Source organism: Centroberyx gerrardi, chromosome 4 (genome assembly GCF_048128805.1).
Source record: "Centroberyx gerrardi isolate f3 chromosome 4, fCenGer3.hap1.cur.20231027, whole genome shotgun sequence".
Lineage (NCBI taxonomy): Eukaryota > Metazoa > Chordata > Actinopteri > Beryciformes > Berycidae > Centroberyx > Centroberyx gerrardi.
The window spans coordinates 5,308,603-5,380,691 of record NC_136000.1 but is presented as its reverse complement, the minus strand read 5'-3'; the positions used below and the strand labels follow the sequence as shown (position 1 = coordinate 5,380,691).

General features: G+C 41.4%; 1 protein-coding gene across 2 annotated transcripts; it reads right to left on the bottom strand.

The window, feature by feature from the left end:
• Positions 1 to 23,626: 23,626 nt before the first annotated feature.
• Positions 23,627 to 53,611, bottom strand: kitlga (kit ligand a). Of its 2 annotated transcripts, XM_071925530.2 has the most exons (10): positions 53,336 to 53,611; positions 30,259 to 30,369; positions 29,157 to 29,213; positions 28,843 to 28,995; positions 28,446 to 28,626; positions 26,958 to 27,014; positions 26,014 to 26,114; positions 25,654 to 25,763; positions 24,800 to 24,864; positions 23,627 to 24,664 (listed from the first exon to the last, which is right to left on the bottom strand). In XM_071925530.2, the coding sequence occupies exons 1-9, from the start codon at positions 53,348 to 53,350 to the stop codon at positions 24,834 to 24,836; spliced, it is 816 nt and encodes a 271-aa protein (XP_071781631.1). In that variant the 5' UTR covers positions 53,351 to 53,611; the 3' UTR covers positions 23,627 to 24,664; positions 24,800 to 24,833. The 2 variants fall into 2 exon arrangements, with proteins under 2 accessions (XP_071781631.1, XP_078138980.1); XM_078282854.1 differs by lacking the exon at positions 26,958 to 27,014.
• Positions 53,612 to 72,089: the final 18,478 nt, after the last annotated feature.

Below are 72,089 nucleotides of genomic sequence, written 5' to 3'. Positions count from 1 at the left end.
TTGTTAATCTGTTTATGTGTGGCATTTCCTTCACTTTTGAGGACATTTTTTGCCCCGAGCCCCCCCTTAATTTCTGACCCTGGGTGTGTTAGAGATGCATCGACAATCTAGATCAAAGAGTTTTCATTTTGAAGAAGCCAGTACGCCTTTCTGCACTAAACTACGGGCCCTTTGGCTCATTCTACTTATATGCACAGTAGGGAACAGCCAGACCTCAGATAATGGATAGATGGATCTCTTTATAGTAGTCAGCATGGTTTCATAGCTCAGACTATGCGCTGATGACCTGACAGGTTTGTGTGTCTGTCTTGGCCCTTGCTGACATCTATGAATAACACAGCTCAAACATTTCAGCTACAGGATAGTGTGTGGAAACTTAAGCTAATGGAATTGAAGTCAGAATTTGTGTTTGGTTAGGCTTAAATTCTCTTTAAGTAGTGTAAACAGGACACCATTAAAAAGTTCTGACGTTTTTTCTTTCCCTTTGGTTTGGTTTCCTGGTCACTGTCATCTCAGCGTAATGATTTCACACTCTCTGGATCCCTTTTGAAGATGACTGACTTCGTTTTGTTTTTGAACTCAAGTGACTTCTATTTCCCCTATAAAATTAAAATGACTTGATCTACGACCTGACGCTCAATCGGAACCCATGGAAAAGACCATGCAAGATTATAATAAGCAGAGCTGCTTTTAGGCCTTTGAAGAAAACTGGTTGACACTGAATTGAAAATGTTATTTTTCAGTACAAATAACCCAAGTAATCCGAAGCCAAATGATTAAAGCAACAACATTTATCAAGCGCCCTTTAAAGTCGTTACATTATACTGAGATTAATCTCGATTTACCGATTGCTATCTTGGAAATCTCTGCTTGCACTGAAGTCGTATTATCATCTGCACCCAAATCTTTACACTAAACAAAGTTGTTGCCTTGCATATCAACTCGCAACTGATAACGCATACAAAACCAGCTCTAGATCTTAATGAATAGCAAAAAAAAAAAGTGATTATTTTTGTGCAATGACTGTGACGGCTACATATGAACACATCAGAGGATTGTGTATATCTTTGCAGAATCTCTGTACCAAAATAATGCTTTTTTTTATTTCATTGAGAATTGTGGACCAACAGTTCTATCCTATCCAGTGTTTAACAGCTAAAAAACACTGTGGTATTTAGCATGGAAGCTAATAAAAAACTGGACTAATAGTGCATCTTTTGAAGTCAAAGCTAGCTTTAGTTTTTGAGCAATGAGGCATGTAAAGCATTTTGTACCTGAGGGAGAAACAAACCAAGCAAACCCGTTCATAAAAGTTCATGCTCACACGTGTGACAGATTTGTGAACCGGCTCACTGGTGACGGCTGAATATTTGATTCCTACTCACTTCTTCTTTGTTAGAAAATATGAATTCAGTTTTCTATGTAGGTGGTTCAGCCTTAGTTTAATAGCTCGAGGGATAGTTACACCGGTGTATTGGTGCATGCCTACACACTTGTGTTTTGTTAGTGAGCTAAAACATGATGAAATAAAACTCTCAGCAGAGCAGAGTTCATGTGAATTTGTCCTTAATCCCAGATAAAATGGAAAAGATACACAATGGTACTCTTTCAATCTTTCAATTTTTTTGTTTTGTCTCCGAATATTACAACGGGAGTTTCTCAGACCACAACATAAGAACCACTGACTATTTCAAGTTGAAGGGGTGAATAAATCCACACCATTGATACCCATTACTGCCATTCGCACCGGGGCTACAAAATGTGTTTTGCATTTAAAGCAGACATTTGATTTTCATCACGGCTGAAAACTGCAATCCATGACTGACAGACGTCATAATGCAATGACTGATGGGAGGATGTAACGTCTAAATTGGATTAAAAACAGCAGCATTCCTCTGTGATCCATTTCACTGCGTTTCATGTTTTTTTTTTTTTTTATGTTTCTGGGTTTAACTCCTTTAGTTTCGCTTGGCCAGACTTTTCTTCACAGCGCTGTTCCAGCACAGGAGAAAGATCTGGCAGAACCCACTGTCATTGACTGCGTTTACATGGACTTGAGTATCCCGGTTATGATCGGGTTTTTGAAGTATCCCGTTTAGGGTCAGGGTTAGGGTTAGGGTTAGGGTTTATGGTTTAGGGGTTAGGGTTAGGGTTAGGGTTAGTAGTATACAGACTACAGGACACGGTGGAAAATACTAAATATAGCTTATAGCCGCTTATAGCCCGCTATAATCCAAAGTGGTCTCATTTTCAATAGCCACAGTCAAATTAATTTAAGGTTAATAGTTACAGAGGAATATCAGATTAATGATTTCAAAATTGTCGGTTTGTGTTGTAAACGTCACAGGCGCCTGCGCAAATAGCATGCAGTAATCAGTAACCGGGATACTAGTATCTATCATGTATACGGGGATATGAATAACCAGATTTCTCTGTGTTCCATGTAAACGCCATATCCCGAATATGATCAAAACCGGGATAAGCCTCATAACCGGGATACTCAAGTCCATGTAAACGCAGTCATTGTTGGATAAGTGGAAGAAAAAAACACTCTGGATTGTTTGTATCTCTTAAACCAATCACACTAATCAGAGGTGGCGCTTATAAGCCAAGGCGCCGTAATGGTGGCCTTTCAGTTTCCTTTCCTAGTGTCAGTGGGAAACTGTTTTGTTGGAGGAACATCAGATATACCATTGATCCTGTCTCTTAATAGTGCCAACATCAACGATCTTTCTTGTTTTGTCCCTTTTTTTATCCATGTGTACGTGAGAGGCGAGTGTTGTGAAAATGGACGAATCACCACCAAAAAACAGCATGTAAGAAAGTTACAGATGTGTGTTGTCGATGTGACAAGAACGTTAAAGATAAACACAATTTGACTGACTACACTCGGCTCTAACTGGACCTGCTGTAGGAGTGCAGGGAACTTTTCGAAACAACAACAATGGTGGAAAACGGTAAGAAAAGAAAAAACAGCAAAGCCAAGACAAGATCTGTTCAAAAACACGCTGAACATCTTTTTTTGTTTCCTTTTGTTTTCCAGATTGTGCGTGTTTGCCACCTGCTTCTTCAACACCTGTGATGGCTTTACAGACAAAACAGGACGAAAAGGCTGGATGCCACTTTAACGTAGAGAGTGAAACTTTGAATTGCTTCGTGGGCGCAAAACATTAAGACACTTAAAATAGCAAAACAGAACAGCTATTGGCTTTAGCAGTTTTCAGCCTCAGGCTAGATGCAAAGTAGACAGCTCAACAAGATGAGCGGCATCTGTTGGGGCGGGAATTTGATCAACTGATGGGGAGCAGGGCGGGTCTGACAACACACAACCTGCCTCAAGGAGAAAAGTATCCACGGCAACCCTAACCCTAGTGCAGCTTTAATCACAAGAGGTCACCAGGCCAGACTGTGGAGCGTCCATCCATCAATCGACAGGCTTAACAAAGGATCACTTTGGTCAGCTATCAGTAAAAGGTGGAGATCTTTGAGGCTCGTCACTGTTCTCTTTAGAGCAACTCACCCTGCGTCCTTCTCCGCCTCTTCCTGTGGTAGCTGCATGCTGTCCAACAGAAGTCAGCTTTCATGTATTTTCAATAAAATCTAAATCTGTTTCAAATGTATCAGCTGAATTGCGCTGCATTGTTCTGCAGGTGCCTTATATGTGTTGTGAAACCATGCATCAACTAAATCAAATGTTTTTGTTGGTTTTGCCCAGCATTTTCTGATGCTTTCATGATCCAAAGGGTTGAAGTGTGGTTGAAGTATAACTCTGTTGTCGAGAATACGAGAACTTCATTACTCCAATGTCGTTCACATGAAACATATCTATGCAGTTCGGGAAATACGTTTTAATTTTCCAATTTGCATCATCATTTGAATAAAGCTAAAAATAAAGCGTGCAAATCTCTGTTTAAATTAAATGTCAATACTAGTATAGGAATTGTCAAATGCAAATTACATTATTGAATTTGAATTTTGAGCCAAAAACTGCACATACAAGTGATAAATTTAAATTCAAACGTAGGATTACATGGCCATTTTACATATTACATTTACATTTGAATTACGCATGCGATACACTTCCATACCCTCCAGGGTCACTCGTGAAATATCTTATAAATCCTATAAATATCTATCTCCACAATCTCACCTAGGCCAGAGAAAAGGTCTTTTTGCTGCACCAGCCTGCACCAGGGATGAGTATTGCAAACTAATATGTGCTAGAGATATAATGATAAAACTCAACAGGCAATTGCTTGCAAAATGTCCTTGGAGTTGTATCTGTCATTGTTAAAATGAACATACGTACATATACATATACATTTACATATTGCAATGAGCATGAACTCGGAAACACAGCTTACGTGTTTTGGTCACGAATAATGAGAAGATTATGTTCCTCCACTATGAAAGGATCAGTGACAATAACACATTCACATTTTTTCTACCAATGGTGATAATGTTCTTATTGTGATGGTGCACCACTGCTGATTAAATACAGAGGAAATACACACACACACACACACACGCCCTGAGTTGAGTTAGAGTAATGGAGGTGCCATATTAAAAATATATAATTCTTGGAATGTTCTGGAAGAGGTTTCAGTGGACATTTTGTCCCATTAAACCAAATGAGATCATTCGTTTCTCAAGGAGTACACCAAGTAATCAACTGTATCCCAGGATGATGACGGATTTGAAGGGTGTTTGATAACATTTTGTCACGCCACCTGTTAGGCATTTAGCCAGCACTCATACATTAGAAGGAGAATTCCTGGATCGCCACCACTGCAAACAGCTGATAGTGCGGAGAGTAAAGGTTAAAAACACAGCACCTTGACAGTAGATGTACCACATGTTGCTGTGTCCTGTGAAGTTAATGAAAAACACTCCCTGCCTCCCCTGCCTCAACATCTGAGCTAGGTACGCAACAGCTCCAGATGTCTGTGGCTGTACTGGGCAGCTCTCAGGTGTGGATGTGTGTAAGATTATGTTCATCCAATTTGTTTTTCAAATCTGATCTTTAGAGTCACAGTGTAATGAAATATGACTTTCTCACCCTGGCAGCTAATTTTCTATGTCACACCTATTTAACAATATATTTTTTTTTTATATCAAAATCCCATCAAAATCCCATTACCTGGTAAACAGTGTATCTTACATGGTGACCTACCAGTGTAAATAAAACATCCAATCAATAAAACCATCACAGATTTTTGAACAATCCCGCCCCTCCCATCAAATATAACTGCTTTTCTCTCCCTAACTGATATCCCATTTGTTTACACTTTTGAATGATCGCTCCCCAAGTTATGTCCTGGCCTTAAGCCAAACTTTGGTCGAAGATGTTGACTCCACGCTCGCCGCACGTACAAGTCACGTAGCCCTTCACAGTTAAGGTTCCTTGGCAATATACCAAAACCTGGCAACACTAACTGAAGTTCCCGGTAGGTGGGTTTTTATAGCAGCCATTGGGATGCTAGTAATGGCACACTAGCGTCCCTTTGGGGCTAGGTTAGGGTTTAGGGTTAGAGTTGGGAATAGTGCTATTTCAATGTCAGGCTACTGCCTTTTTCCCACGACGCAGCCGAGGGCATCGCAAGGCAAATTCAGGTCAGGCAGTCAGTCAGTCAGTCAGTCAGTCACGCAACGCTTAGTGAGATGATGCGCTTCGTCAGATGGCCTCTAGAGGGCGTTTTTGACTGTGTGATGCAGTGTTTCCCATACAGAGGCACAAAATCAAAAGTTGCTCACTCTATAGAAATGGATCTAAATCGATCGCTAATGCACCTGATGTGTGCACCACCTCATGTCTGTAATTTGGAGATGTAGAGACAGCAGACCAGCAGATTGAACTCAATCCACAGAGTCTCCCGGTGTGAAAACAAAAGTGAAACTTAACATTCCACAGTCAGAAATGGGGATTTGTAGACAGTAACTCGTCTTCGCTGCCATACAGACTTCAACGTTAAGTGACTTTAATGTTACCTTGTGGTATTTAAGTAACGTTAGTGGATCTGTACAGTATCTGTGCTTGATTGTGTCCACGTACATGATCCCTTTTGTGGTGAGGAAACATTTCTTTGTGCATGGAGCATGTTACTTGCATTTTAAGACATCGTGCTCATTTAATGAAATTTCATGAGACCAGGCTGCCTGACTGTATGAAGCATGCCGCTGCTGAAAAATGGTATGCATGCTTAGTCAATATTCCCTGAAGGTTGCAAAAAACAGTCACTGTACATCATTCACTGAGTCAATAAATCAGTCAGGTAATGGAAGGTGTTAGGTTTGCTTCTCAAAGGCATGTTGGCTGGTGCCTCAAAACTGATCCTTGGCAGCGAAACTCAGGTCTCCCTTGACAAGTACAGAGCTGAAATAAGGGGGATCCCCCGTGTGTGTGTCCCTGCAGCAACAGGATGACATGTTTCCTCTGTTGCACAAGGTCTGGACATGAGGCGAGGCATTCCAGCGTCTTCCACAGTTACTTTCAGTTCCTGCAGGGCAGAGCCAGATGTAGAGGAATCCCACTCAACACACACTGGCCACAGCGGAAAATAAATGTTAAAATAAATTGTGAATCTCTCTTTCTTGCTGTCAAAGGTAAGATCAGATCTGTTCAGTGCACTTCATTAGAATTTGGTGTCTTTCTGTATAATCCTGAACCTAAAAATGCTATTTGAGTACATTCTTTTAAAACAGTCATTAGAAGAATGGCTTAACAAAAGTGCATTCTTTGCAAATAAATCAAGGAATAAATATGAATTACTCTGGACTACTGCCAAAATCAAAGTGCTGACAACATGCTGGCGGCATGCCAGCGGGTAGCGAGACCGTTCTCTTACTGAAAGCGCACAAGTTTGTTCCCATCAACAGCCAATGTGACCTGTCCAAGACAATTAACCCCTACCTGCTCAACCAGTGTAAATGTATGAGTGTCAGCTGAATGGCTAAAATATAAATGTTATTTTAGGTTCTTACAATTTTCAACTGTCAAGACCATTATCTATTAGCATTCTTTCTCTTGAGAAACATGGTTGCCATTCCCGTTTAGTGGAGACTAAAAGGGGCCCACAGAGCTTTGATTAAAACTCATGCCCCAGGCTCAGGCATACCGTAACTGTTCCCTCTCAGATCCTAACTCAGCAGAGTGGCATTGTGGGAGTTTGAAAGAGACGCTTCAGTTATCTCCTCCGTCCCTGATGCCTCAGGCAAGTAGTCATTACTGTCAAAGTCAATCTGGTATCAAAAAGATTTGCTCACTTTACAGGGACGTTCTCTGCATTGTCTGCAGCTCCTAGCATGTTAATAATTGTTAATCTTTCATTCATGCAATTTCACTCAACAGTGGATTGCATGAATGCACTCTCGGTAAAGCAGCTGCTTTTCTTTAGAAATTACAGTAACTCTCTCCTTTTGTGAGAATAGATTTGGAAATCTAACCCAACAATATATGCAGCAATTAGTGTGATTCAACTGCTGTAGCTGAGTTGCAAAGGGATCTCTGACCATGTGTTCAGACTGTGAGCAACACGATCGACAAGCCACCGGAAGTCCATTCATTTCCTACAGAGCTGAGCAACCAGGGAAACTCGGCCGATGTGTGGACGCTGAGAAAAGTTGGCCATGGCTAAACTTTTCATGGTCATAGAGCTTGAAACGGACCCAAAAATTCAAGCCTGGATCAGACCTGAGCCTGCTTTGGTCCAGCCCGAGCCCAATGGAGCCCACACATTGGCAGCATTTTGAGAGCCTGAGTCCGACTACAACCCAATTAGTACTGTGCGCGCTGCGACTGTCCCCATCTGAACGCCGACACACACAGAAAGCATAAAGACTTAGCCTATTGGACTGAACTGGACTAAAACTACAAGCATACTAGTCTCTGTTTTGAGAAAATATATTGCTGCATTAAATGTAAGGTACAGATGCACTGGACTTAAATAAGCCCTTAAAGCTCAGCTTGAGCGTGTCTATCAGCAGTCCTAATGCTACAGCCTGACCCGACAAGATGAAAGAGTCAGATCCCGAACCCTCGGGCTTAGGTATAGATTACAAACTCTAGTTTTGAGAACAGTTACATCCATGATTGCTTGATGATTTAATCCATCATCGACAGTAAGCTTGAAAGTTTTTGTTTTGTTTATTTTTGATTAATTGTGCCTGCCAGCTAGCTAAGACATTATGACAGGCAATAGAGCAGCAAAACCTCATGATTTGCCTGTTCAAAACTTTGTAGCTGCACAAGACTACTACATAGATTCAATCGGAGCCTCTCACACTGCCCACAGTCAGTCGACAGAGCGACCTATCAACCAAGTTGCTGGCAGAGTGAACGCCTTGTTGAGCCCACAACAAGATTTAAAGTCCAGATACTGTCCAGTCCCAGGGCGCCTAGCTCGGTGTGCAGCAACTGTTGCTACAGTTGAAGTTACTGCAGTCCTGGAATAATGAAGACAACCCCATCCTTCACCAATGTGTTGTCAAGAAGAAGAGATCCACTCTACTATATTGCTACGCTCTGGTAGGTTAGCTGTCTTTCAGTATCATAACATAGTAGCCTGTTAGCCAAAATGTTTTGTTAACATTGCCCAAACTTAAAGCTGGGGTAGGTAATATTCAATGACATTTTCTTTACACCCCAACAGCTACATGAATGAAATACTCTGAGAAACAATCCAGTCTCTGTGACTGTCCCAGGCCTTGTAATCGGCCACTGCAAAATCTCAGGGCGCCCGGATCTTAACAACCAATCAGGACAGCCCTGCCTCTGCCTGTCAATCACATGTTGACCAGCCTGCAAACTGCAGAGAGAAAACTAATATGTCCAGAGAAGAGATGATGTGAAACAGCCATAATACAAACTGACCACTGGAATATACTTGTTGTGTAAGGAAGCCAGTTATTTTCCGCACTGCACATCAGCAAGGAGCCACATTCTGGTCAGCCAACCGGCGTTAGGTAGCCTACTGTAGCTATGGCTTTGTAACCGCAGTAGATAATCTATGTGTGACAAAAATAAAAATTTTTTTGGTCGGCAAATATTTCAGTAACAACCAGACTGAGCTAGCAGAGCTGTAAGGTTTGGAATTCATCAAGTATGCCCAAAACGCCGCTCTCTCTCCAGTGTCGAGTGAATGTCGCTTGACCAAAGTTTGTATCACAAACTGTGTTTGTAACCGCAATGCTGACAAAAATAATTTTTGCTGATGTTTTAGTAACAACTACATTGAGCTAGCAGAGCTGTGTTTTGCATAAAAGATTTGAATTTATTAAGTTTACCCAGCTCTCATGCACGCACCTGAGCCTTGTTTGGATGGAGGAGTTACGAGAGTGGGGGTGGGGGGGTGGGGGGCTGTAACACTGGGCGAGCAAGCATCACTCAATACAAGGTGAGAGGGCGCTGTTTGGTGTTACCTTGGAACAAACTATGGAGAGACAACTCAACTGTCAGGCACTGACCAGCAGTGACGCACAGGCTGTAACCCATAAACTGCATCATTTAACTTGTTGATTGCACTGGTGATTGGCCAATCCTGGCTGCAATTAGATGATTGTCTTGTTCAATATAAGGCAGGATTGTGCAAGTTTAACAAAAATTCCATAAATTCAAAATTCATTTACGCATAATTCATAACTACGTGAAATGTTCACAATCTTAATAATAATCATGTGACAATAATAACTGAACTGAACTACTCAATAAACTAAAGAAAACTAAAAAATATACAATTATTCTCTTGAGCACAGCGGATGAATTTGATCCACTGATGACTGTCTGACCTGAATTTGGCTCCTGATACCCATATGGTTGCTCAGTTTTGATTGATCTTCAATGGTTGCCCAATAATAATTGTCAGTGAATTGTTTTTTAGCTTTGTGGTTATTGCATTACATGAACTCTCCGTTAACAACATCACAAGCCTTTAAGTAATCGATGCCAATTGTGATTTAAACTCATGCAATCCACTGCCGATTACAATGCCGTCGTCTTCATGATGGATTTAGTGTCAGGATTAATCTGGTTGACCTTCAATTGCCACAGGTGCAGTGTGTGTGTGGGGTGTCATGTTTTTAATCACCAACTCATTCACTGACTCACTCAATGACTCACTCGCTGACTCACACATACACCTGTCTTAAAAAAATGTTTGTAGCTTCAGGTGGTGAAAGTAGATGAGTGAAAGCACTTCCCTCCCTCAGCAGCTGTCACGGAGGTTCCCTTCAACAAACACTCAACCCAGAGCTGCTCAGTGGCCAACGGTAGACTGTGAATGTGTGTAACTGCAAACCTCTTTTGGGTTATAAATAAAATAAAGGTTAATAAAATAAAACGCAAAAATGCAATTAATTCTGGGGCTCAATTCAGTGATAGTCACTACAGAAAGTCTCATTGGTTTGCAAAATTCTTGGCTGATAACAGAAAAACTTAAATAAAACAGAGAAATTGAGGCAAAATTATGGAAAGCAGTTGTTACCTTTGATTGCTATTGATATGGAAATTACTTTAACAGAGCTGAATTTTTTGCCTTAAGCAATCAAGGGCACAAGTTTGGGCAAAGAGTTTGGGCACGCAACAGAAACTGAGTCACTGGAAACCCATTTCAATGCCAAAATGTGTATTGCTTAAACCTTGCTCTCTCTGGATGAGCAACAAAAAACAAATTTCTAATGGATGCTGTTATTATACAAGGTTGGACGTGCATGCCAGTCACCTGCCTCTGAACACGTAATAATCTATTTGTTACTGACTGTTTTTTTAAGGTCTTTTGCATCAACAAATCGCAAGACATTATGAAATTCAGAATGTTATTTAAGTGTCATATGGGCTTAGTGGTGACACTGTTTCAAACGGTCGCACAATCTCAGACAATCTGTAATATGTAAGTAGGAAAAGCTCAGCACATTGAAGTCAAATGATGTCTTGATTTATCCTTGCTAAATCCTGCTCTCCCTGCATGAAAAAAATAAATAAATAGAAAAAGAAACGATTTAGTTGTAAGTGATAGTGTTATTGCTCCAGACTGAACATGCATACTTGGCACTGCCAGCCTCCAGCCTCTAGACATGTAAGAAACAAATCCATCCTGAGAGTCTTGGCTATCGAGTGAAGTGTGAACCAAACACAGATTCCTTTTCAGCAGACCACATGAAATGAAATGAAAAAAATCCAGAACTAATCCTTGAAATCTAGACTCATCCATGTGACCCTATCTTACAAAAAGCACATTAATAGATGAAGTTCTACGAAAATGAGAATGAGAATACTTCTAATTTTTTTCAGTTGGTTTCTAAGCAGTCTAGACCGTCAAAGTGGAAGTCACAGGGTGGAAACAGCTGCAAAAACTGCAAAAAAAAAAAAAAAAGTTTTTACACAATGAAAGTCTGAGGACCGAAATGTTGTAACCTTTAAATAAAAAGATTGCAAGTGAGTTGACAGCATGCGGGACTTTGTGTTCAGTTCCAAAAACATCATCAAAATGCAACAACTGCCAATGCTAATAGCATCTGTAGAATAGAATAGAATAGAATAGAATAGAATGGAATAGAACAGAATATCTTTATTCCCACACATCTAGGGCCAATGGAAACTGCTTTTGGCAGAGCATGATGGAATGAATGGAATAGCTGTGTGTCTCACATGGTCACATAACAATAACACACCAAAAAGCTGCTAAATGAGACTTGCTCATGTGTTTGGGATCATTGTCTCTGCTGCACTTTAGCTTCAGCTCACATGCAGATGGCCTGACACTGATAAAGAGATACAGAGCAGAACTCATGGCTCCTTCAGTAATGGTAAGTTGTTCAGGTTGTGATGCAGCAAAGCGTCTCTCAATTTGACCATTGTAACTGTGACTCTACTGCCACTGTTTGACCTCTAGCATGAGGTTCGTTGAGTTTTCACCGGTCACCATGTTTGAGCATTTCCAGCATTCATATATTTCCTAGGGAGAGCAGTGATTCCTGCCTTGCTACTCTGACATGAATCCCATTTCTCCCTAGTACCTTTCTGACAGAGGGTCACGAACACATGACTGTAGCCGAGGCGAGAGGCCTGCAGATCCCTGGATGTTCTCGGGGTTCGTTTTGAAATGTTTTGCAGGATGGCCACTCATGGGAAGGTTCACTGCTGTCCAAAATGACTTGAGCCCCTTAGAAATGACTTTGGAGTATTTTCCAGGCTGATAGGTGTCAACAACCTTTCATCACTTCTCTTGATTGTTGAATGTTGAATGATGTGCCTTCACAACCTGTGTGCTGACAAAAGCAAAAGTTTGTCAAATTTAGGCAAGTTTATTTATATAGCACATTTCATACACAAAGGCAATTCAAAGTGCTTACACAAGGTATATAAGACATTAGATAAGAAATACAGGATAAGATGAAGAACAAAACAAATACAAAGATAGATAAGTGTATAAGAAGAGAGAATAAATAAAGAATTCAAATGTATAAAAATAGGCTGTGCAGAACAAACACGTTTTCAGTCTAGTATTAAAAGTGGCCAAAGTTGGGGTGCTTCTGAGAAAGTATAAAGGATTTATGTTTTCACATGTGAAGAATGCATGCTTGAATATCTTGCACACCAAAAAAATGAGAGAACTTTGATTTTTTTTTTTTTCTCTGACTCCCTCTATGAACTGCTACAGCTCACAAAAAGATCTGACCAACTCCAGTGTGAACTGTCTGTTTAAATCTCTAAGATAAGATCTAATCAATGAACAATAGCTTCATCGTGTTTAAATGGACTATAGCTGGTGAGTCATGCTTTGCAGAAAGCTAGTCATGCGCCTGCATAGACCCTATAGAGCCTATGCACAGCCTGTGCGCATATGTTGCATTGTGTAAGACGTTAGCATATCTAAGTTATTCTACTAGATGATATGCTTATCTACCGTATTCATTACATATTTATTGTGCCACATCTGAGAAAGAACAGGTGTCTTTCATGTCATAATACTAAAAGAGGGAGATAGCTTTTGTTTGTATTTTTTGTCAGCTGGCTTTCAGTCACAGTATTATCAAGTTTCCCCTTTGAAATGAGTCAAAGGCTAGACTGAATAGGGAAGCGCTGCTTTCTACAAGTCTAGATAATATGGCAACACCCATCCAACTCCTTTTGTTGATGTATTTTTAAATAAAGTGCCTCAAGGGAGACATTTGGTTTTGGCAGAACTATTTAATTACTCTTACAAATTTGGCAAGTGTACAAATTGGCGTTTCTTCATTTGGGGTTATTCAATGTCGATCATTCAAGATTTCACAACTCGATATGTACAGTATAGGCTATCTCGGTCAGCTGACTTACCCAGCTAAAGATGCCTAAGGTAGACTGAATGCTTTTGTGTGAGTGTACTGTATATGCATATGCAATCCCATGTGCAAGGGGCATACACAAGAAAAACAAGCACAAAGCACATCGCTGCTTCTGTGCGCTTCAACTCTGATTAAAATAACCGCTCACCAGACGGTCTGGTCAAACCTACGAAAGGCTTCCTGTGGGGGCGTAGCGCTGACCGATGTTCCCTTCAGAGCGGAAACGCGGCCGCATGGAAACGGGAGCCTCTCCAGAAATAAAAGGCTGAAGATCGGTGATTCATCTTCCAGTAGAGAGTGAACAGGCCCTGAAAGCGGCATTCAGGAGCCACTGAGTCACACAGTGGAGAGGATGACCTTAGATCAGATGACGGGGGCTGGAGTCGTCGCGCACCCTCGCTCCGCATCGAGGTGACACTGAACAAGAGCTCTCAAGGCCCCCTTGTCTGACTGACTATCCCCCCCCCCCCCCCCCCCCCCCCCCCCCCCCCCCCCCCCCCCCCCCCCGCCTGGGTCCCTCCGACGCAGGTGATGCATCTCTTTCTCTGTCATTGTCTGTCTCGCTGACTGTCTCCGTCTCTTTCTTTCATTCTTTCTTTCTCTCGCTCTCTCACTGTCTGACCCTTTCCTTCTCTCCGGCTACGTTTACACGCAAAGATAATTCTGTTCATAACTCTGTTTTGAGACAACGCATGTAATAATCGTCATAACTGGGGTAGAATAACGCAGTTAAACTCGTACTATGATTATGAGAAAAGCGGGTAAGATGCCTGGCTGACTCCCATGGTAAACCGGCTGCTGTGGCATGGAAACATCTCACTCCTTTCACTTTTGGTTTACGCTGCCTGTGCAGACTTGGACAGCGCTATGGGTACATTTTGATGTCAATTCATGTCTTTTTTACTGGTGAACAGGTCTATCTGTGGGAAGGGCATTACAGGCCGACAGGAATATTCTGTTAACTGGTTTATTCATGGCAACAGGGAGACTCAAACAAAGGGTATCGAAGGTTTAAGTAAACAGCTTAACCTGAATAAGACCTCAGTATGGCCAGCAGCCGGGCTACTCTGCGCATGTAGACGCAGCCTCTTTCTTTTTCTGTTTGTCTGTCTCTTCTTCTGGCTCTCACTCTCTCTCCGTCTGTCTCCCTCCCCCCTCTCCCCCCAACCTTCTATCTCTACCTGTCTCTCCCCCCCCCCAACAGCTTCTGAGGGGGGCCTTCTCCATTTCACCCTCCTGCCCAGAAAAATCAATATTGGGAGGCGGCCTGAAAGACCTTTCACAGGAGTATTACAGCACAGCCTGGTGCTCCGATAAGCCTCCTGTTACGTCCTCTCGGGACGGGGCTGGCCAGGCCCGCGCTCCCCACCTGGGGGGGAAGGCATTCTCTGCTGGCCGCAGGGAAGAGCGCCATAAAGGGCAAGACGTGGATCACGAGTCTATTGGTGCGGGCTATTAGTAACCTTAGAGCCCCTGACCTGTGACTAGGGTCCTGTGCTGATTCCCACACACACACTCACGGACCGAGTGGGAGGGGACACACACAAAAAAAGACAGTTTATGACGATAAAGAGCTTTGTCACGCATTCAAGAGAGTGGATAATGCCTTTTTTTTGTTGTTAATGTATGCGCCGTCACTGGAGAGTGGGGAGCGGAGCATTCAGAAGCCTGCTTTCACGACGCCCTTTCACTGTCTTTGCCTGCAATGACTCTGTTGTTGCCCGCCACACACACACACACACACACACACACACACACACACATACACACACACACACCTTAATTCCTACGCAAAATTCACACCCACATACCTTTCGTGTTGTGATTTATGAGGACACGAATGTGTGAGAAAAAAGTGCGTGTGCGCAAACAGAGGTGTCCGTTATGACAGTATGACACATGCTGACACATGTTGCTCTGGTGGCTATGAACAATATTAAAAACATAGTGGACCAATGTGCTTCAGCTCCGGAAACGTGTTAGACAACAGTATTTTAATTCTGATTTTACGATGACGTGGTCAGTTTAAGGGAATGTTCAGGATATTGATCACTAGCCAAATCCACTCTTAAGGCATTCAAAAAGCTTTCACACCAGACCAGACCACACAACACAACCAAACAACTGTTAAATAAGCCTTTATCAGACGTATTAAATCCCACAGCAGAAATCCTATTGAGATGGATTAAGGTGCAAAAAGCTGCCTGTGGATCTCAAAGGTCTGGTGATCGGCTTCAAAATTGAAGCATTAACTATAGGATTTTGTAACCAAATGTTATACAATTTTTCTCCCTTATAGTTTATCTTCCTTAAAGGCCTTTTTTGAAATTTGGCACATTGCTCACCTTACCCAATATGTGACAAGAGGATTGGCACCAAAATCATCTCTGCTGCTCTGTCTGGTGCACATGCTAACGCTTTAGCATACAGTATATTAAGTAATCGTAGGCGTCTAGCATTTAGCAACTAGGAAGTGAGAAAATGAGAACTTATTTAGGGGTTTGGTGAAATAGACAACAGAAGTCAAAGTCAACAAAAAATTACTTTCAGTGGCAGAAGATCTCTCTTCCCGTGTGATTTCGAGCAGAAGTTGTTTTGTTTACAGGTGAGCGAAGTTAGACAGACAGCTAGTTTTAGCGCTGTTGATTCATAATGGACTTCACTAATGATGAAGATTGAGTGGGATTAATGGGGCACTGTGGGATATTTACATAAATAGGATATAGTCCCTGAGGGAAAGTGTCTGGTTGGTAAACCTGTTTCTAAACAGACAAATGTAACATGTAACAGTGAGCATGTCAGGGCAATTAGATAATTTGACTTTAACAGGAGTGTTATCCCTTTCCAAAGTAACCTTCCATTTTGCCATTTGCCAGATAGAGTCCTTTGCTCTTGCTTATTCTTCAGAAATACCCTGTTATCTAAACAATATTTGGGGGAGAAACACTGTGAAGCACATTACTCTTCCGAGAAATAGCACAACTGAAAACAAATTCATGGAAAATAAATAAAAAACAAGTCTCCTTTTTGAACAGAAATCCAAGTCGCAATCACAGATACATGAGGGACTGATTCATCAAGCACACTCGCACATAGAGCCGACACACTGTGGTCGGAGTTCAGCTGGCTTACAGTCACGAAAAACAAGAAAGGTCCGGCTGCCATATGCTCTTCCTTCAACAGTTTGCGCAGCTGGGAGCTGTCTGCGGGAGAGGATGGGAAAGCGGAAGCTCCTGGCTGTGAGGTAGCAACCAGGGAGGTTATGATCGTTGGTGTTGGGAGGCAGTGCTGTAGGCCATGTTTACGAGACCGAGGTACTTCCTTGTCGGGGTGACAGCGGAGGCCTGTATGGGAGTTCCGGTCATTTCCTGCACAGAAGTAACGCCCTCAGTCAACAATGAATTATGCATATACCCTATGTATACTCAATCCTGTGTTTATACTAATTCTGATCCCTGAGGTGCTATCTCCAACACTAGCAGCCCGTAAAGTTTGCCATCACAACCTCAGTGATTTATTTAATAGCCGATATTCTTTATTTATCGAGGGAAGGGTTTCGCTGAGCATGCATGGTCTTTTTCAGCACTGCTTTGCTTCATATTCATACAGTTATACTCACACAACGAGTATAACCTCCACTGTAGCTCCACTGTAACTGGGGGTTGAGTGCTTTGCTTAGCAATATCTCAGCAGGAGTTTTTGAGGGTGTGGAGGTCGCTACTTATTCACTTTTTCAAATATCTTCTCCCAGATGATCTGGGGGTATGAGCCAATGATCTTCAGGTCACAAACCTGCTTCTGCAACCTTAAAGGAACAATCAATAATAACTAGTCCATGCCCGGGGATGCGCGTGCCACAACTACGTGCAGACTTCCGGGGATGTGCGCGCCACAACTCCGCGCAGACTAGCAAAATAGGCGCATAAAGAGCCTAAACTTGGGAAAATGGAAAAATCAGCTCCTTCAGTCCCTCCTTATGCCAATGCTCAATGCCCATGTGCAGTTTGAGATTGATTGGCCAACCCTGTCACAGACAGACAGACGGATGGACAGACGGACGGACGGACGGACGGACAGGGTTTTCCTCATTCTATAGTAGTATGTACTGGTTCATTGCACAACATTACCATAATATATCAGCGGGCGTTCGCAAGTGTTGTTGCTCAATGCCAGTCACTCCACTGTTACCTCAATGGCTGCAGAGATTTCAAGCTAAACAAGCAGTTTGGTCCGTACTCTGTGTTTTGGTTTGAAATGCTCCACACCCCCAGGCATTTCAATATACGCCCAAGCTCCGTCCCCTGAACTACCCCCTTGCGTTCTGAACATCTTTCACTTTAATTTACACAACCATGGAAGAACGTACAGCGACCAAATGATTGGCTTGAACATTGGTGGAGGGAGCTTAGGACTCTGGAAAACTTCCAGACCAGTGTGGAGTTGGCCTTACATTTATTGGACAGGTAAGCAATCTATGATGTAGCTGATGTTAGCTATAGAAGCAAGCTAACGTTTCATGTTGATGCAACATAACATATATAAATATCTGTTAAATATCTTTTAAAACAATATGCTCACAAACAGCCAGTTGCTAGTAAGCAGCTAAAGGGTATTGGTCAAGTTGGTTAGTGCTACAGCTTGAGCTGCTACCGCTGGACCTCTGGATAGCACCACTAGCTGTTGATTCCATCTTTTATTTGACATTTGCTGTATAATAGTTCTGTAATTCTATGGGATGTTCTAAACATTTACAACAGTTTGCAACGGGATATGTTACCTCTTCATTGACATTTCTAAACTGTAATGGTACTTCATACTTACTGTCAACTTCACGCTGGGTTAGAGAAGTTGGGGCAGAGCTTGGGGCTTTGGCTGAGACTTGTGGAGGAGGACCAAGCAGCCAGTCATTGCAGCAGCAGTTCTTCTAATGTCAGCTAGAGGCCAGCTCCAAGAAGAGCCCGGCTCAACTCCACGCAAGTCAATGGGACCACAAGAGGTTATGGCCTCAGTAGCTAATTTCACGTCTTCTAATGTGTGTCCTTATGCTGATTTTCAAAATAATTGTGTAATAAAGTGTAATTAACAGGATATAATGGATAACACAGGGTTGTTTCGGGTTGTGTTGCCTAGTGATTGACAAGTCGCCCATCCAGTGATTGACAGGTTGCCCATGCATCGCCGATTATGGGCCAGTAGTAGGTGGCTCTGCAGACAACCCAAACTCCCCTACCTTCACCTTGGCTCCACCCTTTGCCTCACTTTGGCTCCAAAAATTGACAACATGGCGGTGACCTCCAGGCTTCAAAAGGCCCCTCAGAAGCCAATGGAGGACATCACACTCAATACGTCTATGTTTTTTTACAGTCTATGAGGAGGACACACATTTGCCGATGTTGTAGTAGTTCCTATGGCTGCCGTTAGATGTTACTATACTAATTATTCCTTTAAGGTTACCGCTGGCCTTGTTCTGCTGAATTGTATGATGACCGTAACTGCTCAGGGATGAAGTTGTCCCTCAGTGTTTTCTGAGGACATGCTTCCTCACTCCCTTTCCTCGCCCAAAATTGTAAACCTGACCCAAAATCATCATCTGTAGCCAGCTTTATCCTACAGCTCTTGTATACAGTGGCCAGTCTAAGGGAAAGGTGCTATAGTGAACAACTTGTAGATAGAGGTGCTCAGCCCCTCTTTCTGAGGCTCTCTATTTACAGAGAGCAACAGAGCTGTGATCACTGACAGGACTGATTTATTTAAAAGGCAATTGAATCACTCACAGTCATGGGAGCTCCCTTCACACAAACTGCTTTGTTTGATGAGGTTTCATAAACTGGCATGGCATGATGGAAGAGCAGTGTGTGTTCTTGGGAAAGAGATGAACTCAGATACGGGGTGGAAATGGCTGTTCTGGATAAGGCTCAACCATGGCTCAACCAGACAAGTTGTTTATGTCACTTCTGGCACAGCACTCAATGTCATGCTATACAGTATGTCTATTGATAGTGGCACAATTGCACATTCATTGTAACATGTCTATGAACAATAGACTTTCAGTAGTCTTCCTGTTTTTTCTTGATAGCAAAGACAATATTGCAAGATATGTCAGTATAAGCTCATGTTGTTGGCCTCCACAAAACAGACAAACAACAAACTGTTGTCTTTTGAATATTCACAGTTTGAGGGCTTGTGTGATACAAATATCTATGAATTTTCTTAAGAATTGTAAATGTAGCAAAGCAATATGGTCATATTAAGTTTCCATTGAAGCTTAATTAAACCTTGACTGACACATTCTCATTCTTTGCTCTCCCAATTACTTAAATCAACTGAAACTCTTGCTCCCCTAGCCTACTCAATCTAGTACTTAGCTCCACTGTCATTATTATGGGTATTGTAGTAGGTGTCATGTAAATGTATGTGTTTGATGATTAAGAAGCAGATTTTTCAACACAGTGGTTGAGCCTTGCTTCACCCTGTAGATAATAAATCTATTTGATACACATCGGATGTAATCGACATACTGTGACTAGCCAGCTCCATAGCGGTCTGTCACATAATGTTCGCGGTAACAAGTGGTTACGAGGGATTCACCACCACCATGTTAGAAGAATGACAACAAAAGGATTATCATCTCTTCTTCCATGATCTTTTCCCCCTCTTTTATAGTAAAATTAAACACCCTTCCACCCCACAGAAAAAAAGGCATTTTCTTTGTTTTGTCTGGAAGGAAGAGGTGATAACAATTGCGATTACACTCTCTACTTGTGCGGTCACTCCTTATGGAATTTCCCTTATAAACACCAGTAATCATTTACAAACATTCTGTGTCAGTACGATATTTCTACCTTTTTTGAGCCTCAAGAAGATATAAAATATGATTAAGAAGAAGCTAGAAAAGCTAGGATTTTTATGGTTATCATAATTTACTCTTCTGGGACCTTGCAGCACTGAAAACTTCAAGGCAAGAGATGTAATTTAACAGTTTTTAAAGACGACATTTTTCATTATTCACCTACAAAACCTTACATACAACACATTTTTCTGAGCAGCCTTTTCCCAAGGTATCTTGGAGGACATTGTGATTTAGGGTCTGAATTTTGACAGGTTAAGAACATTCTTGTGTGCCTAAAAAAGCAGTCAGTTTCTGTGAAGATCAGTCTGTTTCTTGGCAAAGCAACTTGAAAAACATAGTTGAGCAAGCACAAGCTTTTCTTGGACGCCACTTCAATGTAATCACAACTGCAGAATCTTCACACTCAATATTAGATTTTTGAACAGCTGATATTTTAAGCTTGTTCAAAGGCTCTAAATCGCCTAATTTGGAATGGCCCAGAAACAGATTTTTCTAATATGTTATTACATGAATAACAAACTATGCAGACATTCCAAAAAAGGTGTACGTTTACGTTTTAAAGATGTAGAACATTGGTTTGCCTGTCAAAATCTCGTCATCTCTGGTTGTCTCAAGCTGGTTTCTGGGTTGAAGGGCATAAAAATGCAGTTTGAAACTTGTAGATCTTTTTCCCGGAGGCTTGTAGGTAATCGCAGTCACCTAACTTGTCTGCAACTAAGCTTACTTAGCCAGAAGCAAATTTACAAAATGCTAGTGTGAGCGTGCCCCGGGTGTGATTCCCAGGCCCCTTGGGATTCCTCTTCATGTGGCGTTCCCACTGTTTAAATAGTCAAAAACATACATGGATCCCTGATGTAAAGTAGCTTAATGAAACAAACATCAATAAACAGCAGTTGTATACGTGTACTTTATTCATATCTCATATATGTTTGTTTACATTTATACAAAAATACAGAATACAGTAGTTTCACCCAGAATATCAACCGGGCGATAATTACATTTTCTTTTTGGCACCCAGACTTGTTTCCTGCCGAGAGCCATTTGATTCTCCCATTGAAGTGGGATGGATTAGATCGCTCGAGCCCGAAAGCACTGCTCTGGATGCAATTCACCTCACTCTCAGACCACACAACGACCCATATGGGAACAGTACTTCAGGGCGGTTGTTTTTCTTACTAATGCATGAAGTGCGTGGTTGCTGGCTTCCATGCATCAATATAGACTGTGTTCGTGGCTCTCAGATAGACAGGAAAATGGGAGACCATGTTTTCGTTCACAGCTTAGACCTGTTGCAGCTCATGATATTCATAGACTATGTATAAAAAAAAACTAAAACTTTTGACATTTACCTTGTTTGTTTGTTTGTGGCTAGACTAGCCTGTTTCTTTCTGTCAGAATACTGGGCACTGCATATAATAGTCTTCATGTAGAGAAGCAAAACCTATAGTTGATTGAAGAGAAAGTCTCAGGTCTAAACTGCCATAGATAGTATGTTCCAATGTTGTTCAAAAATGCATTTTTGAATGAATAAAATTCTCTTGCAGTTTTAACACAACAAACAATACTTTACCACACCAAGAATTTCAGCTATTCACGCTGAAAATTACTGTTGCTCTGAACTATATGAACACCAATGTGGTATACTTTTTTTTCAAACACAGACTCAATTTTGCACAATAAATATACTCTCGCCTCCTAACAGAAAATTCCCAACAGCATAGTCCCACATACAACAAGCAGGTTTACCAGTTGAACTGTTTCCTAAAAGTTACAAAGGCTATAACGTAACATGCAGACAGAAATGTCACAGTCACTGCAATTTATTCTGCCGCAAGTCTTTTGAGATACTGTAGCACTGCCGTTCCAGAATATTCTCTGGGCACAGGGTCGACAGCTATGATGAGGGATGGGGGGTGGACAGGTCAAGCCAACTAAGTTGTCACGGTTTTGAGTTGATTTTCACAGCAAAAAGAAAAAAACATCGCTTGACAAGAGGAATCGTGTTGGGTTATTGTGGTGAGACTGTTCTAATCTGCCCTGTAATGATCTCCACTTTATTCTACCACAAGAAACATTGACAGGCTTTGACAGTTACACATGAAGTCAATCACACCATTCAAACAAGGCACAAAACCAAGAATGGACATGGTACAATGTAAGACCACAAACATGATAGAAATACTTGAACTAGATACAGGAGTAGATGTTTGTGTCCTCCCACGTCCCCCTTATTTTCCCGACGATGATTAATAAAGTATTATCGGCAGGGCGGCCGAGCGGGGAGAGAGAGAGACCGTCCCGCGATGGAAAGGTCACAGCCGAAGCGTCCTGTCCAAATGTGCTCGAGCAAGACACAAAAGTCCTACCTGCTCACTGATTGTACCGGCTCTGTGGGAGTAAGATGTATTTAAAACTGTAAAACCTTCACAGATGGCAGGATAAGATCTGTTATCGCTGTGACAGGGAGCACAAACTGTCAGCTCTCCAAACTCGTCAGATCTGATGTTGCATATCTGAATGGGCCTGAGAACTTCTGCCATTGCTGCATACCATGGCAAGATTCATGCTGACTTTAGCGGTGTGAGCAGCCTACCTCATTGTCAGCTATTTGGATTTGCCTGCAGGTAAATGATTCCTTGCCACAACTCTTTGAGAATCACTCTACAACTCACCGAACTTGATGAAAAACACATATCACTTTTTGGAAAGTTACACCATTGTGCTACGGTTAAATGCGTGAAGAGGGGTGACGGTGTACTTCCTTAGACGGTGTACTATGGCGCGATGGAGCAACTTTAAGGCAAAACTGACATTTAGGTTTGCATGGCATTTCCGTGCGGCGAGCTTTGTGGATTGTGGAGATATCCAAGGTGCATCGTCTGGAACGTAAATGCCAAAAAACGGTGGTATTGTCCTATAACATTTGGATATTGTAACACAGTATACTAAACTCTATCTGGAGCGTTGTCTTGATAAGCAGACTAACTAGCTTCGTCAGATTGCCTATACACGTTTTACTGTGTGGGATTTTATTGTGCAAGCACAACATTGATACCAGACAAGGCCAAGCCAGGAAAGGAACGATTTCATCTAATAACGTACAGAATAAACTAAGCTGATTTGCCATCGTGTCTGGTCTTCTTTGAATAAACACATAGTGGAGCACTGGAGAATCGATAGTTTGGCGCAGGATTCCCATAGCATTTGTAGATTCATTCTTCATTGTTGTTTCAACTCTTCCTTCCAAAACCTTTCATGGCTCTCCCAGAACTACGCTACACATTTTTTTTTTTCTTTTTACAAATTTAGTTTCTCTTCCTTATATAGAGGAATGGCCATCAAGAATCTCTTCTGTAACAGTTTCTAACTTGCAATTGTAAAAATATTGTGAGTGAAAAAAGGCTTTCTCTTTAGCTAACAAATGTTATGGGAGACCCATCATGTCTTACATTTTTTTTTTTTTTTTCAAAAAAATCCTGGATACATAGAATCCATCCCTGATATTCATTAGTAGAATGTTGTTGCAGTTTTTAATGGTCTAAATGTAAGTTAGTCAAAGCAGCATATTTTGTATATGTGTGTCTCCATGTAATCCATTCACACAACAACATTACCCAAGTCATACACCAATAATTACACCATCATACAAGGAAATGTCACAAACAGGAATGTGGTTTTTGGGCTTTAAGATATCCCAGGTGTTTACATGTGTTGTTATACTGAAGGTGAAACAACTAATAGATGTATACATTGTCCTGTAAATGTGCCGCTGTGGACACATTCCTGCTTAGCGAAGACACTCTTAAATGATCACTTGAAACGCTGTCAGTTGTATCAACAGCAGCAGCTCAGTGCTGCCACCAATAAATAAATACATCATACACCCCCACGGGTACATGGCTAAACCAGACAATGTGAGTACATCTTGGAACTACAATGTTCTACAATGTTTTAACATTATGTTCTTTGGGAAACCCAGAATAAGAGGAAATTGCAGAGCTGTTGAGAGTATGGTTAACATGAGGGTCACCAGAGGTAGTAATTCATGCCTCAGTTCATACAAGAGATAACCAATGTCACAGTCTATCTGCTTTGCTGTTGAAGATGAACTGGTGGGCCCGAAGTACAGGCAGACTGTAGCAAAGTGCTGATGGGACGTTCTCCGGAAGCAAAGTTTTCCCAAAGAGTTCGTTATACAGCAGGTTCTGATGGATGGTTTTGCGAAAGCCAGAGAATCCAGGAGGCGGGGCAAAGGGTTTACACGTCACAATCCTTTCTGATAAATTTCATGGTCTTTTCGAGAGCATGGGGTTAATGTAGTCTTACAAGAAAGGCAAGCTTATCCATATGGTAGCAGGCGTGATTTAACCGGAAAATCTCGGTAATGGCGAAGCCATTGTCAATCTGGAGAGCACTCTGAGATCTCACTATGGAAGTCAGCTTCATGTTTGTTTGGATCACCTTTGGACACCAACAGGAGGAAAGAGTGGAGGCCTAGGAGAGAAAGTATGGGGAAAGGTTTTAGACTGAAGTGTCAAGTTAGGATTAAGCAAGAGTAGTTTTCTTAAACATTTGTGCAACTGATTTTCTGTTTGTCCCTCTCATTTAATACGATATGAAAAATCTCACCAGTGATGCTGAAGAACATTGAAGGGTGGAAGGATTACACTATCTCAATGACGTTCAACTTGTTTCTGTAATTGGATAAAAAGACAGAAAAAAATAACACACTGGCCTAAATCCATGCGCTTGTCTATAAACTGCAGTTTAAGCGAGGCTGACACTGCAAGCAACATGATCAACAAGTCAGAATTCCTTTCATTTCTCACAGAGCTGAGCGAACAGGGAGACTTGGCCAATGTGGACGCTCAACAAGCTTGGCAGCCAAGAAAGTTGGCCATGGCTGAGCCTTTTTGCAGTCATCAGCTGTCAACAGCCAATCATATTGCTTGGCTTCCTTACCCTTTCCCTACTGATGTGATTTTGTTTCATGGTTCAGTTTCAGTAGTTCTGCCTGGCAAGTGCAAAATGGAAGAGAAGTTGATCACAGCCATTCGAAGCTTCCGAGTTCTCTACATATTTTATTTGAAAGACTACAGGAATAAATCTCAAAAATGGTTGCACCATCACCGATGTCGATGGTAAGCTTCTTTGTTTTAATTAATGCTACCTAATTAGCGTTTGCTAGCTATGTTAACTCATCAAAACGATGCTATGTTAACACATCAATAACACAAAATCACTGTGCCAATATATTAAAATGTTTAAATACATTGCTTATTTTTCTTGGTCAAAAACTGCATGAGACCACTGCATAGATGCAAATGGAGCCTTTTGCAGCGGCCACAATCTGTCAGAATAGAGCGACCTATCAACCCAAGTTGCTTGCAGTGTGTCCAGGCAACGAGTTTCCGGGAGGGGAAAAGTTTCCTGTTCAGACTTTGCACTTGTTTATGCATGCAGGAGAGAAAAAGACAGCTTACTTTTCCGATGTTTCAGCATGTAGTGGAGGTGCAGTCCCTTCTGTTCCTGTGAAGAGTCCTTCTTCCCCAGGATCCTGTTCAAGATCTTCCTGGTTCCTTCTTGATCTCATCTGTGTGGGTAGAAAGTCATACTTAACATCAGGGGAATCCCCTCACAGTTCACAGGTCCAAATGTAATCACCAAAATCCAACACAACATCTGCAGAGATGAAAGAGCATCACAGATGAAGCTGTCATAAACGCCGTGGAACAAAGCACTATCCACAGACAATAAAAAAAAGGACCGTTAATAAACAATCATATCTCCTCAGTGTCTCAGGAAGTTACAGCTTAGTGCCAAGGGGTCAAAGGTCAGCTCACCTTCCACACAAGCAGGAATACAATGGCTGCAACTGGAATTAACAGTAACGAGAGAAGGCTTCGCTCCACCACCTCAGGCAGGAGCCTCATAAGCTGCTTCCCTGGGAGAAAAAACAAAAGAAAACTTGTTTAACTGCTTTTCTCTATCAGAAATGATCATTTATGGGACACAGGAACATTTGTTACATCTGTTTTCTGGACGCTGTGGCTTTGATCCAAAACAGTTGGAAGGTTGATTATTTAAGCTTATTCTAGTGTTGTACTCATTGCAAGTCGCCCTGAACAAGAGCATCAGCTAAATGGCAAGTATGTAAATGTAGAGCTAGAATTATTAGCGTCTATCCATTCCTATCTATAAATTCAAAAATGAGTGTTGGTGTTGGTGAACTAACAGCGGACATGTAAAACACCAAGGGCAACACAATGCTACAAATACCAGTTGCTGAAGTAAAGCATTGAAATGGAGGCTGTGAGTGTGCAGACTTGTTTGTTCTTATATTCTGGATTTCACTTGGTGCAGCACCTGCCTAGAATGGCTTTTTGGACGTTGCTATTTTGATGAATGTTTAACATTTTTTCCCAGCTGTGCATGCTTTCAGATGCCACGTGCATTGTGGAGAAAATGCCCTTTTTGCATATTGCATACTACCCACCTCTAAGCCGCAGCACTTCTGCAGAGTCTCAACAAAGCATTGTAAAGAAAAGCTTTTTGAGTCAAACGAGATTAGACATGAGTGTTGTGAGTTTGTTCTAGTGGGGAATTTGCCCTGCAGAGTGTCATTAATCAAGTGACAGTAGCTTCAGGGAAATTAGCTGATGTTCTCTAGAATGTGGCCAAATACTGTAGCAAGCAAAAAGTTTCCTTTTTGACACACCAGCTGGGCTGGTTTTGCAACAGGATCACCAGCCTGACACTCGAGACGGACTGAGAAATACAAACTTACGTGTTTTGCAGTTTGCCGGATCACAATCTGCTGCATTATTGGAGGGCAAGGGTGATTCTGGAAAAGAAGAAGAAGAGATTGGGTGATGGGTTCGGGGTTACGAGAGAAGAGAGGGCCAAGAAACAGGGGGAGAGATGAAAAAGGGGAAAGGGTGGAGTGTTAATGCCTGATGATGAAAACAGTTCATTGTCAGGTGCTAAAAAGTCACCTCACCGCCGCCTTTTTCCCCCTCAGACAAAAGATCTGATCCGACCACTCCGGCAAAGAAAAGCCAAGCGCTTGGGAAGATTGGAAGATTGCTCTGTAATCAACACGTATACAAATGGGTTTCGGCCCTTTTCTTCCTTTCACATGCGCTACCTGGGGACATCTTCCCTCGCTCCTGTGACTCAGCGATGTCTCAATGGGCCGCCCCAAACGCTGAGACCGTTTTAGTTTTTATCTTGCAAAGTTCTTGTGAAGAAATAATGGTTCCCGAAAAAAAAAAAAGCATCTAAAACTGCCACAAGAGATCTGTCCTAAAAAGAAAAAGAGGCTGTTCACAATAGTCAAAAGGGTTGGCGGCAGTTTATAAGCAGAAGCGGGCTTGTGAGTGGAATGTTGCTGGTTTGAATCTCTGGCAATCTCTTGTCAATTTTGTGCCTGCACTGGGCTGCCAGGTGTGAGATGTGAGTAATGAATATGAATATGAAGCAGGGTGACGCTGAAAAAGAGCAAACATGTTGCAAAAAAAAAACAACGTAAAACAAAACACTGAATGTCTGGTTTGCAGCCATTCAGAGGGATTGCATTCTTCCTCTAGATTTAGAGAATCATGGACCGATATGAAGAATGTGACATCGACTCTGAAACTCAAAATAACCCAATATTGAGATAGGATTAATGTTATTAGCTATCATAAGCCCTTTTCTTAAACTAGTAACATTTTAGAGGATGTAGTCGACTGGATTGTTGAAATACTGAACAATGAACATCAGGTAACATTTCTTTTCTACAATGGACATGTGGCATTTTGTAATGGAAACCTATTTAAAGTGACAGTAAGATTTGTATGTAAAAACAGCTTAAATCACAAAGTGGGGCTGCAATAAAGAACATCTCACGCCCACTAATTGAGACACCGTAGAGTCGCACTATTTGCCCAAATGAACAGGAGGGGACAAATCGAAACTTACAGTAAAAGCGAAAAAGCGAGAACTTTTTCTTCGACTTATCCGCTATGAAGTGATCACAGACCGTTTACTAGGTTGGTAAACATGAGCGAGCTGTGTGCAGTTTACTGATGTCACATTACAGGATTTCTGGGTATTTGACGTCTGCAAAAATTCAAACAGTTCCCTCTCGTTGCCATTCGGGGCCGCCAACGTGCAAAGTTGCCGAATGCTGCTTTAAACCCCAGCGTAACATACGGTAACAGATTTTGCTCCGCTAACAACTCAGCGAGGTAGTAAATAAACACTGCACATACAATAACCGTTAAATATTCACCTGTTATATACTGTCTTGTTGTTATTGCGTACGGTGTGGTGGGACAGGGAGGCGGATCACAGTCAGCTGAATCTTCTCTAAACTGCGCAGCTATAAGGAAGTCTTCCACAAAGTCGAAGTACCGCGCTGTTTGCCACCTCTCCGTTCTGTAGTGGCACTCAAAATCGTACATGGCCGGCTCCTGCAAATACAAAACCACAGTTCATTCATAGAAAGTCATGTTTATGTTTTATTTATTATTTTCAAAGGTGCAGTTGAATGATTTTGAAATTCAGTGAGGTGCGAAAGGATTAAAAACTTGCAAAAACTGGAAAAGTAGCCAACAAATCCCCAAAAAAACACATAAATTATCATTGTACACACTACAGTACAACCACAATGATAGACATGAACTTACCACTGAGCCCATGTAGAGTCGCACCTCTTGGAGCATTTGCACGAAAATGCTAATATCTTTTCTGTTGGATGAAATGTTCCCAAACTTATGTGCTAAATCTTTTAAACTCTCCTCCAAGTAGAAAACATTTAACTTTACCCAACACATTCCACCCTAGAATAAAAAAGAATAGAGATACAACAACATAAACTGAGAGTTAGCATAAGGGATGATTATGGAAAATACATAATGTAATAGATTTACGAAAGAAACAATTATCACTACACTATAATTTGCTCCATAAATAACTGTAGGCGGTTATCAGGTTGTCTCACCTCTTCTTTTGGAACGTACTGCACAGGAATTTTGTAGTCTTTAGGAATATTTTGTCTCTGTAAAAGAAAGAAAAGAGTATAAAAACATAAAAATTAATAAGAAATGAATCCTAAACAGATATCATAGTAATACCATATATTGGAGTGACTCTTGAATAAAAGCAAGAGTATATTTTGTTGCTATACAATTAGAAAACAATGAGCCAATCCAAATCTAGCTGTAATTTAAACAATATTTCAACAATTTCAACAACAATTCAACAATATTTAAATAATAATAGTACTTGCTATTCTAGTAAACATGGGAACAAAAACACTTTCAGTTGCAATGGTAAGATAAAAAGCTGGTTTTCTATTCTCTCCTTTCTTATCTTTTATTTCTTATATCTGTTTGCACAGTTCTACCATTAAGCTTTTTCCCTCTAGGTTGGCCTTTGCAAAGTATATCAGTTTTTAACCTTTGTACATATCATATTTGGTAATAAAGGGGGTGGCATTAGGTTTTTTTAAAGGGTAGCAATAATGAGATTGTCTACCCTAGGTGAGGTGAATGCAAATAATATGCTAAAAAATCCATGTACTACAGCAGTAGGTTCAAAGATAGCCGATATACATATTTTTGCCAAAGCAATCCGGGATTTCACAGTGTGGTCCCACTGATGATGGAACAGCCTCAGATAAAAATGCTCAGTCTAAGCCAAATATGAATGCTGGTGTGTTTCCTTTCCTGTCTTTCTGGAAATGTTGTCAAAGGCAATTGATTTGACTGACAGTCAAGAAAAGATCAAAGCAAACAAACATCCGGTTGCGCTAAATCAGATATAGATGGATGGACAGAGAGAGACAAACGATGATGAGAGCTGACAGTATGTGATAGAAGGAGTTTGAAATGTGTTTTCAAGATGTGACTTATTTGCTTGCATTTGTATTTGAACTGTATTTTAAGTGATGATGGGGTCTGATGATTGCAAAGAGATTATTTTGCAAAGGTTCATCCTACACTGTCAGGAATCAACGGGGATGCCCATAACCAACCCCCGATCCCCAATCAACTTCACTTTAATTTGTTAAAACATGCAGGAATTTTCAATAAAGTTCTTACCAAAACAGAGAGTCTAGAGATGTCATCTGTCACTGGGTTGACGTCAAATTCACTTGAATGTACTCCAAGCGTGATGCACAGCAGTAAATGGACACAGACGCGTATCCAAATCTGCAAGTCAAGAGAGGCAAACACAAAACGGACGGACAGTTAGAGTCACATTCTCAACTGCAGGGCACTTCTCACAATGAAGGACAACATTTAATTACAAACTCTTCAAAAAGCACACTAACATCTCTTATCAGGACAGTATTCTTACAACAGTGGTGAAGGTCTTTTACACTGTTTAAGTTAGAGTTCGTTTGCACATCTAAAAATGATAAAACACAGAAATAACAGAAAAACTAACAGACTGTAAAAACATTTGAGCCCAAAAGTCATCAAGATGACCAACAGTTGACAAGTATTAGCCTTCCCAGCTCATTGGACATAATTGACTGGCATTATATGCACTCTACAGCCTCTTTTGCTGTCTAATTAAGCCATAAACCATGAGAAGCCGTGGTTTACAGTGATTTTAGGACCGCTAAAAGGTGCTGGTACGACACAAAGCGGAGTAAAGCAGGGCAATCTGTGGTTTATTGCTTATAAAACAGTGGTAACACACCATTGTATTAAAAAGAAACCCTCAAATGTTCAATAAACCTTTAATTTTTAATCGACAAAGTTTTATTTTGTAATAACAGTTATTTTTATTATTCGCCAAGCATTATTGTTCTTGAACAGGAGCTAAACAAAGTGGTTGCTAAGAGACACATAAGTATTGGTATGAGCGATGATTTTCGGTTAGCGTATTCATATTTGAATGAACTGTTATGTGGTCACATGTTTGGGGCCTGTTTTTGTTTTTGTTTGTTTTGTGTTGTATATTGTTGTTTTTTATGGCATTTTAAAATGTATGCATGGTTGTATGTAAGTGTATGGTTGTATTTTGTAAATGCGTATGTATGAGTATGAATGCATGGGTGCATGTGTGTATATAGATATGTATAGGTTTACATTTTTATGATGTACAATCATGTATAGATATATTTCTATTTTTATTAATGTAAATTCTGCTTCTATTCAGTTGTTGAGCATGTGAGCTGAGTGAACTGTGAGCATGAATACTAATAAACTCAAACTCAAACTCATGTGTTTTAAAGCAGCTTTGACTCAGCCAATCAGAGCTGAGGACCAGAACTATCTGTTTGATAGTTGGTTGCAGCTCAGTCCTTGGGTATCGTCAAACCTCCTGTCTCCTTCTCTCTGCCTAAAGGAGCTTCTTTGGCTTACATTAATGGCTGCCATTCCTCTAGCTGACCTCCTACCTCTCCTCTGTGCCAATCTGAGCATGTTACGCAACCCTAACCCTAACCCTCACCCTAACTCTAACCCGCACTTCTCCTCTTAGAGAAGATTAGGCCCAACCCAAAACAATTCAACAACCCTGACAGTGAAGCTCCCTCCTGTCGGATAAAGCTCCAGAGGGTTTCACAACCAGGAGCCAGCATGAGGGATGAAGGGCCGTGTCTAATCTTCATACACTTCAACTTCAAGTACAACACATCAGCAGGGGTTTTCTTTAACTTTCATTTATCTAGGTAAGGTTTTGCTGACCATGCATGCTCTTTTGCATCAACTCCCTGCCTTTCATTCCTTCATACGGACAGACACATTCATACTTGGTCAGCTACAACTAGTGTCTTCTTCTGCCTTGTTGAAGGGCAACTCCAACCCTAATTTCTCTCTTGAGTGGACATCAAATCTTTCCTGTCACAACGCCGCTTCTCTAATCCTTCAGGCGACCTCACGGTCCTCCTGTTGCTACTTGTCCGTCAAACGGAACCACAACAGGAAGCGAGTGGAACAAAGATCCATCAGCGGCAGGAAAGGCCGAAGGAAAAGCACCATGTAAAGGGGCAGATGGGATTTAATTGAATTCCGCCTTGCTTCTTCTGCTTATCAAAGCTAATCATCTTTTATATGGCAGGGGTTCTGCATGTTGGACACAGGAATGAACAGCCCTGTTTTAAAGGAGATGTAGGCCATGTAGTCCAGTAGGGACAGTAGTTATGACTTGTGACACATGATGAAGAAAGAAACTTTATTATGGGCAAAATACCATTTAGTGTGTAGACAAAGCTTGGGAAATTAATTTTGTATGAACAGTGGCTGAGACTTGAGATGAAACTGACTAAATTTCCTCAAACATAACAGTATTCGCAATAGTAATGACAGTAACTACTAACTTAAATGTTTTCTTCCAGCAACCATTTTGTCAGAATAGGTGTCACTTTTCTTCAAATGGTGTCTACCGGTCTATTCACATAGGACTTGCATTATGTGGGGACCTAAAGTAATTCATGAATCACCTCTCCACCTCCACCTGATACAATTGTACAAGGTCAGGATTTTCCAATTTGTCACTTCCTGATTTAGCAAAACTTGAAGTTTGCAACGAAAAAACTTTCCTCCATAGATTCAACTTGAAAGGAGGAAGGTAGAAATCATGCATCAAAAGCAAATTACAGCTGAAATTATTGATGATTATTGATGATTAGGATTAGGGATTAGTATTATCAGTTTGACCTCTGTCCTCACCAAAACACACGAGGTAATCTGCGCTGGAATTCCAGACATGGCAGATTCACACAGGATGAAAATCACTGAGGTTCTTGGCAATTACTTCAAAAACACTAGAGGTGCCAAGGTAACATCAGACGTGTGTGAAGAGAGCTTATGTTACGTCAGAATAAAACTCTTTATTTGCACATTGCTGTACCATGCCTAAACTGATCAAAGCCTAAACTGGCCTGAGCTGCCGGTTCATTTCACCACATCTGGAACTGTGAAATATCAGATGGAAATGCATGTTATGGGGGACATGGCAACCCTACAGAAACCCATGTGATTTGACACCGTTTGAATTAGACTAACATCATTGCACTTGAGTCTTGTTCCATGAGTCCTCAGAATTTAAAGCTACTGCCCAGTGATCATTTGTTTCCATGAGCGCTGCGATGGATGCAAAAGGATGCAATGAAACTTCTGGGGAGAACGAAGCAGGTATAGACACAAAATAGGCAAAGAAAAATAGAATAGAAATCCACTCTCTCAAAAAGATATCTTGATTGATTTACTTTACATGTTGTTTTTTTTGTAAAATAATCATGTAAAATAAATCAATCAAGATATCTTTCTGAGAGAGCGGATTTCCCTTTTTTTGGGTCTTGAATTAATTTTTAAATCGACGCAGCAAAGATTATTTTATGTCCATTTTCTTACCCAGCATATGGACATTCTTAGTCACTTATCTCAGAAAAATAGACTAAATTAGGTCAATATGCTTGTTTCTAATATGCTCTGTCTCTAGGGGCAGGGGTGAACTATTTATAAAAAGGCCACTGGACAATTTCATAATCTGGCTCCAGGAAAGTTACCACTGCTTGCCAGAGATGCAGATGCTCTGTGTGAGGCAATTTCTGTCTGTTTCCCTTTGTCTCATAGCTTTATAGAAGCTATTTTGGATGCATTTGATCTCACTGAATGATAGTTTCATTCAACAGAAGCTCTGTCTGCACTTCAAAAGAAGGCGGCGGCCGCTAATACCTTAATCAACGTCAAACAAATCTCGTAAATTTTGAAATGCCATCCCTCCCAGACTAACAGGGGGAATCCTGGAGTCGCCCCCCTTACTCTCACTGGCTGCATGACATTTTTGGCCAAAATTAGATCAGTGAAGGAAATATGCCAATTTGATTTGGGCAAAATCCATTTTGGAATGGCTCCTGTCATCTTGAAACAGCCCAAACCAGCATGGACGAGTGTGTGTGTGTGTGTGTGTGTGGGTGAACATTATACATGCTGAGCCACATTGTCATAAATTTGTCTCATTTACTAAAATCAAATAAGCAGTAAATGAGACAAATGTATGACAATGTGGCTCAGCATGTATAATGTTCACACACACACACACACACACACACACACACACACACACACACACACGCATACACACACTTACTTAAGTCACTTTTGGGGTATTTACATAGACTTACATTCATTTCCTGGAGACTTACCCTAATCCTAACCATAATCACTACTTGCCTAAACCTAACCCTTACCCTAACCTTAACCACTGACCAAAAAATCAGCTTTTTACCAATTGGGGACACAGCTTTTGTCCCACACCCACACACATACACACACGCACACATCACCCAATTAGGATGTTTCCATCAGCATGTGCTTCCTCCAACGTGCAGGTGTAAACATTTGCCTTTCCCCCAGAGGGAAACACAGCCTGTTAAAGTTAACATGTACTGTATATCTGTACACATTGTCATGTTGAAAGCAGAGCAGCTAGGTTGCATTCACACACACACACACACACACACACACACACACACACACACACAGTCTTACTTAAGTCACTTTTTGGGGTATTTACATAGACTTACATTCATTTCCTGGAGACTTACCCTAACCCTAACCATAACCACTACTTGCCTAAACCTAACCCTTACCCTAACCTTAACCTAACCCTTGCCTTAACCTAACCCTAACCTTAACATTTCCTGGAGACTTACCCTAATCCTAACCATAACCACTACTTGCCTAAACCTAACCCAAACCTTAACCTAACCCTAACCTTAACCTAACCCTAACCTTAACCACTGACCAAAAAATCAGCTTTTTACCAATTGGGGACACGGCTTTTGTTCCACACCCACACACACACACACGCACACACACACATCCCAATTAGGATGTTTCCATCAGCATGTGCTTCCTCCAACGTGCAGGTTTAAACATTTGCCTTTCCCCCAGAGGGAAACACAGCCTGTTAAAGTTAACATGTACTGTATATCTGTACACATTGTCATGTTGAAAGCAGAGCAGCTAGGTTGCATACACACACACACACACACACACATCTCACTGACTCAAAGTTGTCATAATATAATTGGTCAATATTTGCTGTTAAATGTATATGTGGTATGTGTCACAGTTGCATCCTGTATAATTTGCAGTCATTCCATATTCCATGTTCTTTAGCAGAGTAAACAGGGCCAAGTGAACAGAGAACATGCACAGCAGGACGTGATGTCTGAGTGATGAAAGCCATATGGTTCTGCTGTTTCTGTCCAGAGATCTTTATGAGACAGATTCACTGCCTATGAACCAAACCAGCTGCAGGAGTCAAAAAGATGTTTGTTCAACTGTCAGAGGGGGCCACAGGTCCCGAGTAGCCCGGTGGAGGTTAGAGGTTCAATTCCCACCGGAGCCATCCCATGCTAAACAGCAGGGGTGGCATGCTAAACTGCAGTAACGCATTACAAGTAACACACACATGAGTAAAAAAAGTTGTTTTTTTTAAACTGTACTTCTACTCTTTAGTATATTTTTGAGCCAGTAATCTACTTTTTACTTCACTACATTTGCCATTTATACCTTTGTTACACTAAATGTGGGGATTGAGTGTAGGGGGGGGGGAGAGCGTGCGAGGAGCACCTGGAAGAAAAATAAGCACCACCTGTCTTTTGACCACGATGCGATGATGACGGAGCAAAACCCAGAACCAGAGGCAGCTTCCAACAAATGGGTATCCCCAAATGAAAAATGTGAATGGAGAGAAGTTTTCATTCTCTAGTTGATTGACTGAGGTCTCGGTACAGGGAGTAATACTACAGAACAGAAAATCTGAGTTTTAATTCATTGTATTGTATTCGGTATCTACTGCATTTTGGGGCTGTAATAGGTTTGGTTACTTTGATAATGTCTGTAAATACTAGAGTTAAACAGACTTATATTCTGTTTTATAAAGGGCTAAGAAAGTTTTATCAACAAGTGCTGTTTTTTCATTATTTTGCACCCTAAAAAATATTAAAATGGAAAGTAACTTGTACTTTGAGTAATTTATTAACCAGGTACTTTTTTACTTTTACTTGAGTAGGTTTCTCAAATGGTAATTTTCACTTTTACTTGAGTCATTTTTTTATGGGAGTAATTGTATTTTTACTTGAGTATAGATTTTCAGTACTCTACCCACCACTGCTAAACAGTCATGTCACGGCTTGTCATGGCGCTGTTACCGGCTCCGGAAAAACACGTCAACCAGCTTGGTTCAAGAGGCGTAAAGTGGAAACAACTAAATTTTTACAAGATGTTTTTACCTCTGTTTTCGCCCGTGTTAGTGTCTGTCGGCCCTAAAATTTAGGGGAACAACTGATTAGATTTTGTTTGGTGATCTGGATCTGGGATTTCCGCCATCAGATGATTATCGTTTATCGTTTCGTTAGCCATGGCTATGAAACGAACACAGATAGAGACTTGATTCCCAATCCTAAGCGGATGTTTGCGAGAGTCAAGAGATCAATTTAACTTCAAATTTAAGTGATATGAGTGATGGCTTTGGGTGTGACAGCAAGTTGGAGAATAGTTCAGCGTGGGCGGAGGTTTGCTCTCTCCAAGTTTCTTCTACTTTTCTCTTGCAATCTTACGATGTTATGAAATGCATGACTTAAGATGGTTGAACGGAAATTTAATGGACAATCGTTCTACTGTGCGAAACGGATGTACTCATTTCAGCTGTGTTCATTAAAATAACACATTATCACAGCATGCTCGGCTTGTTTGCTCCACTATAAGGAGAGAAGGAAAGTATCTTCCTCAATAAAAAAAAAAAACCCTCTTAGCTTAACATAACCTATGCCATTTTCTGGATGCTTTTATCCGAAGCGCTTTGTATTTTGTTTTAGCGTGGGCTGTGTTAGAGCTACACAAGACCACCAATCATGACCTGGTGATTAATGGATCATCCAGACATACGAAAGATGCTGAAATGTGTTTCTGCTGACCAATACGCTGCATCTCGGGACTTAGCCAAAGCTCCCTCATTATTCATTTCATTCCCCAAAAAAAACAAAACTTCAGCAACAACGACAGAATGTTGGCTAGACCGACAGAACAAAACAAACTCTGGGATTGCTCTGTAATCTTTTTCATCATCACTAATCACAGTTTTAAAGCTACACTAACCTCCACCAACACTGAACAGCTCTCCAACTTGCTTTTACACCCAAAGACGTCATTCCTGTCAGTTAAGCTTTAAATTAAATTGATTTCTTGACCCTGCAGACATCCCCTTAGGATTTGGAATCAAGTCAGTTTCATAGTTTTGGCTACAGTCCGATAATCGTCTCATGGCGGTACTCCCAGATCCAGTTCATATATTTATGGGATATCCTGATGACAAACAGACAAACTAACAGGGGCGAAAACATCACCTCTTCTTGTGACTGATCTGGACTGAGCTCTACAGTAGGAGTTGGGGTTGGATTTGATGCCCTCCTCTTCAAACTCTTTGCTAGCCAGACATGCAGCAGGCATTAGCTAATGTTGTATTTCCGGAGAATCTTTAGAGTCACCAAGAACAGGTCTACCTCCCTGGATTTCAATAATCACAAAGATACAAACCTTTAGCCATTGCTGTATTGATTTGTCTGTACCAGTTCTGTTGGACTTTCTAAGCAACCTAGCTAAAAGTCTCTTCTAGCCACAGTGGCAAGGCAACACCTATCTTCTGTGTCTGAAGTGAAAAACCTGTAAAGGGACTTAATTACAGGACCTTTTTCCCCAACCCGTCTCTTTGATGCTGAATGCCAAACAGACTGATAACAGTCTCGTTGCCATCAGTGTTGCGTTGCTGCTACACAGAGCGGCAACTCCACAGCAACTCTGATTATTGTCCTAATTTCATCAGCTAAAGCATTGCATGTAAATCATCATGATCTGGGCAACAGCTTATATAACATTTAGTTAGTAACCATAAAACTGAAAATACTAATATTGCGCTTGACTGTTATATGTGTGGACATGTAATTTATTTTAACCAAATCACCAGAAACAGTCTGGATTTACATGATGGCTATATGCTAAATAATCATATTAGTATAGTATGTATAGTATCAACCACGATACATATTACGTCGCTGATGAAACATGAACAAATCCCACTTTTTGTCGTGTTCTGTTTCTCTGATGAATGACTTCACACTCAGATAAAAATGGGCAAATAAAAAGTGTTGTTTTACAGTGATAGCCCGAACCTGGCTGAGAAGCTCTACCTCCCTCTCTCAGGCCTCTTTACACATACTTAGATTAAAAAAACATAGTTTATAAAAAATAAACAACATGTTGGAAATATGATAACCTGGAAATCCAACCACCGCTGATGGAGCAATATCAGCAGCAGATAAAATCTTTGCAAGTCTGAAAAACTTCTCACACTCCCCTAATTCCACATAATCCTGTGCAAATACATCATAGTGTCAGCTTGGCGTTGGTGCAGGCTCCGCCCACAGCAGGGAAGCAGCATCAATGAAACCTCTATTAAAGAAACTGCAGTGTGATGTTGGGGATTGCGGTTGCGCCCTGGAGCAAGGCACTTAACCTCCATTTGTTCCGGTGGAGTTGCTCAATGGCCAATTGTGTTGTACTGGGCATCTTCCAGGTGTTGATGTTTAGGGTGTTGCTGAGAAAGAGTAGCCTATGTGTGCTCAGCAAACCTTCCCTGGCTAAATAAAGACTTTTTAAAAACGTTCACAAACATGTTCTGAGTGCTGTAACTGTTGATGTATTATTGTATTACTTCAATATCAATAACGTCTTTGTTTAACTGCACTTTAACCCAGGTAAGAGGTATTGGCACAATGCTGGGTATCGGTATTTGATCTCTCAAACTTGATAGAATCAAGGAAACACTTTTCCTAATTCACAATATCTACATTAGTGCTCTGCATAATGCACTGGCTGTGCAATTCAACATAACCAATTAGAGGAGCAGCTACTTCAAGCAGGTTTTAAGAAAGTCAGAGTAACAGTACTCTAGTCTCCAAAAAGTACAGTAACTGTAGTACTTGTAACTAGTGTACTGTATTGTTATTTCTATCTTAGCTCTTGCATTATATGAAAATGGACATATTAATATCAAATATCAATGTTGTGGTTGTGTTTTATACCTGTTTTGCCATGAGTGTAGTATGAAAACAGTAGACCTCCCTAAGCCTTGCAATACATTCCATGCAAGTACTTTTTCAGTTCAGTGTTAAAAAAATTATTTTGCATGCCCATTCATTCCAATTTCTCTAACTTTGTACTTAAGAATCCCAAAGAAAGCATCTCAACTGATGAACGTGTTATGTAATACTGTAGGCAGAAGCATATACACTGTACTGTGATAAAATGCAAAATAGAATAATAATTTCCATCTTATCATGAGCGGTCTTGTTAAAACAAATAATAGATGGGGAAATATCTCCTTTAAATAAAAGCACTGTATAAACAAACTGATCTCATTTCCTCATGTGATAAAACTGTTAATCTACTGGGGCCAAACGTAGCAATAAACGACAGACTATGGCGAGTTCAATTCATTCATGCATTTGAATGTTGACCTCACACTCGCTAAGAGACCGTCAAGACCGTACAGCCTTCAGTGGATCTCAAAGTGACAGAGAAAGCCAATCACACAGCTCTGCTATTGGAGCTGAACAATTAATCGGAAAAAAATCTAAATCTCAACATCACAGAGGCTGCAATTAACTATTTAAGAGAGAGGGGCGTCCAAAATGGATTTCTGAACCTGGTGTTTTAGAGCTGCGGGTAATCTTTGGTCCACGAATCAAAACCCTTCGTCATACTCAAACTCAGTAAATCCTGCACACTGACATCTATTTTTTGTTTTAACAAAATCACTTTTCTTAAAACAATTTTAAAGTTCTAAAACAATGATGACAAGATGTCAATTTTCTGTCAAATAATCGCAATTAGATTTTTGCTATAATCAAATTCAGTCATTCCTCCCACCGGTGTAATGAAAATGGTCCCCATGGTTTTTAATCTTAATGCATTTTAATCTGCATCAATAATGCATTTTTATCCGGGACACTGTCATTTTGAACATTACCATCCACATGAAAAATACGGTGTCAATGAACAAATCTCTCTGATCACTTTCCTCCACTTTCCAACCGAACTCCAGACCAAAAGAGACGGACGACCTCATCCAACCAGGCGCCACTCTGCAGACTAAAGCCCTCTTGAGCGTCGTTGCCGGGTGCATTACGGCTCTCCAGATCTGCTCTCCCGCTCTCCTGCATCACGCTGATGATGAGGATGATTACCCCCCGTCTCATTTTCCACCGCCACTTTGAACCCGAGGCATCATTAGCTGAACAGGCTCTCCAGATCCCTGGGCCTCATGCTCCTCTTCAACACATAATCTCATAAGAGAGCAGAGCAGGACCTCGCATGACATTAGTCCACCATAGCAACATTCGGCTTGTTTTGTCAGAGGGAGAGATTTTTTTTTTTTCCTAATCTCTTGCCTAGATCACTGTTTTGACTTTGCCCATGTGATATTAGTTCCCATGTTTCATAATGAGGATTAAAATAGGCCAGATGACAGATAAAAGCTGTTCAAAGGAAAGACCAGGCTGCTGCTGCTGTCCAGCTGTCCTGTCACACTGGGCCTGGTCCGGGGTTTAGGCTGAGCTAAGAGTTGGCCCAGGGCTAGTTAAGACCAGGGTGAGAAATTAACTCTTCTTTGAGGGAATGTTTTTCCCCGTTCTTCACCGATTTTTGTGTGCATTTTGGTCCTTTTCAGGGGAAATTTTATTTAACCATGAATCACATTGGCAAGTAAACGCTCAATTTGCTTCACTGAGACAGAGGATGGTGCCGTTTTCCCCTCTCTATCTCCAACCAGTCCATCTTCCATCCCTCCATTGCTGAGTTTTTGATGGTACTGGTTGTTTTATGTTTTGTTGCTGCAGTGGTTTGTGTTGGTCAGTATTTCCTTCTGCTGGCTGCACGGTTCCGACATTTTCTCCTGCTTCAGGCTGCGTGCTCGGTTGCTTTCTGATCAAAAATGCAACATTTTTCTCAGCCAGAATGCACTGGAAAAATTCTCCCATCAAAGACTCTCACAGATCACCTACGGTGGCCTGCAGGGGACAGTAAATTCGACAACTCAACAGGGTTCAATGCAGGGCTCAATGCAAAACAAGGTACTAATAATATCCCTTATATATCTAATGATGTCCCTTTGCACACTGTATCAGTTAGGCCTGGGTTACGTGCAAGAATTCAAGTAATTAAGTCTCTTAAACCTCAAAACTCAGCGCTCCAGTCAGCTCACAGCCCAGAGCAGCGCTGTCCTGGGCTTCAGTCTGGGGAATGTGCCAGAGGGAAACCTTAGTTATCGCAGTGATAAGAGCCTAGTTGGCGCCATGGTGAAGTAGGTTGTTAAATATGGTTGGCTTTGGGCTAGGTGCAGCGAACAGGGGCAAAGCAAGGTCTATGATGACCCAGGCTCAATGTCTTCATTGTTCAATGAGGGCAGGAGAACATAACATCACTGTCATGCTATAGTCAGGCAGTCTTATCTCAAGGATGAAAACTATAAAGATATGTGACGGCAATAACGACTGTGGCAGTATTTATCTCATTAAAAAGCAGCATATGTCTTGCGGGGCCTGTTCAGTGTTCTCTGTGCAGAACATCCAGGGCAAGCCACAGTCATGGCTTTGTATGATAAAGGCCAACTGTGTGTAAAGAATGGACATTTTATGCTTTATCTTTATGCAACAGCTTGTATTCAATCAAATGCTACTGGGAGCAAGCTCACAGTTATTACTTTTTATTCTAATATTAAAATGTGACTCGTTAGATTTACTTTCTGGCCAAGCAACAATACAACAAAACAGCGAGGCGGAAGAGGCCAAAATAAACTGTGTACGGCCTTGACACCAAACAGGAAGCGCGATAGATTCTCACAGTCTAGTAAGCGACCGGGTTCCACTTTATTCTTGTGTAAATCACATTAGCATCTGAAAATATTCTGTCTGCTACCGGCTGCTCAGGTGCACTTACAGAGGTTAGCGCTAACACAATAAATTAGAGGAGCCAGACTGTTACTCAAAGTCATACGGAATTGAACTGAGGAGTGTGCAGGATAGAGTGAGAAGTGCTTGTGTCTGAATATAGTATGCTTCAGTATGTTTTTCCTCTGGATGAACAAGGCGATTACAAAGCATTATAAAAGCATAAATACAATATAATGAAACAATATACCTGTCAAATGCATCCTTATAAACCTGTCAAATGTCTTCAATTTCAGACTGACCAATGAGCTACTGTATGCATCTTCAACAGGCGGCTTACTTCAACTGGAAAACATTAACATGAATTCAAGACATTTGTAAATATCTACGAGGCTTGAGACAACAACATACCAATTATTAGGCCGTTTTTCAGGGTTTTGAACAATATTTCCGTCAATTCAACTTGCTAGCTGCTAACAAATTGCCAAATGCAAAGCTGTTTTCATACTGGAGCAACAGGTAAACTAATCATGTGTTTGGGTTTGTGTGGCCCATGATAAAACAGTGAACACAATATAGTGAATAAAATAGCAAACAGCTAACAAAAAATGTAAACCCTTTCCTTTAAAGGGAGATATTGATAAATGCATTACCATTCAGTTAAAGAGTAACTAAACCCCACCCAAATTTGTGGTGAAGCCTGGCATCTAATGGTTAAGCGTAGGACACTGCACTGGCAATCTGCTATTGGCTGGTCTTTGGTGCCAGATGATGTCACCACCTGTTGTTGGTGACATCACCTGGCACCAAAGACCAGCCAATAGCAGATTGCCAGTGCAGTACCCTACTTTTCATCATTAGATATCAGGCTTCGCCACAGATTTGGGTTTGGGGTTCAGTTACTCTTTAATAATCAGGTGAAACTTTAGTGACTAGGCTCTCCAGCTCAGCGCTAGACCTTTAAAATGAGGCTCTTTAGTGATGTGACCAGTGTGTGTTCGATAGTACAACAAATTAAAGACCTCACTACTACTTTTCTCTGGGATTTGCCCCAATCTGTGATTTACGAACTGTGCCTCCTGTTGAACCTCTTCCCCCTACCACTGGCTTTGTTTACATAGTGATTTATTGGACTGATGGTTGGAGTGATGATTTTTTTCACTGTGAAATTCGTTCTCTCTCATTTTTATCCAAGGACTGGCAGTATATGTCAGCTAAACACGGGGTTTATGTAAATTTTAAGATGTGTTTAAAGTTTAAAACCTGGAGTGAAATGTGCCTATATTTTGAGTAACGATACGGCGATGAAAGTTCCGAACCTTTTTCCCATCTACACTTACCTACCTATAATTTACCCAAATAAGTTGCTGACTGTATCTTTAAAGGATACGTATGGACTTGATAGGAGGCTACTGATGCTTTGTGTTCAATCAAATCCTCACATTGGCGTGCAGCAGGAAATCCGATTCAGTTACTGAGCGCGAGTTTGGAAGGGGAGGATGAAGATGAAATGCATTTGGAGTTTTCTCTCTCTGTTGTTTTCCTTGGACAGGAAAAGCGCAATTTTAATATTCCCTTACAGTCCCTTTAGATAGCCACATCACTTACCAAGTCAATAAATAACTGCTTGAGAACGACCCTGGTTAATATGCAACAACTGAAGAAGGGGAATTTGGCTTGGACAACAAAGAAGTGAGTTCAGTTGTGCAACTGTGCTGGGGTTTTTTTTCAGATTCCCTTACAGATGTAGTGCCAAGTTTGTCCCCTGCAAAATAAAGACATCTCTTTCCTGGTTACCCACAGCCCGGCTAAATACCAGCCTTATCTAACTTGCTCCACTGTACACCTCAACCCTCGGCTGACCTGGTAGCTCAGTGTACATACCATGTAAACGCCGACGGCCCGGGTTCGAATCCGGCCCGGGACCTTTGTCGCACGTCATCCCCCTCTCTCTCCCAGTCGTTCCCTGCCTCTCTCTTTCTACTTTCAACTGTATAATTAAAACCTTAAGGTGCACAAAGGTAGCGCTCCGAATCAAAGAAGCTGCTGCTCTGTAAGAAGATATCAAGTGGTTTTTTCGAGCCTTTGAAGTTTTGATCTCATAATTTATCCCTGAATGCATCTATGACAGTGTGGTTTATTATGGCTGGCTCCCTGATGTTAACAAGCTCTTGGGAATTAATTGCGGACCACTTATGCAAATCTGACTCATGTACTATGTTGTCTGCTTTGATCACACCAGGCGCAACAACAGTGCTGATGATCAACAAAACAAATGAGCCTAGCGCTGAAAAAAATAACGCCAAAAAAAAAATAAAAAATTCAGGAATGAAGAAAGTTATAAAAAGAAAAGTTTACAACTATGTTTTTTTTTTTCACGATAGCAGCACAAAGTTTACTCACATTTCACCCACTACCACTGAAATATCCAAACTTGTACGTATAAAAAACAGCTTGTAGTTTGGTTAAAGTGCCGTCAAACTGTTTGGGATTCAGTTCCAAGGATTTTTTTTTGCTCCTGGAAAACAAAATGAATGCTTTTTGTTTTTTTGGGGGGAAAAATCTTAGGTGCATTTCCACTGCGATGTGAAAGGAGATTAAAAGAGTATCCGTAGTGCGCTATTCAATTCAACCCAAAGTTTAGTAAAAAAGCAACCTGGTCTTCATCCACATAATCCAGCAGACTATCAGAGGGTTTACATACTTTTTTTTTCTTGCCGCTCCAAAAATAACAAGGGTCAAACTCACAAGACGAGTCACGCCAAAACTGTGACAAAAATGTTTTCAAACAGCCCGTGAATCTCAGAGGAAAGAATTCTGAGCAGAATGAGCACCATTGTGAGCACATGTATGGCAAATAAAATAAATTCGAAGGATTCATGTGCATGGATTTGAAATTGATTGGGAGAATGTGGTTATGACCGAGCCTACACACTGTAATGTTTGTTGACTAGCATACACAGTTTCCAAACATTGTTTAACTTGCACTTGGTCCTCAGTCTTCTGGCACGTCCTCGGGGAGGACTTGATCATCTGGTTAACCCTTTTGCAAATTGCAATTTCACAGGTAGACGTGCTATTGGGTAAGAAGGTTTCCACAAGATTGAAGCGAATCAAATCCATCTTTCATGCCCTCTAGCATCGACTGCTCCGTGTCACATATTGGCTTGCTCTTTCTGGGTAAATATTCACTTAGGATGATGACTTGTTTGTGAAAATATCTAGGGATTCTGCACGTGAAACGGATCTCAAGTTCCTGTTAATTATGTGAGTTTATAGCGGCACGCCTTTAATGCAGAACTGGGGCACTTAATGCACGGCCACATGCATGGACCAGGAGCCTGCAGGCATATCTACAGTATAACTACAGCAGTGTGCTAGAGTGTGCTAATTTAATTAGATATTTCCGCGCTGAAGGAAAGGAATAATCCTTGGTTCACTAGACATTTTGCCTCAGATGCCATCTTTCCTTCTACATTTCATTTGATACAGCAGGCTAGTGGAATGGAGCTAAAGCGTGAAACCAAGTCAACTAGGCATTTTACTGAAAATCTCCCTTTCATACAGTAAATTACCCATGACATAGAAGAAATTTACACAAAAATCTTGTTTCAAGTAAATGCATGTACGGATGGAAAATGAAGCCTCTTGGGGGGATTTTAGATATAAGGTTAGATTCTCATTTCAAGTGGCATCTACATTTTAGATTCCAGGCTTTAAGTTGATGCTGTTGCTTATCCAGAGTGACTTACAATCAGTGGAGCAGTAGAATAAGATTAAATTCCTGTTTCATCGACATCTCAAGTAACTTTGGATTATAAAGCGTGCAAAGGTTCAGCTCCTTGAAACCTTGCCCATCATGTGTTTTAGAGTTTGTCTAATTGCTTTTGAAAGGCTTTCATAACAGTGTGTGTGTGCTAGAATTTTCTCAACCCTGTAAAGGAGCAGCGAGTCCTCCAACTGAAGTTTAAAAATCACCAAGACGGGGGGGGGGGGGGGGGGGGGGTTACGAAGTTTTCACCATTTTCCATGTGACAACAGCGAAATATTCCCGTGTTCCTAGAATGATCATGTATGACAGAGAGAGAGAGAGGCGCAAGAAAAAGTCCTAAGATAAATACCTCAAGCCCAAGTTCACAAGACAGAATTCAAGTCTGTTCTTGTAAATCAGCGGCGCACACCATAAAAAACCCAGAGAAAGTGAGTAGTTGCTACGCTAAGTATTTGTAATTGCCTTGTACAAGCCACAGATTGGTCTCACAAATCTATCACGGCGGCCTTTGGTTGGCGCCTCCTGCCAACCCGCAGAACAGACCCACCGCCACGTTCCACAACCCTCTGACAGCGGTTCCCTCCGTAATGTTTATATTTCACATGAAACCCTCACGGCGCAGAGACAAGCCCGAACCCGGGTCTGATAAATGTTTGATCAAACCTAACCGTTCATTGCAAGCTTGCACGTCAAGTTGAAAAGGCTTCGAGGAATTCTTAACTGACAGACCTCAGCGTGTCGAGCTAAATGGTTTTTGAGATCTGAAAATATTGTTTTAAACGCCCGGCGTGTCCTCGTGTGCGTTTGGTTTTCCTGTCTGGCTCCCTCGGTACGCTCTAAAAATAAGGTCATGTGGTTTTGTAATGATTTCACACACACACACACACACACACACACAGTCTTTTCTTGACACAGATGAGAAGCAGCCTACAGGATGAGTCTCATATTGTGACCTTACGGACATCAACCACCATTAACCACTTTGATGTGGGACAGCACACTGATGATGAATGTGCTGCTGCTGCTGCTGGGGGGAAAAGGACCATCACTGTTTTTATCCTCCATCACGAGGGCCGGCTGCTGTGACAGAAACAGACCCTGCACCTCTCAAACTGTGTTCGCTCGGCTTCTTTTATGGATCCTGTGGGGTTTTACAGCACAAAATACACATTAACACCTGGCATATGGGGCGTGTTGTTCCACAGGGGGACACAGCCCACATTTTAAACTGTTAATGACTGACTACAACATTTTAACAGGCTACTTTACTTTATAAAATATAAGTAACCTGCGTCCTGGGTGGGAAAAAGCTTCGCAGACTGGATCCTCTGTGTTTTAATGGTATTTTAGGACAAACTTCAGCTAAAAATGATTCTAAAAATCGACGCCGCATCACCAGAGACCATCAGCCATATCAGCAAGGTAAAGGGAGCCACTCAGCTCCTACAGCATGCACTCTCTGGCTTATTTTTACACAGAAAACCCATCCTTACCAGTAAAGACCCATCTCATCCACTTCAGAAACGATTTCAAACTTCTACCACCGTTACAAAGTGCTGTTGGGATAATATAAACGACAGAACATCAGCCCTCTTCCCAAATTTAGCCTCGTATTTAGCTGGCAACTGTCGAGGCGGGAATAAAGATGACACGCATCATTTTGTTTCAGCTTCAGTTTCAAATCCCAGCCAGTTTTCAGTTTGATATTCCTCCAAAGGTTCCTTGAGTTCCTGCTGTTAGCTCAGGACAGAGGGAAAGAGGAGAGGTTGCTGGAACTGAGTTCAAACACCAGGTGTGTGTGTGTGTGTGTGTGTGTGTGTGTGTGTGTGTGTGTGCAGGGGAAAAGGAGGGAGGCTGTTTATTCCCTTTGCCATAATAATGCCGAACTGCGCAAGCTTTGCCATCCACAAAACGTCATTAAATCACAGTGAAGGAGTATTTTCCCTTTGATTTGTGTCTTTTTATTTATTTATTTATTTTTTTTCTCTTTCCCCGTAGGCTCCGCACCCCCAGGACGATTTTCCATCAAGCAATTTGATAGACAGTAAAACTGAAATTAAATGAAATAAACAGAATTACACCAAATTGAAATTTTATATGATGTATGTCTTTATTGATATTGTAGATTTTCCTCGATGGGAAGTATGATCCCAGTTATCCAGTTATGAAATTACTCAAAATGAATGAAACTAACGTGATTCTGGAGATCAGCCACTGTTTAACTGAGCTAGAATATGACTCAATACTAGAAACAATGTTATGAGAAACTGCCTTTACTCGAGCTTGTAGAAGTTCATTACGTGTTTAACTCACAAGAAAATAAACCATAAAACCAAACCAAATAAAGTTTACCTTTATCAGTAGCATGCATCAGTGCAAATAGCACTGACACACACTAATGCTGCAGTGATGGATTTCCTCATTTAATACAAAGTCAGTAACATCCAGTAGAAAGATGTGCAGCCAGGCGTCAGTGATGACTAAAACATGAGTCACAGAGCCTGTTACTGACAAACCAACGCTCTTCAAGCTGCCTGATGCATCTGCTGACAATACGAAAACATTGTAAAGAACAAAGACATAAAGGGAATATGATGGCATTAACTACTGGCATCCCAATAAGCTTGGCGGCAATAACGTCATAAATCGTCTCTGGCAAGTGAAGTTCACTGGCTGGGTTACGACGCAACAGAAATAATTAACCTGAGAAATGTTAATCAGCTCAAAGCTTCAACATTTTAAAATGCACTTACCATTTACTAATTAATTTAGTAATTGTGATTAGTGGAGGGCCATTTGCCTGAACCACACACAGCGTTACAGGACCGTTTTACTGCAATGATGCAGAACGGTTTGTAACTTTTCTCTGTATTTTGCTGCATGTTTGTGTTGCTGTTCCTACTGTTAATGTGAAGCTACAGACAAAACCATGAAAAATGCGAGCACTCATGAAGCTGGGTATTCTTTATCACAAACTCTCTTCTTACAACATTTAGTCTTTCAAATTAAGATTAACTAATGCATTTAACTGTGGTTAATGGAGAGTGCAAGTGACCTCGCCCCACCCCCCCATCTTCCTTGCCTACCTCCTGCATGGTTACGCAACATAATCGCTTCAATCGAATGATGCAGAACGGTCAGTGATTTTTCTCCCTATTTGGCCTTTTCCCCCCGCTGCACCCTACTTCCAAAATTCCCACTCTGGTTTACGAGCCACAGAAAACACTATACCCCCCCCAAAAAACAACAACTTAAAACAATGAATTATTGTGTGAAATTGTGTGAAAATAAAAGTGAAATTATGATCCATTTTACCCCCAGCGGTTCCAACTCAGACTAATCCTCTCCTGAGGGCTGTTCCTCTGCTGCGGGTCAGAGGCCACAACTGACTGAACCTGCGTTATCAGGGGTCGACCTATGGATTTACAGCTGTGTGACGCGACAGCTCCTCTGACCTGCCCATCTGTGAGCATCCCAATCATCTGGCCAGTTAAACTAGCAAAATGCTGTTTAACTGGCACTGACACTGTCCAGTTCCTCAACCCTGCGGCGTTTCCCCCGGATGGAGCTGCTTAACCCGGGCAGCACTCTAAATCAATAACCTCTGAGCTATTTATGGTGGTGGAGAAAAAAAAAAAAAATGTATATACCGGTCACACACTTTGCATTTGCTCACAACCCGAGGTGTATGGTTTCTACCTGACCCCAAAGGATTTGGGGGAGAAGACATCTCAGTCATAAATTTCACTAAATGGATCTGACTGACTCCCTGTACCTGCCATCGCTATGTCTTCACATACCTGGGGGGAGGGGGGGGGGGGGTGTCAGCCTATCACCTTTCTGTACCCCCTGCCTCCCACCCACCCACTCGCACACACACACACACACACACACACACACACACCACCACCACCCACGCTGTGTCCATCCCTCCCCAGAGACTTTGGCCTCCAAGCAGGTTGGAGGGTTGGAAGTGTGTTTTAGCACAGCAGGCATCAGAAAACTAGCGCTATCTACTGGCATGCTGGTGCCAAAATGTTCTGTGTAGGTTAAGACACCCCCCTCCCGCTCTCCCTCGCTCTCTCTTACACACACACACACACACACACACAGACCTCGTGTGAGTCCCGCTAGACTGAGTTTTGACTCATGAGTCTCTTGGACAGTCTCATTCATCACAATAGGTTTTGGCTTTGCTCTATTAGAAAGAGACATACAGCTGAGAAAGCCTTTTTTGAATTGCCATTGTATTGATCTGTTTATCTGTTTCTAGCTGTTACAGAACTTACAACCATCTGAGAAGATGACAGTCCTGATCCCCTTATGGAAAAGAGCTATAGTAATCCTATAATGACTTTTAGACGGATACTATACAGATATCACAGCAAAACTTCAATATTCCTATAGGGAATATCATAATGTTACTATAAACTTACTATACCACAGACACACGATAAGTCCCTATAGGAATACTACAGTATTACAGACTTCTTCTACCTTGACGAGAGCTGCAGGTGTAAACTGACACGTTTTTTTATACGACTTCCAGACTACTAGGCTATAATAAAAAATAAATCCCTTACATGTGTTTTACATGTGATTAGACCTACCCGACGGCCGAAAGCACAGGAAGTGGAGGCCAAAGACCGCAAAATGATGAAAGGTGGCTGTAAAACGCAAACATCACTTCATTAAAAAGACATAAAGGAAACTGTAATAATGACAGGTAGGCCGCTGCGCTGCAGAGATGCCCGCGCTTCCAACAGGAAACTTCAAAGGCTTTTTTCTTTCTCCCAGATGCTCATGCACACACACACACACACACACACACACACACACACACACACACACACACACACACACACACAGACCTCCTGTGAGTCCCGCAAGACTGAGTTTTGACTCATGAGTCTCTTGGACAGTCTCATTCATCACAATAGGTTTTGGCTTTGCTCTGTTCAGAAACAGCATTTTAGATCCTGGGCGTGCTGTATTAGAAAGAGACATACAGCTGAGAAAGCCTTTTTTGAATTGCCATTGTATTGATCTGTTTATCTGTTTCTAGCTGTTACAGAAGCTACAACCATCTGAGAAGATGACAGTCCTGATCCCCTTATGGAAAAGAGCTATAGTAATCCTATAATGACTTTTAGACGGATACTATACAGATATCACAGCAAAACTTCAATATTCCTATAATATTCCTATAGGTAATATCATAATGTCACTATAAACTCACTATACCACAGACACACGATAAGTCCCTATAGGAATACTACAGTATTACAGACTTCTTCTACCTTGACGAGAGCTGCAGGTGTAAACTGACACGTTTTTTTATACGACTTTCAGACTATAATAAAAAATAAATCCCTTGCATGTGTTTTACATGTGATTAGGCCTACCCGACGGCCGAAAGCACAGGAAGTGGAGGCCAAAGACCGCAAGGTGCCTGTAAATATTGCCCGGCAACGCAAACATCACTTCATTAAAAAGACATAAAGGAAACTGTAATAATGACAGTTATGCCGCTGCGCTGCAGAGATGCCCGCGCTTCCAACAGGAAACTTCAAAGGCTTTTTTTTTTCTTTCTCCCAGATGCTCATGCACACACGCGCACACACGCAGATCATCTTACTAATAATGAATATTAATACGCTTAATGTTCTTTCCTTCTTTTGTCAATCTGACATGCTGAGTAAATTGAGCAAAACATACAGATTGGCGAAGAACCCGATATGCAAAGGCGCAGCTCTTCAGTCAAATAGCCTGTGGGATGTAAAGGAGGGTAAACCTGCCTGGATCCACTTTACCCGTTTTTCTATTTGCGTACAGACACGTTTTTAAGCAAATGTAAATCCATAGGCTATGGGGCAAATTCATTGTGCAGGATACTGAATAGGAAGTGTCATGCAAATCAGGTGAAGCTATAGGATCTTGTAAGGAAAAAAACCCCACAAACCTCAACAATAAATGAATGCTTTTCTGAAATTATATACTGATTTTTTTTTGTGTGTGGATATTTGTCTTAAGCTGATCACTGATTGGAGTTCATACTATAGCTGTCCACCTTTTTATGTACCACTACAGCATTGAATAACCGAGAATACGAGGTGGTGGAGGCACCTGCTCTTACAGGCAAAAAAAAAAGTGTTTTATTTCGATGATTGACATTGATGAAAAGTGCTTCATTGAGCCGAAAAGATCAGTTTGGTCGCCATAATGTGCAGCATTTGAGCCAATCGAGTCACGGGCCACAGCGTGTGGTCTCGGGGCTTGCAGGCAGACAGATAGCCTTCTGCTCGCCCCAGCTCCACTAAGACCAGCTGGGACAGCAGCCGGTGTCACTGCAATATAGAACTTCAATAGCTGGAATTTGCCTTAAGCAGTGATGTGGTGGTGAAAAAAGAGGTGGGTAAACTATGACCTCCAGTCCAGCGCGAGGCAAACAGCCAGCACTAAAATCAAAAGTTATTTACACGTTCAGAAAATGTCACTGATTGCACTGATTTCTGCTTTTAAGAGACTCTGTCCTCTTACACCAGGTTGACACTGAATTTGCCTCCTATAGATTTATCAGCCTAGAAAAGTGAGTAAATTATGACTTCTAGTTGGTGATCATCATAAGGCAAAAAGCCAGCAATATGTAAAAGAATCAATTATACGTTCAGAAAAGCATTAATGTATGCTTTCATTAAAAGCTGCAAACCCTGTCCGCAGTTTGACTTCACTTAATTGACCTCCTAAGAGCGTGTGTCTGCCTGAAACAGTGTTGAAGTCCTTTCCGCAGGGGAAGAGGTGCACACAGAGTTTAGGTTGGACTCTCTCCCCGGTTAACCTCACCACTGCATATCGGAACAAATAAATAAATAAAACAATTAGGCGCAACCGCGTTCTCAGAAGTGAATACTCTGAAGTGCCAGACTGGCGCCGTAAAAATAAATGTATTGATTTATGAGCCATTAAGCCTCTGCCCTGCGTGGACGGAATAAGGAAGACGTGGACGGAGGACAAGCTGCTTAAACTCCAGACAGGTGGAACATTTTGAAACACCGCAAGTTAAAGGAAAGCAAGTTTGCCACAAAGAGATCCGCAATTAGGCTTCTGTATACCCGCAATCCACGAATACAGTAGATATAGGAAATATTTCCTCCGGTACACCCCGCTTTGATTCAGTTACAGCCTATTAATAATGACAACCTATCATTAATTTCTCTTTAATGGGCTATTTCTGTAGGCAACATAAAGGCTACTCACAGCCTAATAACCTTAATAAAGCCTAATGCGAAACTGTTAAATGTTATAGAGCTTTACTTGTTTCCATATAAACCATTTATCAACGTCGGACTGCTCAACACAGTGGAATAATACTGTCCTGCGCCACGCCACAATGCAAAATGCTTTTAAAAGTGAAAGTACAGCAAAAATCACTTACTTTTGACTTCTTCATATGGAACGAGAGGAGTAAATCCAGTGTATGCGAAAGCCTATTTTATCTTACTTCTACGGGGAGGAAAGGGGTTGTCATCATCCCGTGTGCACATATCCAATGCCTAAGTCAGTAGTATCCAAGCAGGGGAGAAAAAGAAAAAGAAAAAGAAGAGGAGATAAACCTTTAAACCTTTGCAACCTGTAGGCTAATGGCGGGTGGCATCCACCAAATATCTAGTGAATGTTAGATCCAGAGACTGACAGGCTGACAGCGGCAGAGCGGGACTGCGGACTGAGGGAGGGAGTTGGAGACTCATCAGCAGGACAAGCCTTTATAATGATGCGTAAAAGCAGTCCAAGAGCCGCCCTCTGACGGGCTGCACACAGCATGAAGGAGTTCACTCCGACACCAAACCACTACATTCAGGATATTGAAACGATAAGCAATGAAAGCAGGTTTAGACTTTTGCTGCGGTGATTACTCAATACTGAGTTTGTACTTCATGTTTTTCACCCGTGGTATCGCTTAAATATTCCCATAATATCCCTATAGAGACTTAGAGTGCGTCTGGTGCCCAGTAATGTGTTTATAGTGACCTTATGGTACTTAATGGGATTGTTAATCTCCTATAGTATCACTCATATTCCTATAGGGACTAAAAGCTCTGTCTGTAGTACTCAATACTGAGTTTATATGGTGACCTTATGGTACTTAATGGGATTATTTATTTATTTCTTTTTTGTATCTCCTATCTCTAATATGCCTATAGGGAGTTACAGTCTGTGGTTTTCATTACTGAGTTTATAGGGACCTTGTGATACTTGGTATTCCCTGTGGTTATTATAGGGTTTTTTGTGGAGTATTTGTTTAACCTTACTTACTTTTTAACCTTACTTTCACAGCAGTAAAGGCAGCTGCCACACTTGCCATGGTGGCAACATCAAGTAAAACTCCTGTATTGGCTGTGACACGAGTCTGTTTTAAAGTAAAAATGTCTTGGGTCTGTACTGTACAACTTAGGTCCTATTCTTTCAGTTTATTGAGGCTCAGGCTGACAATAAAAAGACAAGTTGCAGGTTCATGTCTTGAGTGAATCATCATCAAAGCCTTGTCCTGGGGGTCTTTGGACACGCAGTGAGATGAAACAACACTCTCTCTCTGGCCCGTCCGAGTGAAACCATGTGGAACCTGGCTTAGTATTTGCCAAACAAAGGGCCAAACATTTTCTGAAACATGCTGCAGGAATGATAAAGTAGTCTAATCCCACCAGCCAAAGTATCGATGCTTTTCTTACTGTCGGGCCAACTAAATCCTGGATGCATCCCAAAACACTTTGCCTCTCTCTCCCTTCCTTCCCCAAAATTACAAACTCCATCTCTCTCATTACTCATCCATTTGTTACAGTAATGTTGTTACATATGTAGCTCTGACCTTTGCACTCCGCACTGCTGGCTGCTTGTTACAGTGGGGATCTAGGACAGAGAGCTTATTCTGCCTTTGCACTAACTGCAAATCAGCTACATGCCTAAAATGTAAATGCATTTGCTCTCTCTTGCTGCAGATCACATGGCAGCCACGCACAGAAGGCTGCGGCTTATATTCAGCGTCCAATACAGTAAGGAGAGTGTCAGACTGAGTGTCAGTGCCTTTTGCCCGGTCCACATCTGAGATAAGATAAGATGAAACTGCAGTGATACCTGTGGAGAAATTGGGCTGTTGCATCAGCAAAAGCAGGATACTGCAGGGAAGAAAAAAATAGAATATAAACAATAAAGCAATAAAACACGAAGAACAATAAGGACAATGAAAATAAAGTATAAACAATTGCGGGGTTATATAAACATATAACACATGCAGCCGGCAGTTCCAACACATGGAAATTAGACTGAGAGAGTGGGAAGTATGGAAGAGATTATCTATTACTTACATGGGTTTATTTACAGTTGTTACTTACAGATGTTACAGTACCGATTGCTTTAATATCGATTACTAAGTATGAAATATGTGCTCTCTCTATATAAATATAAGGAGAAAACTAAATACCATTTCTGCCATCAAGAGCTGATGCAGATGAAGGATGATGAGGCAGGTTAATGGATTTTGAAGCCTTATACTTATATTTATTCATGCAGCAGTTGCTTAAAAGTCCTTTACCTGCCTCCTCTCCTTCATCTTCATCAAGCCATCATGGCAGAAATGGATTTGATAGGTGAAATCAATAAGCAAAGTCGTTTTCACCTGGATTCACCTGGTCCGTCTATTTCATGGAAAAAGTAAGTGTTCCTAATATTCTGTACGTTCCTTTGCTTTATTCCACTATATTTATTCTCATTAAGGTTTTTGATAACTGAAACATCCTGTATTTGATGCTGCAATGAAAAGACTAAAGTGGTTTAGATTTTTTTTTTTTTTAACCCTGTGCAACAGTTGTGTCTCATTCCCGCTGCTGGAGTTTTTCTTTTTGGCTGGTGGACGTGCAGCGCCTCCCACACTGCTGCCCTCTACAGAGACCCTCTGCATTATTCAGCTACACTCCTGGAGAGTTTGACTTAACATAAAAAATCTTAATACAAGCCTGTTTTACTCCAGTGTTAACAAGTATAAATGTAAACACATCTTTTATATGTAAAGCTCAGCTCATATTTAGTTATCACACATTCCCCTACTTGTATGTAAAGGTTAGACAGTACATTTCAGAGTTAAATGAAAGATTGACAATCCAGTAAATCACTGTATAAACAAAGCTGATAGTGAAATGATGGCTATTCAACGGGGGCGTCATACTGCTATTATGGACTGGGGCTTTACAGGAAAGCAGCTAACGCAGACTGCCATGCCGCAGGTGAAATCTCTAATGATAGGCTTTGTGACTCATGCATTTTGCACAGGAGCAGTCCCTGCCCCCAGGGACGCCACAAACTGGTTTTGTGGTCAGTAGTTTTTGTGAATCATCAACTCGTAAGTGCTTTGAGCGTAGCTCTGAAACTGTCATCACCTGCTTGTCAGGGGTTCATCAAAGAAGAATGAGGATTAGCTGCAGCCAATATAACTAAAGAGGGAGAGTAAATTATTTGCATGTAGTTTCAAGCCCAGCTCGCAAGGTTTTTGGGTGCAGAATTTGCACAATAAGATCTTCAATCTTGGATTGAAGATCTTACTGTAATCAAGAACACTTGATTACAGGAAAACAGTAATAGGATTAACAATCCTAAAAAGACTTGTTTGTTTACTGATTACTGTACAATAGCCACCTAAATTGTGAAATGCCTATTTCTCACTTCGTCTGGGATATTACGCCCCATTGGACATTTACCAATTTACCAACCAATACCTTCAAGCCTGCTGAGGACTGAGTGCTGATTGTTTTCAAATGCTGCTGCTCAAGGGACATCAATGGCATTTTTCTCATGAAGGTCCAGTATTTGAATTCCTTACAGGATTGCTATTATTTGTTAGTCTTAGAGTGAAACAGGATTTCCTGTACTTGTAATGTGAATCCCCTGCCTTGTGTGGAGAATCTGGCCTTTGTAGTCAAAGATTTTAACCCTGTGGCGTGTGCCGCAGTCTGAACGATATTTATATTAAGGTGTATAAAATAATCCATAGTGGACACTTTAATCTTAAATGCCTTACATGACAATTTAGTACATATCATTTCAGTATGGGTGGCTAGTTGGGATTAAACACCTAACCTTGGCAGTGTCAGTATTTATCTAGCTTCAGTTATACAGGAGCCCTAAGGGTTTATACAGTATACATTCCTACAGATATTTATTCTTGAAAACGCATAGCTGAACATGTCAAAGTTAATGGTAAGCTTCAATGTGCATGCGCCCAAAGCAGTTTTTGCAACATTTTAGTGACAGCATTATAATTATACTGTACCTCCATGCAGCTCACATCTCACAAGTCACGGAAGAACACTTGAAAGTTTAACTTTTGGCTTATGTAAATGAGACAGAGGTCAAGTTATCAGCTCTTTCAGCATGAACTCTCAGAAAATGTTGTTCCATAGGGACACAGACAGACATCCCATGTAATCATAGCTAGTTTTAGGTTTGATTACATTCGATAACACACAAGTTGAGGTAATAACCCCCCACCCTCATCGAGTTGATGGCTCTATTGGTTTCAGCTTGGTTCCCAGCAATTTCTTGAGTAGAAAGAGAGCATGCATAAGATCAGATCAGATCAGATCAAACTTTAAATCTTCATGAGGCAACTTCGCACATTGGCAGCTCCAACAAACTCTTGCTTAGTGCAACTTTAAAGATCCAAAGAGCCAAAACGGCAGCATCTACTGTCCTTTCTGATGGAGTAATTGGATGAAAACCACTGTGACTATTTTCTTTGAGTTACATATTTAGAAAATGGTAACAAATTGAATCATGTCATAGGTGGGAGGCAAAAATGAGAAGGATACTTATGCAGAAGCACAGAACCCTCTGACCTCTACAGCATTTATTAGGACCTTCCTCTGCTATTCAGCCTCATGAGTACAGTAGAATATACAAAACCTTACTGTGGTGTTGCTGTGGGTGACAGAAGCTACTGCAGCTCCTCTACACATACAAGGAAGTAGACATCTGTCTGTCTGCCTGCCTGCCTGCCTGTCTGTCTGTCTGTCTGTCTGTCTGTCTGTCTGCCTGCCTGCCTGTCTGTCTGTCTGTCTGTCTGTCTGTCTGTCTGTCTGCCTGCCTGCCTGCCTGTCTGTCTGTCTGTCTGTCTGTCTGTCTGCCTGCCTGCCTGCCTGCCTGCCTGCCTGTCTGTCTGTCTGTCTGTCTGTCTGCCTGTCTGTTGCCTGCCTGCCTGCCTGCCTACCTGCCTGCCTGCCTGCCTGCCTGCCTGCCTGCCTGTCTGTCTGTCTGTCTGTCTGCCTGCCTGCCTGCCTGCCTGTCTGTCTGTCTGTTGCCTGCCTGACTATCTGTCTGTCTGCCTGCCTGTCTGTCTGCCTGCCTGCCTATCTGTCTGCCTGCCTGCCTGCCTGCCTACCTGCCTGCCTGCCTACCTGCCTGCCTGCCTGCCTGCCTGCCTGCCTGTCTGTCTGTCTGTCTGTCTGTCTGTCTGTCTGCCTGCCTGCCTGCCTGCCTGTCTGTCTGTCTGTTGCCTGCCTGACTATCTGTCTGTCTGCCTGCCTGTCTGTCTGCCTGCCTGCCTATCTGTCTGTCTGCCTGCCTGCCTGCCTGCCTGCCTGTCTGTCTGTCTGTCTGTCTGTCTGCCTGCCTGCCTGTCTGTCTGCCTGCCTGTCTGTCTGTCTGCCTGCCTGTCTGCCTGCCTGCCTGCCTGTCTGCCTGTCTGTCTGTCTGTCTGCCTGCCTGTCTGTCTGCCTGCCTGCCTGCCTGTCTGTCTGCCTGTCTGTCTGTCTGTCTGCCTGCCTGTCTGTCTGCCTGCCTGCCTGCCTGTCTGTCTGCCTGTCTGTCTGCCTGCCTGTCTGTCTGCCTGCCTGTCTGTCTGCCTGCCTGTCTGTCTGTCTGCCTGAAGCTAGTATAACTCCTTAATGCTTTAAGATACAGAGTTTATATTAATATCACCCATCCGATTTGTTATATGAAGACAAGTATGTTGACATAGAAATATTTGCTTATTAATGCATTAATTAGCTCAATTAATGACACAATTAGCATAACTGGTTATGTATCATGGTGATTATGGCAGCACATTAGGCAGCTCAAGTGTAGCTTGTTCTGATGTGCTACATCACTGAGTAAAACCCATATAAATAACGAGATAATTTACTGATCAACGTAGAGAACTTTTCGTGTCCCTCAAGGTGAGAGCATCAGCTACAGACAGCTCTTATCTGGTGGAAGGACGGTCTCTTTAGCCACATTTACGACCCCGACAATCAATCTTATGGTCAGTTTCAGAGTAGGGTGAGAGCATCAGCTACAGACAGCTCTTATCTGGTGGAAGGACGGTCTGTTTAGCCACATTTACGACCCCGACAATCAATCTTATGGTCAGTTTCAGAGTAGCCCTGTCGATGCGTCCTCACTGGTGTTGGTTTCCGCCTGCCACGCCTCCCCAAACAACTGTTTAAGTCCTTCCACTCCAGCGAGCCAAACTATCACCCTGCAGAATGCCTCTACAGTTCATTCAAAATGTTTGAGATATTTGATTGGAAACATTTTGCACGTTATTCTGATCCTGACACAGAACAAAACAGAACTACGAAAGTGGAAAGCTGGAACGTTGCCATGCATCTAAACATCTACCAGCATACAGTCCAGATTGTAACCTACATTCTGTTGTCAACAGGAAGTACTACCCCTCTGGCAAAAACTAGATGAGCAGCAGGATTAAGTACACAAAAATAAACCACACTACCTTCGGGCCTGTGGTTGTGTTAGGGAGCAGCAGGCCCTGAAGTCCCAACTCAGCAGTAGTGTGTAAACCTATAATTGGCCCCCAGAGGGTTACGTCAAGGACTTATAAGTGCATTACTGACTCTCCCGAACTGAAAATGGATATTAAGTGACCAAATGAACCAGTTTGGTGCTGATGTGCCTAATTCAACATGGTATTGTTGTCCATTGGATAGGATTATCTTAAATTACAGCGACTTAACCTAAAATAAGCATGAATTTTAAACTAAATAAACTAGAGTCAAACTATGTGACATGAAGAGAGTCTGCAGGTTTCCCTCCCAACCAAAGACTACAGCAGGTGATTTCACCGATGGGTTCCTCCTCTCTGGTTCACAAACCACCTGGTGCAGACTTTGGTTGGAATGAACACCTGAGCTGATTATCAAATCCAAGAATGCCAAGTCGCTCCTTGTGAGCTTGTGGAGAAAGTTCTTCCCGAGTCGTCCTGGAGAGAAGGATCTTCTCATGAAAGTGAGCACAGAGAAGCTTCCTTACAGTTTGAGACGGGCTGTGTGCTTCACATCTCGCGTGCGATTAATTAAGACACAGCTGTTCAATTTCCCACCTGTTTAAACTGCCTCGCAATGAATCTTGGGGCTTTCTGTGCATTCTTGTTGGTCAAGTCTCCATCTGATACTTCCTCGACTGGCAAGTAAACTTCCGGGATCTTTATCCGTCCTTTCGTTCCTTTTATTTGGAGTCGTGCTTCGGCGGTTAGACATTACGCAAAACCCGCCATTGAGGACAAGAACACACAAGAACACTTATTGAAAATCAGCCCTGCAGACTCTCGGTCTCCGTGTCACATGGTTTCACACCCCTGTTCCAAGCAGGGTGAGGGAATAATCTCTTTATTGTGGAGCCAAAGTGGTTGTTTAACGGTTTGGGAAAAACTGGCCCGGGGAGGTGAGTGAGTAACGTAACACACCCCACATTAACAGCCAGTCAGCGTCCTTGAGCAAGGCAGTGGACCAGGGCCAACAGAGGAAGGCTGTGGTTGTCCTAGCGGCTCCCAGGTATGAATGTGTCACCCTGCCACTACTCCCCCACTGCTGTAAATAACAATGTGTTCTTTAGACAACTAGTCAGGTTAAATGGTAAAAACAGCCGACCTAATTATTGATCTGATTGACACATAACGCATGCATGTGCACATGTGAGAGTGAGACTGTCAGTTTCGGTCGACCTGCAGTTTGGTCTCGAGCAAAACCTTAAAATCCCGAGATAAACACTTCCCTCCCCTCTCTGGAAGAATGTGGTTATGAGTGGGTGGATGGTAGGCTTATCAAGTATGCATGGGCTGATGGTGTGAGTGAGACATTTATGCAAATGAAATTCATATCTATCAACTCTTACTGGAATACAAGATAAAACAAGGCTATTGACTGGATGGTGTGACAGCTAACACAGCGATGGAGAGAAATTAAATTCCAGGATGTCTCAGTGTATTCATTGCTTTTTAAATTTACATGAGCAAAGCGGTACAGCTACACAAGCACTGAAGAATGTTACGTTTATGGGCAAATAACTTAAGATAATGAAATGGCACACACCCCCACAACCCTAACCCTAACCACACACACACACATATAAAACACAGGCACATCACTCTTAACCTTTGGCTGCAGTTTAGCAGTGGGATGTCTCAGAACTCAGCCAGACTGCCATTAAAACTGAGGGCTTTGTTGTTGGAGGTGTGTGTGTGTGTGTGTATAGGGGGAGGATTGTTCTTGTGCTGAGAGGTCATGAACCCTTCAAATGGAGATCATCTTAATTGCAGAGGCCACATAGGTTAACCTCATCCCCTTCTTACAGAGCTCGGGCATTTGCTGTTACTTAGTGGCTGAGCTGGGACTGCGGGTGACGATTAACATACAGACCGATTTGTTTTGTCCAGCATGAATTACAACTTCCCCATGATCACATTTAGTCTAGATTAAGTTCTATTCTGGGGTGTGGATCTCGTTAGCTAGAGTGTCTTTCCCCATAATCCTGCGCTGTCTGACCACTCTCTGATTACATTTGAAATTTGCCTGATTTGTCCTTTTAAAGTCGGTGTATGGACGTATAACGAATCACCGTCTTAATAAAAACACAACACTTTTGTTTTCAGTCCTTTTGGTGAGTCCATCAATCCCCTTCGTTGATCAGTCCGCTCGCTCGCTGTCCTAGAAAACTTTAACATGACAGCAGCGTAATAGATGTCTCCCTCGTGCATCCTGGTGCTAACAAGTGATAAACTGTAAAACAATGAGTTCCAGCACTGCTGCTAATTTCAGCTATCCATACTATTTGTTACAGTGACCTTGTGGTAACCAGAGAGCTAGATTACAATCCTTCTTGTTTTCTTTTGTACTCCCATGTATGCATTTGACTTTAAGAAAACTTACCAGTCAGTACACATGCCAAGGTCACGGATAAAAGACATAACACACTTACTCAAGTGAGCCTCATACCTATCCTATAATCACGGTAAAGAACACCTCTCTTGGGTATTATCGCAATGTTAATGTCACGTCTCTTTTCTGGGTGTGTGCCAAACTCTCTCACTAAGTAAATTCTGAAAAAACAAAATCTTGACGCTGAAAAATGAGAAAGTATAGGCCATTCTTCAATCTATCTTTCATCTTCTGCTGAACTAATACTGACCTTTTTTAACGATGAAAACAACTTTCCGCCCCATCACAGCACAGAAACATTGTCACTACGGTATCTACTGACCTCCTTCTTGCCTCTTTTCACATGCCTCTGCATGTAAATACTGCTTTTGATACAGTTGATCATATTAGCCTAATGTACAGACTATGAACAGTGGCAATGTGTGATACAATGTTACCATCAAATCAGATTTCAAGTCATGCAAACTTAGGGAACTAAACATTTCAAGGTTATTTATGGTTTTCCACAAGGCTCTGTCCTTTTTGCTTAACATGCTTCCGCAACATCGTTCACAATCTTGGCGTATAATTTCCCAGTTATGCAGAAGACACGTGGTTTTACATGCCTATTAAATTCAGCAGTTTGAATGCTGTGTGAAAATGCAGCGTTTCTTGTATACTGGATGCTCCAACATACAGAGCAGTTAGCATGTATGGATAGTACTTAAGACACACCTAACACTTATTACAAGCAAAACAGCACCAACCAGCAAAGGTGTTATTTTCCTTCCTGTGGTGATTCATTGCTCATTGTGCTTTTTACAGCTCACACAGGAGGGTTGAAGATTGAAGACCTTGTAATTGGCCAGTTTGCACCTGGTAACTGCAATTTATCTTTCCACATTTTACCCATAAACACATCATCCATCAAACGCCTGCATGACTTGCAGTGATGTTACTGTTCTGTTGACTCCCAACACAAACATGCAGTTAGTGAGAGAAAGTGCCTACCATTGCGAATTTATTACATAAACTTTACTTACCGAGTACCAGTTAAAATGGCTGTCATATGTTGTGCCGTTGATTGTAATAATGGTGTCGGGATGGATGGGGGGAAATTTCATCATTTGCTCACAGAGGGATGTGATATAGTAACAACAATTTATAAAGGTAACTTTGTCTTACCTGCTAGGTAATCACAAATCAGGAACAACTTTTACTCTTGAAGACGAAGGAACTTTGGACAATTCAACCCACCTTGTAGTGAAATACCGAAATGCTTTGGTACTTTTGTCGCCTTAATGGTGTTACCGGAACACAGAGAGGGGTGGTGAATAAGACGCAGTGGGTTACATAGATATCAGGAAACGACAGATCAGGGAGTTTATCTGCAGACTGCAGTGGTGTCGGCCATGTTGGAGCCAGAGAGGAACAATCACTTCAGAACAAGGACTTCAGCCTGTTTAAAACATCTTTCCTTTTCTTCCAAAATTAGGTTTGACATTTGCTTGTTCATGGTGGCTTGTTTGTATAGTCTGTGGAATAGTATAGTTACAGTGGAAAGCTGTTTGGTAGTCAGTATGACGGCATCAACAAAGCACTGTCATCACTGCAAGTCATGGATAGGCTAGCAGAGCAGCATCTTTGGAGCAGTTTGAGAAATATTAAATGAAAAATTTTCAACAATAATCAGAAAAATATTTAATTTATTGACCAGTTGAAGAGGACATTTATCAACGCAAATATATGTGGGCCGTGTCTAAGACACAGGCACCTTGAGATTCATTAGATCATTGATGCTCTGAGTCTAAAGTCTTGCTAAGAGAAGTGAACTCACTGCCCCTGAGCTGGAGTATTTCTAATAGGGGATCATCTGTTCCTAGCTGCATGTTCCAGAGATAGATCCCTGATTGGGTGCTGATCAGACAGACCGTACAGTAGGAAGACAATATTTCAGTGGCAAACTCATTATCGAGTGGGCCTGCCTATGAAAAGCCACACCTTGTGACCTCACAATACTATCCTTAAAAGAATATTATTTCACAATCTTTACACCCTTGCTTTTGAAATATTCCTCCTTGATCGGATCTCTGCCAGCCATTTGAGACAATCAAAATTCAAATTGTGTTAAACATTCATAAATGAACTTAAGATGCTGTAAAGATGAAGATATAAAGATTCAATTCTGTCTTCAATAGCCAGTAAATGATAAACAGGATGACGGTGGAGAAGCATGATCTGCCCAACATACCGTATAGGCCTGGGCCTCATGCACACTGTGGTTTTACAACTCTTGTAAAACTGGTTTTATGCATAACAAAAGTACCGTATTTCCAACAGTGAATTCACATCCAACAGTTACACAACAGTACTGTGCAACAACTTTCTTACTGACTGCTGTAAGTACTAATTAGGAGACTGTTGAGGAAAAAGCCATATGTAGAATACAATAGTACAACATAAGGTGCTAATAAGTGTTTTGTAATGACTAATAATGAACCAATACACTACTAATATGCATGTTAATAAACAACTTATTAATAGTTAATGTGTTCCCCAATCGTAAGTGTTACCAAAATGTCTTGTACACCAGGTATCAGAAGAATCATAGTGCCTGCTTTTTTGATGAGTAAGGATTTTACTTACAAAACATGACTAAGTTCTCAGACAGGAGGGCAGATTCAAGTTACACACAGGTGTGCCGGTTAAAGTAAGATGTCTGACCTTTGACCCCAGAGAGGTCCTGAGACATTAGTGTGGTCACCTGACAGCTCATTATCTCATTCCCAGAGCCTCAATATTGAACTGGAACTCACAGCAAAGTCAGCTTGGCTAAAAACAAACAATTAACCACTTTATAATCTATTTTTTTTTACTTTCTTGCAGGTGCATTCAAACAAAAAGCAACTAAGTAACCTCTTGAGAATGTGTGGTAAAATAAGCATTACCTGACATAACTTTATGAAAGCTGTCATAAGGATTGAATGCTTGTTCATGAATGTGTCCTGCAGCTCTAATCCCAGTGTTACGAATGTGATTGAAACAGGGGTTTGTGTTAAATATTACTGAATGCAATGATGGAGCTCATCTCCATGCACATCCTTATGGATTTCACACAAAATCCAATACAAGGTTTAGTATGAAATGTTTTCCTTTAAGGCCTCTATAATTTTTTTAGTTTTCATGTCTTGTGATTGAGCAGCAGGGTGGCCTAGAGGTTAAAGAGACGTCCCATTACCAGAAGGGCTACGGTTAGGGTTAGGTTCAATCTCTGTAACTGCAAATGTTTTTCATCAACAGGCTTGTGTCCTAGAGCAAGACACTGAACTTCTACCTTTCAGTCATTTGTCTAAATTATAATGTCAGCTAAATTGTAAATTGTCAGCTTTTCCTGTCCTGGTCTAGTTTGACTGATATTTAGTTGACGCTTTCATCCAGAGTGATTAACAATGAGACAATGGGTGCATCAAGCTTAACTTCCTAAAAGAGGGCTTTCAGGTGACGTAACACACTCGCTCGTGGCTAGATCCTTAGGCAACAACAGCGAGCAGCTGGTTGTGTTTCTAAACATAGGACTTGGCTGTCTACATGAGACAGACATGGTTAATTTCTGTGCTGTTTTTGACTGGGAACTGATCATCTCCCCATTGATACATCTGATTGATTTTGCATTTAGACAATGTCAGCTTCTTGGCTAACTATCTAGTTAACTATCACTGTCTTGTTAACACAACTGATTTGCTCACTAGCTAACATATTTAGTAGAAGCTAACATTAGCTTTAGTAGTGGCTAGTTGTCTGGTGTTAACATTAACATTGGTTGCTTTGCACCCTGCTGGATAGTTAGCTAGCTAACAAAGCCAAAAACCATGTTTAGGTTAACTGACTCTTCTCAAGCTACAACTCAAGAGTGTTTTGTAGAGACTAGATTCACTTTAGAAAGACCAGACAGTTTGCTGTGTCACAGTAACCTTAATTTGGAAACAAATCTACCTGCTTTTCACTTTTACTTCTACTGAATGGATCTACAGCCACACCACAACAATCCCTTTCAGGTATCTCTCTTTTCCTAGCCCAATGATTATGTATTTAGACATTTGCACACTGGACCTCCATGATGGCACCAGACGTTGCTAGGAGATTTGTGACGCAACTGCAAAGCCTCTATAACAAGCAACCACTATAGGAAGTTCAAATTCAAGTTCATTTATTTCTGTAGCTCTTCATCACAAGCATGTCTCTGACTTTACAGAGAATGAGCCTCCCTAGATCTAACTAATCAACAGTCATAACAAAATGAAAATGACTATAAGGAGTGCAAGAGTCAATGCTGCGACGCCCTTACAACAGACGTAACATATTCCTCAATACCTAGAATGATCATAAGAGAAAGAAATTAGAGCAACGGAGAACAGGTAAACAGGTCGTTTGTTGCCCCCCCCTACATAAGATAGGAGCGGTGTTTTCATGCAAGTAGAGGAGGAAGATCTGGGAGAGGATGTGATTTGGAGGGGGAACACTTTCTGTCTAATCCCATGTCTGCTGTTAAACTCTGCCTCAGCTCATCTGGTCTCCCTCCCCTCTGGCAGCCAGTAGAGGGCCTCCTCAGAGACTCGCTGTGATGGTCTCCTCAGGCAGAGCCCTGTTACACCTCCCACCGCCATGTCGTCTCCATCTCTTTCTGAGGGTTTTGTTTCTGATCTGTGATGTCATCCTGAGGCATTTCTGAATGAAAATCCTTACTTTCTACCTTGCCCCCCCCACCTCCTTACCTTGGCTTGGAGTAAGATGCTCTTGGATCTCAGCTCTTGTTTGTGCAGGACTGGATTGTCTGTAATGCTTTCAAGTTATGAAAACCTTTCTTTTTTTTTATTTTTTATATATTTTTATTCCAGGATAGCAAAGTGTAGACATACAGTATATACCAAAATACAACAGGCATAACAACACTTTACCCCCCCCCCCCCCTTTTAATTTTTTTTTCATAACCCCATATACCCCCCACCCTTTAACTCTTACTGCCTATATACAGCCTACGAAAGTTAATGTAGAGATTAATACATGCGTGTACATATACTGTATCTACATACACACACATATATGCACATACGACTGTGTATGTGCATATACGAGTATCTGCCTATCTATATGCATATATATTTAAATGAACAAATGAATAAATACATAAATAAATAATTAATACATTTAAAAATAAATAAGTAAAAAATAACAAAAAAAAACCCCAAAAAGAATACATGGATAAATAAATAAATAAATAAATAGATAAATAATGACCTTATGGATGTATCAGCATTTATATACAGTAGTGACGTAATGGATAATTTGGGCAGAAAGTTAGGCCTAATTGTTTCGTAATATGACATCATGGGGTCCCAAAGTTATATGTGTAGTGGCTCTGGTGTGTCTCTTCACTGAGTTGATTGGAGTCCAGTTTTTCCAGGAGTGATGGTTTAGGAGATTGTTTGATGTCTACAGTAAGTGGCACTGTAGTGGGCTCAGGGTTCACGCTCCTTTCCACTGATGAAACTCCAAAACGTCTCCATAACCCTTTTCAAATTTCCATGACCAAATTTTAATGAGACTGAATTAAAGAGTAACCATCAGCTACACTAACTTTAGGCATTAGTTTAACGTAACGCTTTTTCGTTGACACGAGTCGAGGAAATGAATTGTTTCCATTAAAAGACAGTTTCCCTTAAAATGAAATTTATCTAAGAAAAACAACGGCTTTTGGGTTTAGTGTAATTGGGGTTAACAAAAGCAGAGAGGAAATACAAACCCAAGAAAGGCCCGAGCGTCTTATAAAACATCTCACAGTCTAACCGAAAAAGTGAGAAAAAAAAACACAAGACAACAAACAGAGACACGGGTGAATTGATAAGCACAGACTGCCGTGGGGTGAAAGGTCGTTACTAGTTGAGTGATCTAGTTCTGGACGGTCAGGTCAGATTGTAAACAACAGAGTTTGGCAGAAGACGATCCGCTGAGTAGAAACGGTGCGGTGCTGCTGCTTTCCGGGCCGTGGAGAGAAATACGTCGGTCGCTCTCCATATCGTTTTCACAGACTGGATTTTTTGGAGATATTTTGACAAACAGTTTGGACTCATTGTTGCAGCAAGAGGCAGCAGAGCTCGCTGTTTCAACTGACAGCTGACTGGGAGCCAATATTGTCTCTGGGTCCAAGTAATACGTAGGTAAGAGACAAATTAAATAGGTCAAAAATCACTGAACTTATCTTTTAACTTTTAACTTTGTCTTGGGTGATCTCCAAAGCAATAAGGCTTATATGACTGTCTGCACGTCCAGGCAGTCATACAGTGTTTAACAGTGCAGAAGATTGTGAAAACTGTGAGGTGGAGAGGAGATAAAGCTGTACAAGTGAAATGAGATAAGGTGATGAATCATTATTTTTTACTGGAGATACAGCTTTCACTGTCTACTTATCATGGTGAGATACAGAAGAGTGGCTGCACCCAGTCTGTAGCTGACTGATAAATCAAAGAGCAATATTACCATTACATCAAATGATTGAGTGCTAAATATCTTTGAGCTAAATAACTTTTAGATACAGACATGTTATGTCCTTATTTCAGTAGGCCTGCGCTCTACTGTGCCACTGTGTCTTATCACTGCTGGCGTCACAGGATGTAATGACTTTCTGAGGAATTCTCTTCGTTGTCGTCCGCCATGTTCTGACCTGACTGCCACTATGTGTATTTTTGATGCTTTGATGTCTTTTTTTTTATGCTCAATCATGATTGCCTAACAAGCAAAACAAAATAGCTGTAGATATCATTCCAGATAAGTTTTTGTTGTAATTTGATTGTCAAGGAAATAGTTTTCTTGAGAATGGATGGGTACTTTTCCTTTTCCTTATTCACTGTAAACATTGGCCTCCTGTCAAATTTTCTAACATCACATGGCCTGCCTCTAGGAGTCTATCCATCTACAGTGGATTATACTGTCTGCTGCTGCTATACTTAACTCTATACTATACTTAACTCCACAATTCACTGAATGGTGACTGCCATTTGCATGGCGGTAAACATTTGAAATACATTTTGAACAAGCTGTACTTCCTTGTTTTTGATGTATTCATATTTGCTTAACATGATCATTAACAGTCAGTTCTAATGGGTTAGGGTTAGGGTTAGTTTAAGGTTAATTATGGTTAATTATTATTGACATCCTTGTCTGGGAGAGAAACCGGCTGGATCTTAAAGCATTTCAGTGACTTGGGGGCAAAGTGTATGGGAGAAACCTAAGACAGCTAGGTCTAACAGGTTTAAAATGCAAATGCGGTTTAAAATGCGACTGAAAGAAGTGAGCCTATTTCTCCCCAACTCTCCTGAAACCTAACTGACACTGACCAACTTGGAGGCTTACCAGAAACATCATGACCCATTTAAGACCAAAAGAAATAACAGCTTCCAGCCTCCTGGGCCTGGTGACTAATTCAATATGGTGTACCTTGGAGTAAAGCTGTATAAAGAAGCTTAGGTGAGAGGAGAGGGACCTGCACCAGGTTTTGATCTGATCTCTAATCTGTTAGTCCTGGTTGCATTACATTCAGAGATGAATTTGCTTGAAAGTTAAGTGATTAGAAATACTTTCTGAACAGAATTTAATTATTTAATGTGAGAGGGTAACTTTCCCCTCCATTTTTTTTTATTTTTATTTATTTATTTATTTTATTTTTAGTTAGGGTTACTATTAATTAGATTGAATCAAACAATACATCTGTTTTTCTCACTCAATATTTACTGATAATTGCTTACTGATTTGACTTAGTTTTGTATATTTGCCACATTTGCTTTCTCCATCCAAAAAATCCAAACCCCTGGTTTATTAGTGGAACACATCCAGGGAGAGTCACGTTTCCAATAGAAGATAAAACTCTGGGCAGACAGACCAGCCCTAACAGACTTTCTCTAATACCTCACGTTCAGAACATGGCGCTTAAGTGGCTGAAGGTTGTCTCTTCACTTAATGAACTCCTGCATCTGTCGATACAACTCAATCTGGATTAGGATTTGGTTATCCCGTTAGACGTGTGCCATCTGAGTTGCTAGGCTAGACGGCCGCCTTGATGAGGCGTAGTTGAAGTTTATATCTGTTATATTATATTATTATATTATATTATATCTGTTCCCTGACCGAGCGGTGCGGTCTCACATGGTTTTCACATCTGGTCCAGCTCCTCACCGTGTGTGGCCTCGATTTACCTGTATCTGCATCACTAATAGAGAAACGGCTGGAAAATTACTTCATAGTAGAGCTACTTCAATGCACACATTCACTATAAATGAACACAACCCAGCTGCTGCACATGATTTCAGTTACATAATATCAAGAGACATTCTAACAACCATAAAATCCTGAAATGCAAAGTGTCATATATTCTTTTACAGCCACAACAGCAATTGGGTAACACTTTGTTTGGATAGTCCATGTGTTGAAACTCAACTAACTATCAGGTTCAACAAAGTGTCACTTGCCTGTTTGGTGCATCTCTGTAGACCGGTGGTTCTCAACATGGGGTCTGGGGACCACCAGGGGTCCTTGAGGGGGTTCCAGGGGGTCCCCAGCAAATTGATGAATTTTTTAACTTCACCATTATTTAATTTACAAGTTAACACAATTAGAGAATGTAGAAGAATGACTATTTTGATCATAGTTTCACTGTTACCTCTCTACCTACCTACAGTACAGATAGTTATGGAATTCTGGACAAAATCATATCTAACAATAAAAATATTCTCAGATTTGAGTCCGAGAGAAAAAAATCTGGTCAAATGGGGGTCTGTGGCCCTAATGTGGACTAAATTAGGGGTCCTTGATACGAAAAAGGTTGAGTATCACTGCTTTAGACTATTTAACCCTAACCCTGATCCCATTTTCAAACCTAAACCCAACCCGAATCTGACCCTAACATTAACCACAACCCTAAGATTAAGTTCAAGTTCAAGTTGATGTTTATTTATATAGCGATTTATCTCGAGCATGTCTCAAAGGACTTTACAGAGAAAGGGCCTTAGGCTGCGGCCACACTGATCCGTCAGAAAACGGACAGAATCATTAACGGATAGATTTCTGTCCATTGGGCTGTTTTGGAACGTCAACATGGTGGAGAGGCAGAAAAACAGCAGCCTAGCTTCGCTCATAGCGGAGCTACATCGTAGAAAAAAGAAGAAACAGACTATACAGTATAAATGAAATAAGAAACCTGGAAAACCTACAGTCATCCCAGTGTTATACCGAGCTTTCTCCGTTTTATCTTTGTTTTGGTCGTACCATTGTGTCTGTGATTAACACTATTTTTTTCCAAAACAAACGTAGGAACGCCTCTGATTGGCTGAACAGATGGCGACGAATCAGTCCGTCCAGAAAAAGTTCAACTGGGTTGAACTTTCTGTCTGCCAAAACAGATGGAAATCTGACAGATGGAGCTTAATTAGGTCTAATTGATCAACAATCAGCCATAGAACAGGGTGGTATTCCAGAAAGTGGGTTTAGTTTGTTAACCCTGAGATGAGGGAAACTCCGGGTTTTCAGTTCCAGAAAGAGGGGTAACTTAAACTCTGGGTCAGTTACCACGGTAACTACCACGGTAACTGACCGTGGTAGTGGTAGTCAGTTACCACGGTAACTGACTCTGCAAACCTAACCTGCTCGCTGGCAGGTTTTCTTCAACAAACCCTGAGTTTCTGTCAGACACGCTGTTTCATTTTCTCATTCATTCAATCCGTATCAAAGCGCGTATCAAAGCGCATTAATTAGCGGAGGTTTACTGTATATCAGAATCAAAATCCTGGTTGGATATTAGTTTGTTACTCAAGGACTATCTAACCACTTTTATGCATATCAGTCATTTCTTTGAACAGCCGTTTTTGCCTTCACATTCAGATATTAGCCTACACAGCGTGAATTCACCCTCAGCTCAGAATAAAACCTCTGCATGTCCGTTTTGCGAGTGGAAGTTCTTTTTTT

Bases quoted from the DNA above. Each gene is read 5' to 3' on its own strand.
- kitlga (XM_071925530.2), bottom strand. The intron at 28,996-29,156 runs GTGAGACAACCT...TTTTTATTCTAG, and splicing joins AGTACGTTCCAAAAGAAGAG to GGTGGAATGTGTTGGGTAAA. The intron at 27,015-28,445 runs GTGAATATTTAA...CTTCTTTTCCAG, and splicing joins AACAAGACAGTATATAACAG to AATCACCCTTGCCCTCCAAT.